At 49.2% G+C, this 60,948-nt stretch overlaps 1 protein-coding gene across 1 annotated transcript; it reads right to left on the reverse strand.

Annotated features, from left to right (window-relative positions):
* Positions 1-20,961: 20,961 nt before the first annotated feature.
* LOC119095282 (acanthoscurrin-1) lies at positions 20,962-52,718 on the reverse strand. The gene is made up of 5 exons (XM_037218140.1): positions 52,714-52,718; positions 51,197-51,320; positions 37,504-37,599; positions 37,173-37,419; positions 20,962-20,993 (listed from the first exon to the last, which is right to left on the reverse strand). The coding sequence occupies exons 1-5, from the start codon at positions 52,716-52,718 to the stop codon at positions 20,962-20,964; spliced, it is 504 nt and encodes a 167-aa protein (XP_037074035.1).
* Between the last annotated feature and the right edge of the window lie 8,230 nt (positions 52,719-60,948).

Below are 60,948 nucleotides of genomic sequence, written 5' to 3' on the forward strand. Positions count from 1 at the left end.
AGGCAGAACCCTGCAAACAGAAGACAGGTGCGTAACACTCTGAGCCGTGAATCAATATTGAGCGGGCGACCGTGAGGGATTGCATCACGTTATGTCTGGATTGAGCAATTTACTCCCTTTGATGAACCGCTATTTTTAAAATACGCTGAAGCATTTCTGCTGTCCAGCTATTGGAACAGCATTATATGCTTTCAATACAAAATAAGTAGGCATGTTTGGGCATTCACCATCAGAGTACCCCCGGCAAAGACTCACCTCCGCACGGGCGTCAGTGCTGGTGACTGATGTCGAGCCAGCCGGGCCTAGAGTTTGACCCGAGACGACGTTGCCGCCGGCAGATCCCGTGGCTGTACTGTGGCCTCCAAACCCTCCGAACTGGTGGCTGACGGCTCCCGTTCCACCCAGCGTAGAGCCGCCGCTGAGTGATCCTGCACCGCCGAGGAGACCTCCCCCGTTGCCGCCCGCGTCCCCGAAGGAGCTACCTCCGCCAAGATGACCTCCTCCGACGATCGTACCTCCTCCAAGGCCTCCTCCACCTGGGTGTCCACCTCCAATACCGCCTCCTACCGGATGTCCACCTCCTACGCTTCCTACTCCAACAGGTCTACCCTCCGAGGCTCCCTCCTCCAACATGACCACCTCCTGTGCTTCCTCCTCCAATAGGGCCGCCTGACAAGCTTCCTCCTCCGACAGATCCACCTCCGCCGAAGCTTCCCCCTCCCAGGTGTCCACCTCCGATGCTCCCCCCTCCAAGACTGCCACCACCGCCACCGCCGCCGCCACCGCTGTCACCGCCGCCGCTGCCACTGCCGAAGCCGAAGCCGAAGCCCGTCCCGCTGCCGGAGACCCTGCCGCCGCCGATGCTGCCTCTGTTGCCATAGTTCCTGCCGCAGCTGACGGCGCAGACGACGCTCAGCAGGATGACGAACCGCTTCATGGTAACCTGAGGGGCAGGACAGGCGAGGCGTCAGCTGGACGGGCAAGTCAGTCGTCTTTGCTACAGCAATCGGCAAACATTACCATCAGCGGGGGATGAGTTGAAAACGCTGAGATAGAAGGCTGAAACTTTGAACTCGGCTAATGGAATGTGTAATTGGGATTAATTCTCGTAATGACTGCTCAATATCGTCGTTCTTATTTATATGCACTGCACATGACATTTTGGCATGTGTCTTTGTAATTTGTGTCAACTACTAATATTCAAGTTTGGAGGTTTTTGACGATATCGCCTAATGAGATCACGTAATCCCTTTGATTACATAGCTTGGATGATATTAATGCATAAGCAATTATAAATCTCGTCGAATTGTTCCATGCAGTTCTTCCTTAGTTTCTCCTATGTCATCATAGCTCGCATTACGGTGCTCAGCAGTGTATACTTTCATATGACTTACTCTAATTCAACTTTAGCCGGTTGTTATTAAATAATTGTGAACGGGATGTTTGAACTAAACATGGGCTGGGTCGTAATGACATGCTTTCGAAAAGCGTTTCGGAGGCTACTTCTGTACGATGAGATGCTCAAATGTGTTACGCTTTACACCAGAGACGTACATCACCAGAAACTTATTTAAGCCAATTGGCATGAGCAGTCCAGGCCGGGTAGCAGAACAACTCTAAACACTCACCTTGTGTTGTGGAGCGAGGCGGACGACTGTATGCTGATGGCAAGCACGGCTGTATTTTATACATGACCTGCTGCAGATATGGCGGGCGTGCCGGTCTTTCCACCGATCCTCTGTTCGCGATCATCCTTGCAAGTCTAACTGTGAAGAACTATGTGACGTTTGCGAAGCCAAGTCCGGAAAATCGACAACCAACCCTGCAGCATGTGCTGGAGCGGGGCTTTCCATGGGGGCGCCTTACTCACAAAATGAATGGTGATTTGAGGTGGACGCCTGTCGAATCATGCGACACTGAGCTAATATGGAGGTGATGGTTCTTCTTTTCAGAAGCGCCTCAGGAAGTTCCAAGGCTGTCACCACGCCAGCACAGGTAGTATATTTAGACGTGCGGAAACTGTAGCAATCCATCGATTTCTGTCAAGTGTGGTCGGACAAGTAACGGTCTACACATGTTAGAATTAAGGTGATGCTGCCTCCATCCGTGACATCTGATTTGAAATGGTTGGTATACGTGAATTACCTCATGCTACCGGCAGCTGGAGTATATGTGTTACTTTGGTGTTACGTTGGTCATTCGCGAACCCAAAGGTCGAAGCTATTATAAGTATGGTATTCCCCCACTAAACTTAATACCAATGGACTCTGCGGAATTACCAACCCACTGTGTATCGTCTATCTTATCCACAGTGACAACTCATCAGGATTTGAATTGCAGGGCTAATCAGCCGGACATGTTCGCGTCGGCTTGAGGTTAACACATTGCTACCGAGGCATCGTCAAGTAGCAATTGACTGAACTATTATCTTGATAACTGACTGTAAGCCTCACGTATTTCTTTCGCAACGTAGTGCCAGAGCTAGCGATCCTTGCGGCAGTGTTGCCTGCCACTGGAAGTGGACCGCTTGGCCACCGTCATACGACGGAAGGCCCTCTCGCAGCATGACGCGACGACATCGGTTTCCCCGGACGATGGGCGGCCACCCATCGGTATGCCATCTGACATCGGCCCCCCCCCCCCGGGGCAGACCGACGTCAGGCTCGCCCCAGGCCGGGAGGTGCCCGCCATGGAGCAGGTGCTCGGACGTCGTGGCGCGCGGGCAGCCGGCCCGGCGTGCACCAGTGCTGCCACCTGTGTGCGGTTCATGAAGTAACGGTGTCGCTTGTAGAGCCTTCAGAGAATGCCACATGAGCGGCACGCCCTGCGATAGCCGGAAATGTGAAGGTGGGACAAACTCCGGTGCAGAACCTATGAAGTATTCGAAGAGCTCAGTTCAGACCAATTACTCAGGCAGAGTCTTGGTGAGGGTTGTCGGAAGAATGGGGCAAAATGCTGACTCATTGCCCCATTGGGGCGATGAACCACCGTAAAAGGCACAATTGAGTTAGCTCACTTACTTCGAGAGTGGGCCAAGTTTCTTCATTTTGTTGGACACCTGCGCTGAGGAGAGACTCGAAGGTCACTTACGTTTTTGTGATATCGTTCTGTCGTATCGTGTAATTGTAGTCCTGCATTCAGTAGCATACGGCCATTCATTGCACATGCCTTCACATAAAATGCGTCTCTTGCATTTCTGGTTTCGAATTCAGACGCCTTGTTTGGAACACATCACGACGATCTACAGCCGTCGCGTTCGGTGTTTGGCAAGCTATGATTTCGCCGTCAGCAGGAGCGGGAGCGATGGGCGGCTGGTCGGCGGGACGACGCCGCTACATCAAGGTGGCCCTAGCATCCGTTTTTGACACTTGTTTAAAGAACACAATGCTACATACTTCAAATGAAAGGATAGATATGCTTGTACGCTGTCTTGCGTTTCATTAATATGTGTCTACTGACTTGTAAACTTGAATTAGACAGATGTTTTGAAAAGAATGGTATTTTACCTGGCATGTTTCCGTTGATCATTGACCTCGCAACATCAAACTTATTACCATTCACGGTTTCCTGTTAAGGCCAGTCCTATTTCTCCAACAAGAGAGGGTCGATAAAACGTGCCGACTTGATGGATACGGTCGGCGACAAATATGTATACTTTCACGCAAAGCTTTGTGCCAACAATGTTTTTGACAGATTTTTTTCGATGGCCACGACAAAATAATGAAACGCACTCAGCGATTCCTAATGTGAGGTCTTTATACCTAGATATTATGCCTCCATGGTAACTAATTTCTTCACAAAATGCAAGCAAACTTTCCCGTAAAGTCTGCTACTTGTTTAATTAGCTGACAAAGACATGTAGTTTTATTTGTCTTGAGCCTACATTAGCAAAGTAGGGTTTCGTTAATGTAACAGTGTAAGTCCTCCACACGTGGTCTTCGAAATCGTCGCTTCCCACCGACCGCCCCTTCCCCCCCCCCCCCCCCTCCATCACCAGGCTTGGATCGTCTTGCGGTGCTCGTAAAACCGTCGCCTTTTCGATACCAGAAACGCTAGGAACAGTTTTTGGTGTCAACACACGTGCAATGGATGCCCCAGACGGCCACCAAAGATCCGAGTGCGACTGTGCAACATGCCGGACTGGCATCCTCAGAAAACGTCAGGAGCGGGGGGGGGGGGGGGGTCACGCCATTCTATCTCCTTTCTCTCCGAGCGAGTATGGTTGTTCAGAAAGAAGTAGCATCCTGATGCGGAATTGTTTACACGTGTCAATACAATTTACTTTTGGGGCACGGCGAAATGTGCCCACCAGACGACAAAGATGGCAGGCTCAGAACATGCCAAAGGTAGGATGCAGAGTTTGATGACGGTTGAGATGTGGCTCGAAGTGCACACATGATTTTCGTAACGGGCCGTGACCTCGAGAAGGTCCGCATTTTAGACGTTATCTCCCAATTCCCCCGCCTGCCACCGATTCCAATTTAACCACGAACGTTTCCATTTCCCATGGCTATGAAGTTCCTTGGTTTTTTTGTGGTGGAGGAAAACAAATTCAGCCGTAGATCGAGTTGAAACATTAAGCTCTTCCGGTCCCAGCCGGTGGAAGAAAACCGCTATCGTGATTGTATTACCTTATTGTCTAGGGCCGGTGCGCATGCTTTCCTAGCAGCGGCACTAGTGCATTCCTATGAGTAGCATTCCTATCGTGGGCTTCTGTATATTTGTTGAAGAACATTGTGTATTTGAGCGTTTTGTATGTGTGCATGAACATTTTTAAAATCGCGGTGATGAAAGCGACTTTCAGACCCTCCAGTCAGCCAATTGATCGTCCGGCAAAAGAGTGCCAAAGGGCCACTCGGAGCTTACCAGGGCGGGGTAGAGAAGCGCCCCCTCCCCCCTCCCCCTACCTGCCTATGTCACTGCCTTATTTCCGTGTTCCCAGCATACAGACATCAGCGTACTGGGAACGGCTCATTTTTTGACACTGTTAGCCATAGAAGGCGTTACGTTCGTCGATACAAGCTGCCACCAATACTGGACCCTGCCGTAGCGTACGTCGGAGTCATGATCGCGGAGATCCAAAGTCATGGCCATGGGGTTTTCCGTCCCGGAGACAGGGTTGTCACGTCGACCGATCGTCTCGAATAAAAAATTAAGTGCTGGATGGACCTGAATGATATGTGCGCACGTGCATATGAGCGGACGCGCAATACCATATCCACTTCTGGCAACCGTCGCCTGACTACAGGCAGTACAATACAGGAATGGTCATCGTCCTTGGGAACGGACACCACCGTCCACACAGCGCTTATGACTAAGCGCGTTGCATCACTGTCTTAAGCCAGATCTTCTTCATCTCGACTCTGGCGATATTCACGACCGGAGCTTGGTGGCGGCTGCAGAGTGCGAATCACGGTCGTGGGTGCGAATCACGTGCGGTTTTCAATCACGAATCACCCAGCGTGCGAATCACGCTGGGTGAGCCGGGTGGTTTTTACGAATGCAAATCTGAGACGATCCCCCACTGCTGTCAAAACATCCCATTTGTTCTACCGCCCGGGACGGCCATGCAGCTTACGTTCTTGGTCGGAGCTCGCAGTCTGTTACAAGGGGTTTACAGACCAGGAATTCCTGTCATCAACGGAATATTGACCACCGCTTCAGTGGAAACGGCTCATTACGTGAGCTGTAATCTCATCGTAATCTGGTCACCGGTTGCGTCATTTCAAGACGTGACGTCATAGGCACTGGCAGAGGCACGGCATAAAATATGGTGCCAAATGGCCCCGTACAACGGTGATACAACTTACCATGCTACAGTCAGCTTACCAATCCTGGGCCACCTCGTGAAACGTGGTAATTGTTAGGCAAGCGACTGGTCGAAGATGACCAACGGAAATAACCACGCTACCCGCTGGTGAAGTAGGACTTATCAGCTATAAACACAATGCTCGTTCGACACCAATGCATGCACAAGTCGTGAGTAGCGCGTTCTTCCAGGCAGCTTACGTACTGTTATATCTGCCGCACCATTACAATTGGTTTTCATCTGCTTGCCGGCTTAAAATAGCTCGGCCTGGTGATGGGCTGAAAACATTAACACGATCCAGTATAAACTCCACGATGTATGCATTAAAATTGCCTGAATGATATGTCATCTCGAATGCCATTCATAGCTAGGACCTTCAAGGCAATACTCGCTGATACCAGAGAGACCTTTGGACGTGGTCAAAAAAGGTTGAATATCATTTACAGTCCTGCCGCGAACGCGTTGCGGGAACGTAAACATCTCGCATTATCATGGTGCTCATTAAGTGTGTTCCTTATATCGGATCCCAGACCATTACCTAAGGTTGCTCGATAAATGTTGCATGCAATAGAGCATTGTTGAGGAAACAGATAGATGGGGATGGACAGGAGCCTAGCTACCGGGTGTGTGATGAATGTGGGGTACAGCACGACTGGTGCACGCTAAACATTGTAAAAACCTCCATGACGTCTGGGGTGCTGACGGGGAGTAACGGGTCTAGGATGTTTCACACCCTCTTGCGATACTGATTTGTTCTTCAATGGTCTGAACGAACTGGATGCATCAACCGCAAAGGGTAAAAGTTTTAAGTAACTGCATCGTATACTTTGCCACCTATTATACACGTTAAAAGGGAGGAGCTCTGATAGCTTCTTCATACGTGGGTCCTAGTTAGGTGGTTGTGCAAGGTATTGTGCCATTCGCTTGGCTAGCCGGCCGCACGTCGCATTTGGTGCTGTGACAATGCTCTAGGCCATCATGCCACCACAGACGTGGGGATAATTACGCCAGTGATTTCCATCAAAAATGCAATATAACGTTACCAAACGCATACTTAGAAGACCCAATAGTAGTAGCAGATGAAGACTCAAAACCCCGGTTGGGTAGCTTTACACTCCGTATACAACCTATCGGCGTGTACCAACTGACACGTGGCGGTGGTATAGAAAGCCGCCGTTCGATCTCAATTATGCTCTCATGAAATAGCTGGTAGGAATGGTATCTGTGCTGACAACCTGGCTACCTGCCCTGACCCAACAAATGCATACCCACTTGTCGTTCACGGTCCCAAACACCTTTCTCTTTCAATGCTAATCGTAACGATGTGTGCAATATGTGTTGATGCAAGCCCTATCCGCTATGGTGTTCATGATCGTTCAGCCGCTGGTGTGAGAGCAGCTGTCGCGTTCAATGCTGTGAGCAGCACCCAGAATCACTGAGACGGTGGCCGAGTTCACGGGAAAAATTACAATCCAAGAGAAGCAGAAATATGTGAAACGAAAACAGTAGGGGGAGCGAGAAACCGTACCGGCACAGGGTCACGTGTTCAGCCGTTTTGAGGGTGACGAAAGGCTAGGAGAGAGTGCTCTAGAGAGGAATGGGACTTAAGACATTAAGATCACGAACAACCGCACGGGGTCTGGGCTGCACACAGTGTACATTAAAAGCGATGCAACCCTACGGGCTTGTTATGCGTTTGGTGCAGAGGAAGCGCTGCATGAAAGTGCACTCTAGAGAAGCTGGAGAAGGACGAGACAACAGACCCGATGAAGATAACGACCGGACCGTACAGGTTGTGCCTGGAGATCGTCTGCAGGTTATGCGGCGGAACCCTACGTGCTTGGTGGATATTTATGGTATATGTTTATGTTTACTCTCCTTAGTCGGCAAGGGAGCAGCAATCCCTTAACGGACCATTTAAACGAACTACAGCAAATATACAGCACTGGATGGTATAAATGTAATTAAAGAATAATATCTTAAAGCAAAGAGAAGATGCTGCAAATTTAAAACATACTTGGCCACTGAAAGGCTGAACATACCAAAGCTGTCACGACAGATATTCGCTCTAGTGTTGCTCCCTGATAAACCATTCTCGTTGCTTGACAGCCTGCAAAACCGACCGCTCTTTATGGCTTGCACGCGAGTGCATGGTAAAGCAAACAGAGTCCGGGTACGGGCGATCGGGGTGGCACGAGCAACGGCAAACAGCCTAGCAAGATTTGAGAGTCCAGGCTGCATTGGACGGTGTTTCTTTGAAAGAGTAAACCGTGTTGCACTTCTTGTGCTGCTAAGGATGGGGTCTTAGAATGAAGCAGAAGGCTGACATAAAAAGAGAAACTGTTTGCCCGGAGAAGGTGTGAGTAACCAAAAAATGAGGCTTGTGGTGCATTCGATCGACATGCACTGCGTGAAAGTTGGCCGATGCTGTCCAGAACACGCTGTAATATTCTAAACCGACCGCACGTTTGCAAAATGCGCAGCTAGTACTGCTCCCCGGTTGAATTTTGACCAGCTGGCACCGACTTGAAGGGACCAAATAAAAAGAGCAAGTGCTCGATTGCCCCCATGGACTATGTCCGAGACATGTGCATGAAGCTTACTTTGGTATGCAGTGTTACCCAAGGTCCCTGAGTTTGCACACATGTTTAGGCTCAGTTTTATCGATATAATAATTGGTCTGGACAGGAGCACACCTGAGGGTCAATGTAAACGCGTTACATTTTACAGAGGTGAGGGTCAGCATCCACCTGACCGACCACACTACCAGGTTATTGAAATCGCTCTGCAACGACATTCTGTCAGTCGGGGACGTAATGTTGCGAAATATTTTTACGTCAGGAGCATACAAAGACGACCATTTTGTAAACGGGAGGCGTCGCGTGAAGGCGCGATCTAGCCAGCCCGGCCTGCTGCGTGCTTCTCATTTTTCTATTAGTTCCACAGCGTTTAAAATCATCATATAGGCGATAGCAGATCAAATCTAACGACCTGAATATGAAACGAAGGTGTCGTGAAAAGGTGAAATAATTGCATTGGAATACGGTTCCCACGTTTGGTTCAAAACACACGCCAATTCTGAGATAGGCAGCGAGCACTACGTGTCAAAGCAGCACAAGACATTTTCTATGGTGAAGTGATATGGATAATATAAACATTTACAGTTATAGGATTTCAGATCTAAAGTTTTGTCTTCAGCTTTATTCAGTTTCTGATATTCTAGTTAGAACAAGAACTTATGGTAACGCGCTGAACGTGGATAAAGCATTTTCTGCAACGAAATGCACACGCTCGGCACGACTGATGATTGTTACATTCGAGGCCTGAAAGCTGTTCTGAAAACCTGCCCTTGCTCCGAAAAGCCAGTGCAAAAGACACTCTTAAGACAATATGCTGCAGGCTTTTCGAAAAACACGCTGTCATCATACAGTTTATATTTGTCAGGAATAAGAAAAAAGCAATCCATTCAGTAAACGTTCGAGCATGCCGAGACATGATTCTTACTCCGGCAGAATTCATTTTCAATATTGACCTGTTCTTGTGTTATTTGTTGTGCCAGTCCGGCTTTTTAATGCCCCTAGAAGTTTAGTAGTATCCTCCCCCACCGCTCTGAACGGAGAGAGCTCCAGTGTCAGAGGTCGAGAACTGTCCCAGGAGGCCACTGCCCTTGGCACTGCTGGCCTTCCCCGCGTTGAAGCTGCTGCCGCCGCCGAAGACGGAGCCCTGCCAAAAGAGGACGCGACCGTTAGACACTGAGTGATGGGACGGGACAGAGTAGCTCACTCGGAGTCATCGCATTACGAAGTTCTACAAGACATAAGACTTTTCGACTGAGAAGTATGGACAACGAAGAATGGCTTGTGTACCTGCTATTTTCCTACAGCATTGGTACATTTCCGCTATTGGCGTATTGCCTGTTGTGGGTTTAGAACACAAAGCACAAGTGTTTACAATCACGCTCAGCGAAGACTCACCTCAGCATTGGCATTTGTACTGGTGACTGAAGTTACGCCACCCGGGCCTATCGTTTCACCCGAGACGACGTTTCCGCCGGCAGAACCCGTGGCCGTGCCGGGTATTCTGAAGCCTCCGAGCTGATGACTGATGGCTCCCGTTCCACCCAGCGAAGAGCCGCCGCCGAGCGCACCTCCGCCCAAACCGCCCAAGCCACCGTGGGGGCCGCCTCCGAAGAGACCTCCTCCGCCCACGAGACCAGTGCCTCCACCGACGATCCCACTTCCGTGGCTTCCGCCTCCGAAACTGCCTCCTCCAAGACCTCCACCTCCTCCAAGATGTGCACCTCCCACAAGTCCTCCTCCAACAGGTCTACCTACGAAGCCTCCTCCTCCAACAGGTCTCCCTACGAAGCCTCCTCCTCTTCCGAAGTTTCCTCCTCCAACGGGTTTGCCTACGAAGCTTCCTCCTCCAACAGGTACACCACTAAGGCTTCCTCCTCCCAGGGGTCCACCTCCGCAGCACGCCCCTCCGAGAGTGCCGCCTCCACCTCCACCTCCACCTCCACCTCCGCCCCCACTTCCGATACCGCCGCCGCCGCCGCCGCCGCCGCCACCACCACCACCACCACCAAGACCACCGCCGCCCCCTCCGCCGCCGCCACCTCCGCCACCGCTGCCGAAGCCGCTGCCGCTGCCGAAACCGCTGCCGCTGCCGTAGCCTGTGCTGCAGCTGACGGCGCAGACGACGCTCAGCAGGATGACGAACCGTTTCATGGTGACCTAAGTGGCAGGACAGGCGAGACGTCAGCTGGACGGGCAAGTCAGTCGTCTTTGTTGAAGTAATGGGCGAAAGCATCATTATCATTATGTGATGGATCCAGACGTTAAGACCAAAAGCATCTTACGTTCACATTGGTTTAGAGAACACACACTGGTGGCAAACGAAAAAAATGAAGAGAAGAACGAAAAGGTGGAAATAACGAGCGAATGCATTCATTTTTGGAAATCGATACAACGGGTAATTGGGCGTAGTTTTTAAATATTTTACTGCTCAGACTGTAGACGAGGAGAGATGCATATGCTGTAAGCTTGCTTTTCAGACCTTCAATTCAGGATTGTTTTCTATACAAGTTGTAAAAGCCCGTCATAATTCGGTGGCTCATAAATGACAGTGAGGAACTTGTACTGACAGTTTAGCGCTGCCTGTCCAGTCTCAGGTACATGGTTGAAGTTAGTTGTCAGATCAAAAACAAGAAGAAATTTATGTAAAATGCAATATACCTCATATGAATGCCTGTAATATCCCGAATACAAGAGCCATGGCTGTGTTGCTCAATGACTGATGAAGTAAGAAAAATATTGTGTGTCTCTACCCCCTTTGTCTGACTGCCTGAAAGGTCCCGTGTGGGTGTAACGCCGTTATTGGTCTGTGTGAAATGTGTCACCTTTTTGTAGCTTTGTTATCGGAGGCTTTCATCGACCTTTACCATTAAAATGGCGTATTCCCCTCACTTTGCGATTTAGGTTGGCTGATATATGGAAAAACATGTTCAACGTTGCCGTATTAATTTTGGACCTCAAGTTGATAAAGTCGTTGACTTTCGCACATGTCAGAGAAGTCATGCAAGTCTCATGTGAGGTTTTAGTTACATACAAAATGTCACAATCGACTTAGTTTTTGGGTAAGTTGAGGACGCGTGCTATTTGTGTCCTACACACAAAAAATACTAATGGCTGCCGGTAGCATTAACACGCGATATCATTTTGCTCATTTTTGAGTGCGATCTAGTGGTCTCCACCCATATCATCCTCCAGGCTTGGCAATGTGTGGTCCTGAGTTACAGCTGACTTGTGAACTGTACGCGCAGGAACCTCATATGTAGCGAAGGATAATGGATTTGTTTTCTCTACGACAGAGATATAGCAAAGCTTACCTTTGCTTTGCTTTTTATGACTGCTTTGCACTACTGAAACGCACGGTCAAAATGTTTACCTTGCCTTTCTGAAATCCGTCACAAATCAAGATTAATGAAGCAGTCCTGTCAAAAAGGTAGCAAAATTTAGATGCCAGATGATGCTCAAACCAAACTGTCCTTGACCTACACTTTATCACCTTACTGCTTACCTCAGCTACTCAGTATGGTACAAAAAGTCGAGGCCAGGCAGAGCCACACTGCTCCAGACGCTTACCTTGTGTTGTGGAGGTGGAGGGAGAACTGGTAGCTAGTGGAAAACACGACTGGGTTTTATACATACTCGTGATGAAGATACGGTAGGCGTCCGGGCCTTTCCACTAATCTTCTTTTCACGTGCATCCGCATCAGCTTGACTGCAGTTATGACGGCGAATGTAAGTTTGGCGAGCAGAGAAATAACACCGCAGCGTTTGCTGAAGCTGGAATTTCCACGTAGGCGTTCTGTACTCAGGGCATGTAAGAAGAGCTGTAGCGCTGCGTCCCCAATCATGCAGAACTGAACCGAGATTGCACAGGTGAGTTGCCTTTTTGACACGGGCTGTGGCAGAATCCAAATGCATCACCGTGCCAGCACGTGAGGTGTGTACAGTCCATAATGGAGCTGTAGCGATCGGCGCTTTTTTACCAAACGTGTGTCGGTAAATGAGATGGCAAGGTGCGTAGGTAAAAAAGTATGGAGTACTGTAAAAGATAAAGCCTGCTGGCCTAGAAACCTAGCGGCCTAAAAGTGGTAGAATTATGACATAGCGTGGTGTTGTCTCTCAGGCATGGCACTGTGGATTGCAATGGTTTGCTTCGCTGCAATGACGTCATCTGGCCGTTGAGAGTCGGGCGAGTTTGCGCGCGAAGGTCAGTTTGAATAGTCTTAGAAGTTAGGTTTTCAATGTTGACCGTAAGCCGATGGCCATATTGGCTCATCTTACCGATGTTCCTGAGATCATGACATGTTTTGGTACTTGAAGGACACGTTGCTTCTGGCAATCCGGCCTACCATCGTCTGTCGGTGACCGCGTGAGCACAGCGACCCTGTTGTGATGCGGGTAAACGAGGTAAGAGTTACCGCAAGACGTGAGCGCTGGCTCTGGGATGGCTCTAGCCCCTCTTTCTTTTTTCTCGCTCCATCTGATATCCTCATGACGCCGTCTTTATTCCAGGCAGGCTACATGCTCCTTCTGACGTCCAGTGACCTCTAGCGCGACCGCTGCCACCGGCCACATGAAATATCTGTCAAGGACAAATAGCGAGCGCCTAATGCGACTGAAACCCTCCCCGCCACGGGTGGGTGGATCGGATCGCAAGCCAACGTTCTAACCAGCTTAGCCACCGGGACGGAGTGTGAATGGGCCCCCTGTGCGTTATAACAGCCTGCTAAGAACCCCCGCGCGGGTACGTAGTTTTGTAGGACAATTATTCACTGACCTTCACACTATACTTCTGGAAATGGTTATTTCTGGTCGAAACGGCTCTAAACTAATTGCAGACAGGCTGCACACGACAAGTGTCTGTGTAACATTGTAAGTCAATCGCTTCACGCCGAGATGTCGTCGCCGGCCAAGTTGCAACATATTTGACAGTAAGGGTTGATTATGAGCACCTTCAACACCTCTTTTCTTCAACACTTTGGAGATGCATGTTCACGAAGAGACCACAGTAGACCGACACGCAGCGATGGAGCAAAGCGTAAACAATTTATGTTTTGAAATATAATTGAGCAACAACCATACACAACGCGGATCTCGAGATTACTAGATCATAGGTAATTGGCAATCCCCGTCGAGGACGAATATGCAAATGTCCTTTGGGATCTGGTTTAAGCCACGCTGTTTAGGCAGTGCTTGCTTAGAACTAGTTCCTTATATGTCGTAATGAACACTGGTGCCCGCTGGGCTAATCTGAAGCGTTTCCGCATTCACGTGTCTTAGTTTTTAAATGTCATTGTTTTGCTTAACGTTGTTCACCCGTGACTGTGTGCATATATTGAAACGTCGAGATTTGGTGATATAACAACGCCTTGTTTAGAACGTTGTTAAACAAGCACCTCCTGGTACACTGGTCTATTGGAAGCCCGATCGTGGCTTAAAAAGGGCGAACACACAATGCCGAAGCAACAGGAGTTCAAGACCTTTTTTAAGTACATCAAGTACGAGGACAAATATGTGAAAATCCCGACGCCTAACTAGCGTTTTTACAAAAGGCATGCCTGCATATGTTTGATGGTAGAAAAGTCATTCTATAAACACGCATAAATGTAAGTTCAGTCGTGGCCCTTCCATTCGGTTGTTGGATGCAGCTATTTGGCTCCTTTCCGGATTGCTTGCTTCTTTTGGAGATCTTTTTGCAGAACCAAATAATTTTTGGTGCTCGACTAAGATCATTTTTACCTGGGACCGAGGGGATTGCACGCGTTAGTTCTTCACCAGTCTTAAACATCAGCCGTAGTTCCAGATCTTCAAATGAATAAAATGCATCAACTTTATTCAGCGTTTGTTTATAACAGGCAGATGAAGGAAGAACTGTTTCGATATTTATAGATCCTTGTGGTGATATTGATGTGATAAAACCAAGTATGTGTACCTGGAATGAAAAATGGAGTGTCTTGATGACACCCATGACAAAACACTATTAAAGACATGACTGTGCCCGTAGGCTTATCACACTTTCTTGTTTTGGCACATAACATCATAACGTTAAGCATGTGTAACTTAGATGAAAACGCTGGAGGGTCCATGTGGCTTTTGGGTAGGCAAATTGCCTTGCGGGCTGGTGCCGGTTCTTAAATCTAGACCCGGATCGGGTGCGGGTATTCCAAATCTCAAAAAGTTTCAGTGCTAGTGGCTATCCAAAAAAGCGAGGATGTTAAACGTACACGCTTTGGTCATGGGCGCTCCGCTGCTCCCTAGGAGGGTCCCGCAGTATGCTAAGTGCACATCTGTTGCAACGTTCGTGCGGGAGATGTCATTTCATAACACGCCTATGTGACAGTGAGGGAGCATCCGAGGAGACGCAGGACTGCCAGCATGCATTCCCGTTGTTGTTGTTGTTGTTCCTGGGGCCTTACGACGCACTCAGCTGCTGAGGCGTCGCCTGCCTTTCACCCTGGCAGGAATGGCGGGCAGCGCGGGAAATCTAACCCCGTACCTCCGGTTTCCCAGACGCGCGGTGGTCAACGCAGGCGCGTAAACCACCATGCTACCGGCACCCTCACCACGTATTTCCGTGCCTGCCTATAACACAAACTGAAATATACACTTTTAGGATATTCCACTGCACATGACTTGCACCGCAAGTCAAAATTAGAAACATCAAACTTGTCATTATGCGGAGGTACCCCAAACTTGTCACGCTGTTACCAGATCTTCTTCGCTCTCATGATGTCACCAATACTTGTGCATATGCATCTCTAAATCTTTCCTTCACGCACAAGATTTGCAAATTGTTGGTAACTTAGATACCACTTTAAAGTAAAATATCCACGGCGTTCATAAGAGATCATTGAGTTTTTTTCACCTTAAGAGCGTAGAATTGACAAACAAAAATCGATATTGTTTTTGCATTTGAATTTACATTCGGTGCCAAATACTACTCCAGGTGGAATATTTTTCAAAGTAAAATGCTAATTGAGGTCATTTTGGGTCACTTATCTCCTCTGGTCGTCATGTCGTCAACGTAAGAAATCTTTTCATGTTGTTGTGTTCCAGGAATTATAACCATAACCGACAGCTCATTAGACACATTTCCAGAAATCAGATGTTTTGGCTTTCACCTTGATCTGACCTCCATACCACATACAAAGTAAAAGGGATAGATCGTATTTGCAATAGTCCAATTGTCTAGAAAACATTTCAAAATTGTATGACTTTATCTAACAATACGTTGTCCCATCGTGTTGCACCATACCCCAGAAATTGCATTCACTGACAGCCATGGCCTGAATTTGACGTGTAATAGATCAGCCGCCTGGCGAGGGTACATTTGGTTTATGCATACGAAAATCGGGTGCATTGTTTTCAGCAACTAAATTAAATTTGAAAAGGCTGCGTCGGGCCGTTTGTAAGTTATTCTGAAAGCAGATTATTTGGGGGGTCACCTTGGTCCCCACGCAAACCCTCGCTACACAAGATCGCCTGGACAAACATCGGGCTAAAAACATTGCACTAGTGGCTGATCAAAGGAGCATCCATCCTTGATGCTTTACTTCCATATAATCTCCTCCCAACCTAGTCCAAATTTTAGGTGAGAAACGTGCCGCCTGTTGAGGCGAATTGAGTGATAAGTGAAGAAGCTGATTCTTAGGAGCGAGAATCCCCGGTCAGAACGGGATTCTCGTGGAAGCAGAAGTGGAGAAAGAAACTGCCACATGCACGCCACCATAGCGCACGATACCGTGCAAGGCATATATAAACGGCATATAGGCATATATGACAAATTGTGCTAGCTTGTTCGTAGTCAACTAAAGGCAGCCCGAATGACCTTAAGCCCAGGCCAGTCTGGCTACCGACTTCGAATGCAATAAATCACGGACTATGTCATACCGATCCTGTCACGTGGCCGGGATGTGTCACGTGACCAGCAATGGCTTCACCAGCGGCAGTGGGCATGACCGCTACCCTTTCTTCCTTTCTTGTTGGTTTGATGTGACGTAATGAACAGCACGACGCTACACGATGGTGTCTTCTCTTTGAAAACCAATGAGGATACTGATAGACGCATTTAACACAAGCAAATGGCACGAACACCTCCGGCTTTTGCCGTTTGTGTAGGTTCTGTGTGACGTGGTCCTGTCCGGCTGGCCTGTCGGGACGCGCCGACAGCCGCCGGGCCGCCGCCCGGCGCCGTGAAGCCCGTCATCGGTCGAACAACCGCACCAGGGGTACCAGGGCCCGGTGAAACTCTCCTATTGGCTAGGGACCGGTGAGCGAGGTTATGTTGTGTACGCGCCTAGCTGCAAGAGGGGAGTTGCCCTCATCGACTCTGAAGACACATCTCTGCAGGGCTGCTGTCCCTCGAAAGCACAACATGGCGCAGCCGGCAGGATCCTGCCGGGCTGCTGCTGACCTGCTGACCTGTTGCTGCTGCACCAGTTTGAAGACGGCTGCAAGTCTGTGCGTTAGGCTCGCTCCAGGCCGGGAGTGACCCGCCATGGAGCAGGTGCTCTGACGTGGTGTACGGGCAGCCGGCCCGGCGTGCACCAGTGCTGCCACCTGTGCGCGGTTCACGAAATAACGGAGTTGTGGGTCGAGCCTTCAAAGTATGGCGCATGAGCGGCACGCCCTGTGATGGCTAGAAATGCGAGTGTGGGAGAACTAGTGAAAAATGCATGGAACATTCGATGAATGCACATCAGATCAAGAGAGCAGCCTGTCTTGGCACGGGCTGTGGTTTTGTGGAAGGGGGGAGGGGGAGCGAATTGTCTCCTCTTTGTTGACATTCGCACTTACGGGAGGTGCACACACCAAGGAAAGTAAGTTCCTTAATCTCATGTTGGTGATGTCGTTCTAGCGTATCGTGTAATCACACTCAGGTCTCTAGTAGCATCCGAGGATTATTGCATGTGCTTTCGTACCAAAAGCGTGACTTTGGGGCTTCTCGTCCCTAGTAGAGGCGAATTGTTGGAACCAAGGCCCCCCCCCCCCGCATTACTAATTCTTGAGTAGCAATGCTGCGACACCACTATGGGACTTAGTCATATGGCGCCAATGGCATGGCGGCGTTAAAACGTTTTTGCGAGCTGGCTTAAACATAAATATTTACATAAGCCGATTTTTTGGACTACCAAATCTAATGCAACATTTTCATCTGAGAAATGGCATTGGTTTGCACCAGAGCCACGACATTTTTGCTGAAATATGCCTCCAGCCTGCCCCCGATAGACAGATGGGTTTACCCCGAAGAACTATACCCAGAAGTGCTTAGAAACAGTCTGTGTAAAAGAGCACAACTTGTAACATCAACAACAACGTAGGATGGGAATGAGATACGGCGGGCTAGACGGGCTCGCAGCACCCTGAGACGCACACTGAGAAGTTGGAACGCACATCCTATAGCCGTAGGGGGAGTAAGTGGATGCATGGTTGGCCTGCCCTTATGGGAATAATGAGTGGTAAGCCCTGGCGGATTAAATATGGCGCGCGCTATTGCAGTTCAAAATAGCAGAATTTTCCTGTAAAATGGACCGATTTCGGGCAAGTTTTGCAATGTTTTCCAAAGAGTTAAGGCCCATATCTCAGCTCCAAAGTAGTATAATAGGGGCATTTTAGGGCGGTGGGGGTATTGTTCTCTGCACACCATCTGTATCTAACTCATCCAACATTATATATGTGCAAGTTAATCAACACATAGGAGTATCATAGCACAGCAACAGCGAAGTTTTGCTACCTACCGTCCTCACATGACTTTGTTTTTACGTTTTGTTCCATATAGGTACTGCAGTACAAATGTATATGGGCAATCATCGCCCATTATTTGATTTAATGTAAACGTTTCATATGATATTTGTTTGTCGACACATAAATCTTCCTTTTAAAAAAACGAATTACATTTAGATGTTTTCGCGTGCTGGCCCTTACGAGTCTGGCATGGGTGCTCGAACTAAAATATGTGGTTTATTCGGATACATTTTTTAATCAGATGCTGGTACTGCTTAGTCTCTAGAATGTTTGAAATTTAAAGCTACAATATCTATTCACGTAACGTTAAAGAAGGATGTAGAACACGGTTGCTATCCAGTTCAATCGCGAAATCTCCGTTTTTCATCACGTGACTAGCATTCACCAACCTTTTCCTAGTTTCAACCGAAAACCATACTGCGGGCTACCAAACCTTAGTTCCATTGTGACGTCACGTCTGCGCATCTTTCTCTAGTAGCCTTGGTTGGAACGCTGCACAATGACGCGCGACCTGCACGGGCGGCGGGCGGCAGCCGATGAATCCGCTATAAGCGGCCGGTGGGGACGACGCTGCTTCATTAACACGCGATTTGATGTGGGTGGGTGCAATTTGACACCGCGAAGGTTTTTCCAAACTGATTTTCGAAATCGCGGTGAAGCCACGCTAAAGTTTGCGTAGCCTTAGAAGATTGAATAGGTTATCTTTTAGGTAAAAAATGAGATGTACCTCGCAAGGCTGCTAACGAATGCCAGGTCCAAGTCCGGGCGTGGCTGTCAGCAAAGGGCACTTCTAGGGAATCGTTCAATTTGATGCGGCGACGAAGTATTGGACGAGGCTGTGCACCTCTGAGATCATTTTGCAGTCAATGAAGCAATCCAATTTAAGATGACATGCTCCACGTCATTTTACCGGCATGCTATTTGGACCTCTTGTAATAAAGTGGTTCACTAACCTTGAGTGACCCAGTTCAGCGTTTTGCTTTAGCAAAGTACCACCTAGCGTATAACACCTGACGTTTATTAAAATAACAACATAGAAGCAATCTTCTAGGTATTGGGTCACTTTGACACGCTTAAGGAAAAAATGTCACCCAACTTAAACCAAAACCAGAGACCTTTTGCTCAGGAAATATTAGTCCTTGACCCGAAGGTCGTGACCTAGTAACCTCAGATGTCAACACATCACCCTAACCAGCCTGTGAATTTGGTGTGTCTAGCTCTCTTAGTTTTGGTGGGCCCAGCCCTAAACCAGGCCCTTTCCATCCTCGACACTGGCAATATCTACGGCCGGAGCTTGGTGGCGGCTGCAGAGTGCGAATCATGGTCGTGGTCAACGCTGGGTGAGCCCGGCGGTTTTTACGGATGCAAATAGGAGACGACCCCTGCTGTCAAACTATCCCATTTGTTCTACCGCCCGGGACGGCTCTGCAGCTCATGTTCATGGTCGGAGCTGGGCGGTCTGTTGCAAGGGGTTTGCAGACCAGCAATTTCTGTCACCAACGGAATGTTGACCACCACTTCAATAGAAACGACTCCTTACGTGAGCTGTAATCGCATCGTAATCTGGTCACTGATTGCGTCATTTTAAAACGTGACGTCATAGACAGGGGTATCTACACAGCGGCAAATATAGAATCAAATTGCCCCGTACGTTGGTTGTACGTATGCCTCACGTTGAACATGGTTTATCAGCGACAAACACGTCCGCTTAGCAGCGAAATATGCAAAAGTCGCGGATAGCGCGCTCTTCCTGGTTAGTGACGTGAAATATGTGGAGGTAATTAGGTATGTGAAACATGTCAGAAAATACTAAATAAAATACAAAAAAATACAAATAAAAAAATAAAATAAAATACAGCCAGAAAATACTAAATGCTCTTTGCAGCACTGTTACGAGAGTGACACGGGGGCTTGAATAGCCCGCATTTTCTGAGGTTTCGCAGACGGTGCTCCCTTTATATGATGAGAAATTGAAACCAAAGGTTGTTCGATATTTGACGCATGCAATGGGGCATTGTTGAAGAAACCGGTATATTTTGAGATATATAGGTGCCTAGCTAACGGGCGCTGGATGAAGGTGGTGTACAGCAGGACGAATATCCGCTAAGCATGGTAAAAAACTAAATGACGTCACGAGCACTGCAGGGAAGGAAGGGTCTTGGGCTAATGGCGGAGACCCGTTTCTTTTAGGCTTAACATGGCCTCTCAGAATTAAAATCAGGCCTAAAAGGAACCCTGAAGTGGTCTGTTCTTTCCTGAGAGAGAACCAAGTTTTGGCTCTTATTGACATGCAAGTCCTAAAATCTTCCCAAAAGACAAACTTGCTTCAAACCTCTTGGCGCACGTACAGCGTTCTTTTGCAATAAAACGGGAACGTTTGACACAACTCATCATTATTCGTATCACGAGACATGATCCCGAACGCCGCAAACCCAGTGCTCCGGAGGCGTCACAAGCCCAGTCAAGTCAACATACTTCAGACATCACCATTCCCGTCGTCTGCTTTATACTACTCAGTTATCCGAAATCATGCCACATTGACAGGAGATTTAAGCATGTTCAAATATGATATGATATGATACATGATATGTCGTATCCACGGCAGGATGGCGTTCACAATTAATCCGCTAATCTTTAACGGTATCCTGCACCGCTATGACCCTGCTCCTGATTTGTCTCAGGTTAGAAGCACCGTCTCCACTCCGGTGTCGGTTGTGGTCGCCAGCTGTTCAGTAGTAGCCTCCCCCACCGCTCTGCTGAAAGACAGCTCCAGTGTTGGAGGTCGAACTTTGGCCAAGGATGCCTCTGAACTGGGCATTGCTGGCATGTCCCGCGTTAGTACTGCTGCTGCCGCCCGAGGCGGAACCCTGCAAACAGAAGACACGTGCGTTACACATTGAGGGGTGGAACAGGGCTGGACAGGGGACTCTGAGGTGTTGCGTCGCGTACTATTTGCAAATTATACAAATTGTTACCTGCGACGGAAAGGTCTCTTTACCATTTTGTTGCACGATTCCCACATTTCAGCTAATGGTTCCGTGGGATTGGATTTGGATTTCTATGAGATTGGTCTATAAAAGATAGCAAATTCTGGACACTTGACGCCTGTTCGGAGAACACTCCAGCGAAGACTCGCCCCCGCACGGGCGCCAGTGCTGGTGACTGCTGTGACCTGGGGGGCGGGACAGGCGAGGCGTCAGCTGGACGGGGGCAGGTCAGTCGTATCTGCTACACCAATCGGCAAACATTATCATCAGCGGAGATGAGTTGAAAACGCTGAGATAGAAGGGCGAAACTTTGAACTATATTCATGGACTATCTTATTGTGATCACCCTCGTAATGACTTATCAAAGATAATGTTATCGTTAACTAAGAATCAAACAAGAAAAAGAGGTGGAAGTATTAACACAGTGGATGCTGAAAAAACCAACGTATTACAATTACCTGCTTATTTCAGTTACACCAGTTGGCATGGGCAGTCCAGGCCGGCTGGCAGCACCGCTCCAGACACTCACCTTGCCTGCATGCTAATGGCAAGCACGGCCGTATTTTATGCATGACCTGTTGAAAACATGGCGGGCGTGCCGGTCTTTCCACTGATGCTCTGTTCGCGTTCATCTTTGCCAGCCTAACTGTGAATACTTGTGTCACGTTTGTATGGCCAAGTACATATAACACAAAACCTACACTGCACCATGTACTGGGCTTTCCACGGAGGCTTCTTACACTTAAAAGGTAAGTCGTGAGTTATTGGTGACGTGGTGAGTTATTGGTGGTGTGGTGTACGGGCAGCCGGGCCGGTGTGCACTAGTGCTGCCACCTGTGCGCGGTTCATGAACTAACGGTGTCGTGGGATAAGCCTTCAGAGAATGGCACATGAACGGCACGCCCTGTGATAGCTAGAAATGTCATCGCGAGAGGAATTCCAGCGCAGAGTCTGTGGAGCATCCGAAGGGCTTTGTTCAGGTCCATTGCGCTGGCAGGGTCTTGGTAAGGGTTTTGGGGAATAAGGGTAAAATGCTGGTAAAAACTCCCTGTGTAAAATGTGTGGCATCTCGCGATTGCTTGCTGATGCCAGCCTTTTTTTCCAACCAATGTCACGCCATTCGCAGCCTGGAAAAAGGCAGGGGTAATGTTTCGCCCTCCCCCCACCCCACACACACATAACAATTTGTCTGACAAAAACGAAGAATGAGGTTGAGGGATGGCCTTGTCATGCCGACGTGCTCATTAACTAGTGATTATCATGGATTAAGCATTCATATCTGACCAATTGCAGCCAGCGCCCCGTGGGCATAACACTGGGGTTTAATACCTGTCCTCATTATGGCTAAAAGAAATTTACCTACAGACAATCGTTATGGCGATATGTGAACAGGACCTCCTGGTTAATCTAGATGCTCCAAGAAGTTAGGTACCATGCATTGCCCCTCTCCCGACGAAGAAAGTCCTCTGTTTTAAGCAGTTGACGCCGGATCGACGCAGAAATTTTTGCTTACGCAAAAGGAGCTTTCGCCAGCAACAAGTTCAGTAAGTTGGAAGTGGAACACTTCAACTGGAATCCGTTGTGTTGTAAGCGTACAAATATCAGCATGATAAGAACTGCCACCTCTCTGACGCCGTCAGCCATAGCAGTCGTTTACATTCGGCTATACGAGATGCCATCAATACTGGAGTCTGCTGTGCCGTACGTCAAAGTTGTGATCGCAAAAGTTCGAAAGCCATAGCCGTGGGCTTTTCGGCCGCGAAAACATGCTTATGATTTCGACCGATCGTCTCGACTAAAAACTAGACTGACTCCTGGATGATATATGCGCACGCGCACGCAAGCAGACCACAATGCCATGTGCACTTCTGGTAACCGTCGTCTGACTACAGACAGTACAACACAGGAATAGTGATCGTCCTTGGGGACGGAGGCCACCGTCCACACAGAGCTTATGTCAAAGCACGTTGCTCTGCTGCCCCAAACCAGGCTCTTCTCATCCTCGACACTGGCAATATCCACGGCCGGAGCTTGGTGGCGGCTGCAGAGTACAAATCATGGTCGTGGTTAACGCTGGGTGAGCCCGGTGGTTTTTACGGATGCAAATCGGAGACGATCCCTGCTGTCAAACTTTCCCATTTGTTTTACCACATCGGGTGGCTCTGCGGCTTATGTTCATGGTCGGAGCTCGGCGGTCTGCTGCAAGGGGTTTGCTGACCAGCAATTCCTGTCACCAACGGAATGTTGACCACCACTTCAATGGAAACGGCTTCCTACGTGAGCTGTAATCGCATCGTAATCTGGTCACCGGTTGCGTCATTTCAAGACGTGACGTCATAGGCAGGGGTGCCTACAAAGCTGGAAATATGTTACCAAATCGTCCACTACAACGGCGGTAAAAGTCGCCATGCAACAACCTGGGCCCCATAGTAGGTGTGTGCTGTAGTAGGTGTGACGTAGACCACTGGTTGAAGGGGTAGAGTTAAACACCTAGGTATTGACAAGTAGAGTAAAATTTGAAGTGATCAACACATTGCTGGTTGAAAACAGTTGTATGCAAGAGTCGCGGTTAGCGCGCTCTTCATAGTCAGTGCACTACTTTGAAATATGTCGTGTCATTCCAAGCGTGCGTCAGTGCGTTGCCAAGTTGAAGTAGATTGGTGTGCCGATGGGCTTAGAAAATGGCACAATTCAGGCTCTTCGATATATGACTTTGAAACTGCCTGAACGATGATCCTACCTAAAGGGCCATTCCCAGGTCCGAATTTTAAATAAATAATCGTTTGCTACTAGTTACTTCACAGTACTACCTCACACGTGGGTCCTGATTAGGTGGCTGTGCAGAGGGCTGTGTTCTTCTCTTGGCTGCCGGTCCGCTCTTCCCATATGGTGTAACAGTGCTCCGAGTGACCATATGGCCACTGACAACGGGATAATGATGCCGGTGATATTCATAAGAAATGCATTTATAACGTCCCCAGGCGCATGCCTAGCAGACAATATAGCAGTAGCTGGTGAGGATCCAAAGCCCCGCTTTTGTAGGTTTACACTTCGAGCACAACCCATCGGTGGGTGCCAAGTGCCACCTGGCGGCAGTATAAAAAGCAATCGTTGGATCTCAGTCATGCAGTCAGGAAATAGCTGGCAGGGATTATATTTGTGGTGATCATCTGACTCCCTCACCTGACCCCACAAATGAGCACTTACATGTTGTTCATAGTCCCAAGCAGTTTTCTGTTTAAAATGTTTTGCGTGACGATGTGTGCAATGTGTTTTGATGAGAGCCCGTTCCGCTATGGCGTTCATTATCATTCATCTGCTGGTGTCAGAGCAGCTGCTGCGCTCAACGCTATAAGCAGTGCCCAACGTCCCTCAGACGGTGGGTGAGTTCCCGAAAAGAGACCCAACCCAAGACAAGCAGAAACATGTGAGACGAAAAAAGGGGGAAACCGTGCTGGTAAAGATCGCGTGTCTTTCGCGTGTCCTAAGCTTTTCTCTATCACACATCACTTTTGAAGGAGTTGATTATAAAGAATTGCGGCAGAGACCTGAAATATTTGGGTACGGATCTATCAGCTGCATCAATAATTGACTGCAGACGTCACGTATTTTGTTCATCAATGCAGCGTCAGAGCTAGCGATCCTTGCGGTAGTGTTGTCTGCCACTGGAGGAGTACCGTTTGGCAACCGTCATACGACGAAAGGCCCTCTCGCAGCATGACGCGACGACATTGGTTTCCCCAGACGATGGGCGGCCACCCATCGGTATGCCATCTGATATCGGTCCCCCGGGGCAGACCGACGTCAGGCTTGCCCCAGGCCGGGAGTGGCCCACCATGGAACAGGTGCTCTGGCTTCGTGGTGTACGCGCAACCCGCCCGGCGTGCACCAGTGCTGCCACCTGTGTGCGGTTCAGGAAATAACGGTGTCGCTGGTCGAGTTTTCAGAGAATGGTATGGACGTGACGCACCCAGCGATAGCTAGAAAACACGGGAGAAACTCCGGTGCAGAGTCTATGGAGCATCCTAAGAGCTCAGTTCAGATCAACTTCGCGGGCAGAGTCTTGTTGAGGGTTCTGGGGAATAAGGGCGCAATGTTGGGAAACGTCTCCTTGTTGAAAAAATGTGATGTGACCTGGGCTGTTGGGCGTGATTAGTGATCTCGCAGCGTAAAATGTATTACATGTCCTGATTCCCTGCTGAGACCAGTCTCCTTTCGCCAAAGTCTCATCATTCTTAATCTGGGAATGACAGGGTTGTTGCATCGCCCCTCTGACATGTCCAATAAAAAACGGAGAATCGTGGCGAAGGTTGGTCTTGCCATGTCAACGTTCTCGTAAGGTAAGGATTCTCATGAATTGAATACTTGCGCCATATCTACCCTCTTTCAACGAGAGCAGGAATCACACTGGGCCTCAGTACCTGTCCCCATTGTCGACTAAAAGACGTTTGCGTCACAGCCTAGGGTGCCTATCGGCCACAAATGGGACCTCCTGATTAATCTGGAAACCACAAAGAATAAATGCGTCATCTATTGAACCCCCCCCCCCCCCCCCCCCACCCCCGTCTGACGAAGGAGATCCTCTGTTCTAAACAAATGACACCGAATCGACGCCAAAACCTTTGCTTTGGCAAACAAAAAACTTTTACCGGCAATAAGTTCAGTAGTATGGAACTGGAGCAGCTCAACTGGATTCCCTTGTTTTGTAAGCATACGAAAATCAGCATGATAAGGCCTGCCACCTTTGTGACGCCATAGCCATAGCAAGCGTTTACATTCGTCGATACAACATGCCATCGATACTGGAATCTGTTTTAGCGTACGTCAAAGTCGTGATCGCAGACATTCCAAAGCCATGCCTATGGGCTTTTCGGTCGCGAAAACAGGCTTATCCTGTTAACCGATCGTCTCGAATAAAAACTAGATTGACCCCTGGATGACATGTGTGCACGCGCACGGGAGCAGACACGCAATACCATATGCACTTCTGGTAACCGTCGTCTGGCTGCAGAAACCACGTCAAAGGTGTTTTGACCATCCTAGGCAACGGACGTCACTGTCCACACAACGCTTATGTCAAAGGGCATCGCACCGCTGCCCCAAACCAGGCCCTTCCCATTCTCGTCTCTGGCAGCATTCACCGCCGCAGCTTGGTGGCGGCTGCAGAGTGCAAATCATGGTCGTGGTTAACGGTGGGTGAGCCCGGCAGTTTTTACGAATGCAAATGGGAGACGATACATTGCTGTCGTCGAGACATCCCATTTGATTTACCACCCCGGATGGGTCTGCAGGTTATGTTCATGGTCGGACCTGGTAGTCTGTTGCAAGGAGTTTGCAGACGAGGAATTCCTGTCATCAACGGAATGTTGACCACCGCTTCAGTGGAAACGGCTCCTTACGTGAGCTGTAATCACATCGTAATCTGGTCACCGGTTACGTCATTTTAAGACGTGACGTCATAGGCATTGACGGAGGCAGATCTGGAAATATAGTGCCAAATCGTTCCGTACAACGGTGATGAAGTTACCACGTGACGGTCAGCTGACCAGTCCCTGAAACGGTCAGCTGACCAGTCCCCGGTCACGCCATGAAATGGGGTAAATATTAAGCAAGTGACTGGTCAAAGATAGCCAGTGGAAATAACGAAAATATCCACCGGTAAAATAAAAATCATTACTTACAAACACGCTGCTCATTTAGCACCGATGTCTGCAAAAGTCGTGGATAGCGCGCTCTTGCAGGTAGTCTCAAGTACTCATATCTGCTGTGCCGTTGCAAGCGTTCATAATCTGCCTGCCAGGTTGAAATAGATTGGGTTGGTGATGGGCTGAAAACATTAACACAATTCGGCAGCAACTCTACGTTATGTGCATTAAAACTGACTGAATGACCATCTTATCCTAAATGCCGTTCGTAGCTTGGAACTTCAAAGTGATGATAGTTGATACCACAGCGACTTTTTGAGAAGGTTAAAAAATGTTTAATGTCATTTACCGTCCTGCCGCCTTTCTTGTATCTGATCCAAGATCAAAACCTAAGATTGATTGATAAATGTTGCATGCAATGGAGCATTGTTGAGGAAACGGATAGACGGGGATGGACAGGAGCCTAGCTGCCGTGTGCGTGGTGAAGGTGAGGTACAGCACGACTGGTACTGGTGAGGTACAGCACGACTGGTACTGGTGAGGTACGGCACGACTGGTACCCGCTAATCATTGTAATAACCTGCATGACGTCTAGTGTGCTGTAGGGAAGGAGCAGGCCTTAAACGTTCCAAACGCTGTTGCCATTCCGCCTCGTGCCTTCAGTGGACTGAACGAACTGCACGCAACGACTGAGAATGGTAAAAGCTTTAGTTTCCATTCACGACGCCTGGTTTCTTTCGCTCGGGAGTCTGATGTGACCTCACATTGAATGGGGGTTGAAGCATGCTCAATTATCTATCATAGCAAGGGAATGATGGTGTTCAGATTCAATTCGCTTATCTTTAACAGTATCCTGCACCGCTATGACTCTGCTCCTGATTGGCCGCTGGTAAGGAGCACCGTCACCACTGCGGTGTCGGTTGTGATCGTCAGCTGTTCAGTAGTAGTCTCCCCCACCACTCTGCTGGGAGACAGCTCCAGCGTTGGAGGTCGAGCCCTGGCCCAGGATGCCAATGAACTGGGCCTTGCTGGCATGTCCCGCGTAAGTACTGCTGCCGCCGCCCGAGGCAGAGCCCTGCAAACAGAAGACACGTGCGTAGCTCTCTGAGCGGTAGAACAGGGCTGGGCAGGCGACCCTGAGGCATTGCGTCGCATTATTTACGAATTATGCGAGTTATCACCTGCGATGAAAAGGCTACCCTACTATTTTGTTGCACGATTTCCACATTTCGGCTAATCGTTCCGTGGGATTGGGTTTGGATTTCTGTGGGATTGAGATATAATGGGCAAGTACTTCTGCTCATTTGACGCCTCTTTGAAGAACACTCCAGCGAAGACTCACCTCTGCACGGGCGTCAGTGCTGGTGACTGATGTTGAGCCAGCCGGGCCTAGAGTTTGACCCGAGACGACGTTGCCGCCGGCAGATCCCGTCGCTGTACTGTGGTCTCCAAACCCTCCGAGCTGATGGCTGATCGCTCCCGTTCCACCCAGCGTACAGCCGCCGCTGAGTGATCCTGCCCCGCCGAGGAGACCTCGCCGTTGCCGCCCGCGCACCCGAAGGAACCACCTCCGCCAAGATGACCTCCTCCGACGATTGTACCTCCTCCAAGGCCTCCTCCACCTAGGTATCCGCCTCCAATACAGCCCCCTACAAGCTGACCACCTTCTACGCCTTCTCCCCCAAACAGGTCTACCTCCAAAGCTGCCTCCTCCAATACGGCCACCTCCAGTGCTTCCTCCTCCAACAGGGCCACCTGCCAAGCTTCCTCCTATGACAGGTCCACCTGCGCCGAAGCTTCCTCCTCCCAGGTGTTCACCTCCGATGCTTCCCCCTCCGAGACTGCCACTACCGCCACCGCTGCCGCCGCCGCCACCGCTGCCACTGCCACTGCCGAAGCCGAAGCCTGCCCCGCTGCCGGAGGCATTGCCGCCACCGATGCTGCCGCTGCTGCCATAGTTTCTGCCCAAGCTGACGGCGCAGACGATATTTAGCAGGATGACACACCGCTTCATGGTAACCTGAGGGGCAGGACAGGCGAAGCGTCAGCTGGACGGGCAAGTCAGTCGTCTTTGCTACAGGAAACAAAAAATATCATAATAAGCGGGCGACGATTTGAAAATGTTGAAATTGAAGGTCGAAACTGTTGCATCGCCACATGGAATGTGTGATTGTCATCACATCACATGATGACTTCTCAAAAAGGCACCTTCTCATCCACCCAAGGCTGATTGCTTTACATCTCTTCTGCACATGGAGCTTTTGAAGTTCTGTCTCCTCGATGTGTGTTAGCAGCTTATATTTTCATCTGTCGGGATTTTTGACAACCTCTACTACTCCGACAGCTTATTCCATCTAGTCACGTAGCATGAATGATCTCAATGTCTAATTATTTACAGCCATCGCCTTACATTTCCATGCGGCTTCACCTCCTACACCATCGTATCTCGCATTTTTGATGATGATGAAACGTAATGATGCTTTTTGGTGGAATGTTTTGTGTAGGTTATTTAGAGACCCTACCTGTGTTAATTGATAAGTTGGTTTATGTATACGCACCAGATGCAGAGGCCCACATGTGATCTGTATAAAGGCTTCAAAAGCCCTAACACCATTAAATGTGTTTTGCGCCAACCAGTTATAGCAGCGCTAAATCTTGATCCCATATATTTAAAAAGCCTACCAAAAATAGGGACCTTACTCTTGTGTCCTGTGGTATCTATTAGAGGTAGAAATCAGCCAAACGCACGTCAGGAACACAAAAGCAGATTAAATATGTCAGCTTCTACCAAAACCAAACTTTACTTAACTTAACTCTCACAGTGACATACGGACTTAGTTTAACTCTCACAGTGACCTTCTTATTTCAATTGCACCACGTGGTATGGGCAGCTCAGGCCGGGTAGCAGCACCGCTCCAGACACTCACCTTGTGCTGTGGAGCGGGGCGGACGACTGTATGTTGATGGCCAGCACGGCCGTAGGCCAGAATAAAGGTAATGCTGGCACCCATCCATACCATGTGAGTACACCCGGTGGGCTTACTCTAAATACACTGAACTACCGAGGCTAGAGTATTTGCCCTAGAGGATTCTTTAGTTTTCACCTCGCTCATTCGCAAGCCCACGGGTCGAAGCTAAGGTTTATGTTATTCCCATAGTGAGCTTCATGTCATCGAAACCTTCAAGATTGTCAACCCACTTTGCATTGTCTTTTTACCCACAATCACAACCAATTTGGACTTCCATTGTTAGGCTAATTAGCCGGAAATGTTCTGATCGGCTAAATTCACACATTTTAACGTCAATGCGGATATGAACTCAGCGGATAGCTCCTACTTACGTCGGTGATAGCATCTATTTTCTCATGCTCAAATCACTAGCCATCGTAAACAAACAACAATCGAGCCGCTCAGTTGGGATGGGTATGGATTACTTGTTCCCGAGAGATATGACCACTTTAAGCCGTTTAGAATGCATACTCATTGCCAAGGCATCATCAAATGGCCGTTAACTGAACTATTACCCTGATAATTGATTGCAGACCTCACGTATTTCCTTACAAATGCAGCGTCAGAGCTAGCAATCCTTGCGGTAGTGCTGCCTGTCACAGGAAGGGGACCACTTGGCCACCGTCATTCGACGGAAGGCCCTCTCGCAGCATAACGCGACGACATTGGTTTCCCCGGACGACAGGCGGCCACCCATCGGTATGCCATCTGACATCGGTCCCCCGGGGCAGACCGACGTCAGGCTCGCCCCAGGCCGGGAGTGGCCCGCCATGGAACAGGTACCCTGGCGTCGTGGTGTACGGGCAGCCGGCCCGGCGTGCATCAGTGCTGCCACCTGTGCGCCGTTCAGGAAATGACAGTGTTGGTGGGTGAACGTCCAGAGAATGGCATATAGGCGGCACGCCCTGCGATAGCTAGAAATGTGAGTGTGGGAGAAACTCCAGTGCAGAGTCTATGGAGCACATGAAGAGCTCAGTTCAGATCAACTTCGCAGGCAGAGTCTTGTTGAGGGTTCCGGGGTGTCAGGGCGAAATGCTGGGAACACCCCCACGTTGAAAAAATGGCATGTGACCTGGCCGGATGGGCTTGATTAGTGACCTCGCAGCGTAAAATGTATTACATGTCCTGATTCCCTGCTGAGGCCAATGTTTTTCCACCAAAATCTCATCTTCTTAATCTGGGAATGGTAGTGGTGTTGCATCGCCCCTCTGACATGGCCCTTTGTCCGATAAAAACGGAGAATCGTGGCGGGGGTTGGTCTTGCAATGTCGACGTTCTCATAAAATAAGCATTCTCATGGATTAAACACTTAAGTCACACCTGCCCTCTTTTAACGAGGGCAGGTGTCACGCTGAGACTCAGTACCGGTCCCCATTATCGACTGAAATATGTTTGCGTCACGGCCTAGGATATCTACCGGCCACAACTGGGAGCTCCTGGTTAATCTGGAAACCACAAAGAAGAAATGCATCATCTGTTCGACCCCCATCCCCCTCCCGTCGGACGAAGGACATCCTCTGTTCTAAAAAAATGACACCGAATCGACGCCAAAACCCTTGCTTTCGCAAAAGAATCTTTCGCCGGCAATAAGTCCGGCAGTATGGACCTGGAGCAGCTCATCTGGATTCCCTTGTTTTATAAGCATACGAAAATCAGCATGAGAAGACCTGCCACTTTTGTGACGCCATAGCCATAGCAGGCGTTTACCTTCGTCAATACGAGATGTCATCGATACTGGAATCTGCTGTGCCGTACGTCAATGTCGTGATCGCAGAAATTCCATAGCCATGGCTGTTGTGTCTCAAACTGTTTATTAACGTTAATGTGAGTTCAGTTTACAAAATAGCAACCATCAAACGCGCGGCACGGCGGCTCCGGGCCGACTGACTCGCAACGCCCGATAGTGGCGCCACTCGCGGCGCGCCCATGAACTACGACTACGATGCGACACAAGGCTACGATACAACACCCTCCGCCCCCATACTGGAGCTTCCCTACAGCTTGAAATGCAGCTGAGGTCGGACGGTGCGCGTTGATCGACGCGGCTGCGTTTCGTGACGCGGCGCACTGATCGTGTGCGCCTGTCCCGTCCGCAGGGGCGGCGCGCGGCTGCCCCGTCTGCTGCTACTCGGCGTCCGGCCCGTCAGGAGCCCGGTTCTGTTGAGCTGATTCCGGCTCCGTGTTGGTCTGGTCGCGACCACCTGCCTCCTCCCTGGCCGGTGCCGGTCGCTCTTGCTCCTCTTTTTCTCTCTCCCCGAGAGAGCTGTGAGCCTCCGGGATCTGATGCTGCTGCCAGCCGGGAGCAGGGTCGGCCGGACGCTGCTGCGCCGGCTCCAGCGGAGCTGAATCGGTCGGTTGCTGCTCTTCCCGTCTTGCTGTTGGCAGGAGCTGGTCCGCATGGCGGGCCCAGACGGCCTCGCCGACGTCTACTTGATACGATACGGGGCCCGTGATGCCTACCACTTCGCCGCGCCGCCACCGTCGGGGGGCGCCATGTCCGCGCCCACACGGTCTGGCCTACCCTGAACTGGCGCGGACCTTCCTCCCGCTGCCTCCCTCTGGTTTTGCTGTTTCTCTTGTACATCTCGTGTGATGCTTAGGTGCACGAGATCGAACCTGGTGCGCATCGGGCGCCCGAACATCACTTCCCCCGGCGTCCGACCTGTCGTCGAGTGCGGTGCCGCGCGGTATGCCATCAGAAACGTGCACAGCCGGCGAGACAGGGAGCCCCCGTCCCTCAGCGCCGCCTTGAGGCCATTCTTAACGATCTGGACCGCTCGTTCGGCAGCCCCATTGCTGCTCGGGTGGTATGGTGCTGCCCTGACGTGTCGTACACCGTTCCCACTCAGGAATTCCGCGAAGTGCGGCGCTGTGAACTAAGGTCCGTTGTCGGAGACAAGCTGCCGTGGTACACCGAAACGAGCGAATATGGCTCGCAACTCCCGGACCGTGCTCTCTGTGCCCGTGTCTCTCATCGGACACACCTCAAGCCATTTGCTGAAACTGTCATGTACCACGAGGAAGCTGGAGCCCTAAAACGGCCCGGCAAAATCCACATGGATTCGCTCCCACGAGCCGCCAGCCGGCTCCCAGGTGGGCAGCGCGCTCCGTGGCGGGGCTCCTCACTTTTGTACACATGCGGTACAATCCCACGCCAGTGCCTCCAGTTCTGTGTCCATTCCTGGCTACCACACGTACCGGCGCGCCACTCCTTTCATCTTGGCGCTGCCGAGATGTCTGGTGTGCAGCTCCTACAGTACTCGCGACCGCAGCCTCTGGGGTATTACCGCTCTGCCTCCCCACAGTACCACGCCGTGGTCTGTGGACAGCTCCGCCTCCCGGTGTCGGAACGGCGCCAACTCCGGCTCCGTTTCTGTCGGCCATCCGCGCCTTATATACATAAGCACCTTCGCCAGCAGCGGGTCGCGCCGGGTGACGTTTTCGATCTCGCGGACTGTCAGCGGCGCTCCCGCGCCGTCCATGAACGACAAGTGGACTCCCGCCACCCTCTCTGTCCGCCTCCGCCCGCTCGTTTCCGCTGCACGGCACGGCAGCTCCGGGCCGACTGACTCGCAACGCCCGACAGTGACGCCACTCGCAGTGCGCCCATGAACAACGACTACGATGCGACGCAAGGCTACGATGCAACAATGGCCATGGGCTTTTCGGTCTCGAAAACAGGCTTATCCTTTTCACTGATCGTCTCGAATAAAAATGAACTGATTTCTAGAGGATATGTGGTCACGCACACGCGAAAAGGCACGCGATACCGTATGCAACTTCTGGTAACCGTCGTCTGGCTGCAGAAACCACGTCAAAGGTGTCTTGACCATCCTAGGCAACGGACTTCACTGCCCACACAACGCTTATGCCAAAGGGCATCGCCACCGCTGCCCAAACCAGGCCCTTCCCATACTCGACTCTGGCAACATCCACGGCAGGAGCTTGGTGGCGGCTGCAGAGTACAAATCATGGTCACGGTTAGCTCTCGGCAGCCCGGCGGTTCTCCGGGATGCAAATGGGAGACGATGCACCGCTGCTTTCAAACCATCCCATTTGGTTTATCACCCCGGACGGGTCTGCAGCTTTTGTTCATGGTCGGAGCTCCGCGGTCTGTTGCAAGGGGTTTGCAGACCAGGAATTCCTGTCATCAACGGAATGTTTACCACCGCCTCAGTGGAAACCTTACGTGAGCAGTAATCGCATCGCAATCTGGTCACCAGTTACGTCATTTCACGACGTGACGTCATAGGCATTGGTGGAGGCGCAGCCAGACCTATTGTGTCAAATCGCCCCATACATCAGCGGGAACGTTACAATGCAGCAGTCAGATGACCATTTTTGGGCTACATCATGAATGTGTTTAAGGTGACGGAAGCCACTCGTCAAAGTTGGGTTGGAGTTAATAACATAAATATCCGCTAGCAAAGCATAAATTATTATTGATAAGCACATGGACCGAACGACCAGTTTTGCATGGACTTAACGACCAGTTTGTGATCTGGTATCGTAAAAATTTCACCGGCGTTCATGAAAGATCAGGGACCTTATATGGCCTTTGGAGGGTAGAGTTGACAACAAACGTCGCGATTGTTTTTCTACTTGACTTTGCAATCGGTGTCAAGTACTGTTCCACGTGGAGTAGTACAAGTACTACCTCAGGTATCAAAGCAAAGGGCTGATCGAGGTCATTTAAGGTCACTTATGTTTTCTGATCTTCGTGCCAACATAACAAATATTTTGCGTCGTTGTGGTCCTGGAGTTATAACTGAATGTAAAAAAGCTCATTAAACAAAATTACTGAAATCAACCGGATTGGTTATTACCTTCATCTGATCTCCATACCACTTACAATGTAAATGGGATAGATCCTATTTTCAATAGTTCAATCTTCTAACAATCATTTCAGAATTGTATGATTTCATCTAACATCACTTTGTCCCATCATGTTGCAACCATGCCCTACAAAATACACTCAATGACAGCCATGGCCCGAATTTGACCTGTCGTAGATCAGTAGCCCGACAAGGTGCTTTTGACTTATTATACCAAAAAAATCGGTTGGATAGTCTCCAGCAACCAACAAAGTTTGAATAGGCTGCGTCGCACCGTTTGTAATTTATTCTGAAAGCAGGTTATTTGAGTGGCTCACTTTGCTCCCCCCCCCCCCCCCCCCCCCCCGACTCCGTGCTACACGAGATTGCTTGGACAAGCATCGAACCGTAAACATTGCACCAGTGGCTGATCGAAATAGCATCCGTCCTGGCTTTCATTCCATGCAATCTCCTTCCAAAGCAGTCGAAATTTACCTTCAGAAATGCACCCCTTGTTGAGGCGAATCAAGGTATGAGTGAAGAAACAGATTCTCAGGTGTATCTGACTGGGGATTCTCGTGGAAGCAGAAGTGGGGAAAGAAACTGCCACGTGCACGCCACCATACAGCACGCTACCGCACAAGGCATGGAGATAAGGGTTGCCACTGCTACCTGGCGACAATATGACAAACCACCGCTGGATCTCAGTCATGCTCTCAGGAAATAGGTGGAAGGAATTAATGTGTGCTGATCCTCTGGTTCCCTCTCTTTAACCCACAATGTTTACCCACTTGTTTCTGTCTCGGTGCTTAGCTTGACAATGCGTGCAACATGCATTGATGTGAACTTAATCCTGCGATGGCGTTCAGGATTGTTCAGCAGCTCTTGTCAGAGCAGTTATTTTTCTTACCGTTGTGAGGAGTACCCGGAATTACTGAGACGGAGGCTGAGTCCTCGGGAAAAGCGTCCGTGCAAAAATAAGCAAAAATATAGAAAGAGGATGGAAAAACGAGGAACCGTACCGGCACAGAGTCACGTGTCCAGCTGTGAGGGCGATGACAGGCTGAGAGAGTGTTCTGGAGAGAGATGCGACTACAAACCTAATGAAGATCACGACCCAACCGTACATAGTCTGGGCTGCACATCGTCTGCAGCATGTACGGTGCATCGCGATGGGCATGGCGGACATTTTGTACGAGAGGAGGTTACGAGACTGTATGCAAATGCGTTCTAGACTAGCTGGACATGTACGTGCCACTCATCAGTCAGCATCCCAAAAGCAGGCTACGGTTTTTACGGGCTGATGAATGCTGGACCATACGGTTAGCTTTCCTCGCATTAGTTTTACGTTTGTGGTGTAACGAAAAGGCTTCTAAAGTGCTGTACTGGTTTCGATTGGCTCTAAATACTGCATGCAGATACAGCAGTACTAATAGAGTCTGTGTGATTTTAGAACCAAGGTTTGAACCTCATTGATATACATCCCATAAAATATTGCTGAGAAACAAACTATGTTAAAACCACTCTGCTCACGTACTGTGCTTTTTTCTGCAACGAAACGGGAATGTTTGACACAACCCGTCATTATCGGTGTTACAAGACTTGATATCGGACGCCGCTGAGCCAGTGCGCGGGGCGTCACAAACCGGTAAAGTCAACGTCCTTCAGACATCACCACTCCCGTCACTCCCGTCGTCTGATTTGTATTCGTCAGTTGTCCGATGAGATACGACACTCAATGGAGGTAGAAAGGTGCTCACTGATACGTCATATCCACGGAATGGTGGTTTTTGGAATATTCCGTTGAAATTCAGTTGAATGTTCAGCTGAAGTTCAGAATAAATCTCATTATTTTTCACAGTGTCTTGCACCGGTATGACACTGTTCCTGCTTTGTCGCTGGTTAGGAGCACCGTCTCCACTCCAGTGTCGGTTATGGTCGCCAGCTGTTCAGTAGTAGCCTCCCCCACCGCTCTGCTGAGGAGCAGCTCCAGCGTTGGAGGTCGAGCCCTGGCCCAGAATGCCACTAAACTGGGCATTGCTGGCATGTCCCGCGTTAGTACTGCTGCCGCCGGCCCGAGGCAGAACCCTGCAAACAGAAGACACGTGCTTAGCACTCTGAGCCGTGAATCAATATTGAGCGGCGACCGTGAGTGATTGCATCACGTTATGTCTGGGTTGAGCGATTTACTCCCCTTGATGAACCGCTATTTCTAATATACGCTGAAGCATTTCTACTGTCCAGCTATCGGAACAGCCTTATATGCTTTCGCGGCAAAATAAGTAGGTATGTTTGGGCATTTACCATCAGAGTACCCCCGGCAAAGACTCACCTTCGCACGGGCGTCAGTGCTGGTGACTGATGTTGAGCCAGCTGGGCCTAGAGTTTGACCTGAGGCGACGTTGCCGCCGGCAGATCCCGTCGCTGCACTGTGGCCTCCAAACCCTCCGAACTGGTGGCTGACGGCTCCCGTTCCACCCAGCGTAGAGCCGCCGCTGAGTGATCCTGCACCGCCGAGGAGACCTCCCCCGTTGCCACCCGCGTCCCCGAAGGAGCTACCTCCGCCAAGATGACCTCCTCCGACGATCGTACCTCCTCCAAGACCTCCTCCATCTGGGTGTCCGCCTCCAATACTGCCTCCTACCGGATGTCCACCTCCTACGCTTCCTACTCCAACAGGTCTACCTCCGAGGCTCCCTCCTCCAACATGGCCACCTCCTGTGCTTCCTCCTCCAATAGGGCCGCCTGACAAGCTTCCTCCTCCGACAGATCCACTTCCGCCGATGCTTCCTCCTCCCAGGTGTCCACCTCTGATGCTTCCCCCTCCCAGACTGCCACCACCGCCACCGCCGCCGCCACCGCTGCCACCGCCGCCGCCGCCACTGCCGAAGCCGAAGCCGAAGCCCGTCCCGCTGCCGGAGACCCTGCCGCCGCCGATGCTGCCTCTGTTGCCATAGTTCCTGCCGCAGCTGACGGCGCAGACGACGCTCAGCAGGATGACGAAACGCTTCATGGTAACCTGAGGGGCGGGACAGGCGAGGCGTCAGCTGGACGGGCAAGTCAGTCGTCTTGGCTACAGCAATCGGCAAACATTATCATCAGCGGGGGATGAGTTGAAAACGCTTAGATGGAAGGGTGAAACTTTGAATTCGGCTAATGGAATGTGTCACTGGGATTACTTCTCGTAATGACTACTCAAATAATGTCGTTTTAATTTTATACCTACTGCGCATGAAATTTTGGCATTTGTCTTTGTAAGTTGTGTCAACTACTAATATTCAAGTTTGGAGGTTTTTGACGATATTGCTTAATGAGATCACCTATTCTCTTCGATTACAAAGCTTGGATGATATTAATGGATAAGTGGTTATAAGTCTCGTTGAATTGTTCCATGCAGTTCTTCCTCAATTTCTCCCATGTCATCATAGCTCGCATAACGGTGCTCAGCAGCGTAGCATTATACTTTGATATAACTTACTCTAATTCAACTTTAGCCGGTTGTTATTAAAGAATTGTGAACGGGACGTTTGAACTAAACATTCGCTGGGTCGTAATGACATGCTTTCGAAAACCCGTTTCCGAGGCCACTTTTGTACGATGAGATGCTCAAATGTGTTACGCTTTACACCAGAGACGTACATCACCCAAAACTTATTTAAGCCAATTGGTATGAGCAGTCCAGGCCGGGTAGCAGAACAACTCTAAACACTCACCTTGTGTTGTGGAGCGAGGCGGACGACTGTATGCTGATGGCAAGCACGGCTGTATTTTATACATGACCTGCTGCAGATATGGCGGGCGTGCCGGTCTTTCCACCGATCCTCTGTTCGCGATCATCCTTGCCAGCCTAACTGTGAAGAACTATGTGACGTTTGCGAAGCCAAGTCCGGAGAACCGATAACCAACCCTGCAGCATGTGCTGGAGCGGGGCTTTCCATGGGGGCGCCTTACTCACAAAATGAATGGTGATTTGAGGTGGACGCCTGTCGAATCATGCGACACTGAGCTAATATGGAGGTGATGGTTCTTTTTTTTAGAAGCGCCCAGGAAGTTCCATTGCCGTCACCATGCCAGCACGTATAGTACATTTGGAGCGTGTGGAAACTGCGACAGTCTATCGATTTATATCGAATATGGGCGGACAAATGGCGGTCTGCACATGCCAGAATTAAGGTGATGCCGTCAACCATACACGCGGTATGAGCTCCAAAGGCTCACTTACTCTAACAACCTGGCACTACAACAGCTAAAGTATGCATTTTAGTTTATCTTTTACGTCGGGTATTCACGAGCTCAAATATTAAAGCTGGGTGTGTGTTATTTGCTCAGTGAGATTGCCACCGGAATCTGCGGAAGTGCCATACAGCTGCATGTCGTCTGTCTTACCAAAATCACGACTCATTCGGTTTCGGTTGTTGGACTAATTAGCCCGAGATATATTGATTATTCGGCAGAAAATGAATGCTTTTCACCCACAATACCAAAATGACCTCAGCTGATTACTCTAATCCCAGGCAACGTCGGCGAAAGGATATATTCTCTCATGCTCAAATCCCTCGCTACCATAAACATCCAGCAAAACAGCTTTTCAGCGTGAACTGTTCTTCTAAGATATATCAAGCTGAAAATATGTGGTGGCAATGATTTATCAGAAAATATGTTGTGGTAAGCAATTTTATCAAAAATATATCTATCTATCATAGACAACCCACAAAGCATCTGCTTAGCACGCCAATCTACGCATTAACTCCTTTCTATCACACCTCACTTTTGAAGGAGCTTATTATAAAAAAATTGCAGCGGGGACCTGAAATACTTGGGTAAAGATCTATCAGCCAAATAATTGAATGCAAACCTCACCTGTTTTGTTCATCAATGCAGTGTCAGAATAAGCGTCTCTTGGGGTAGTGGTGGATGCCTCGGAAAGAGGACCGCTTGGCCACCGTCATTCGACCGTAGGCCCTCTCGCAGCACCACGCGACGACATCGGTTTCCCCGGACGACAGGCGGCCACCCATCGGTATGCCATCTGACATCGGTCCCCGGGGCAGACCGACGTCAGGCTCGCCCCAGGCCGGGAGTGACCCGCTATGGAACAGGTACGCTGGCGTCGTGGTGTACGGGCAGCCGGCCCGCACCAGTGCTGCCACCTGTGCGCGGTTCATGAAATAACGGTGTCGCGGGATGAGCCTTCAGAGAATGGCATCGAAGCGGCGCGCCCTGTGATAGTTAGAAAAAGTGAGTGTGGGAGAAACTCCGGTGCAGAGTCTATGAAGCTTCTGAAGAACTCAGTTCAGACCAACTTCGCAGGCAGAGTCTTGTTGAGGGTTCTGGGGTATCGGGGCGCAATGCTGAGAAATATCTCCTGGTTGAAAAAATGTGATGTGACCTGAGGTCTTGGGCGTGATTAGTGATCTCGCAGCTTAAAATGTATTACATGTCTCGATTTCCTGCTGAGGCCAGTCTCCTTTCGCCAAAGTTTCCTCATTCTTAATCTGGGAACGACAGGGCTGTTGCATCGCCCCTCTGACATGTCCAATAAAAACGGAGAATCGTGGCGAAGGTTGGTCTTGCCATGTCGACGATCTCGTGAGGTAAGGATTATCATAGATTGAACACTAACATCGTATCTGCCCTCTTTCAACGAGAGCAGGTATCACAGTGGGCCTCAATACCTGTCCCCATTATCGACTAAAAGATGTTTGCGTCACAGCCTAGGGTGCCTACCGGCCACAAATGGGACCTTCTGGTTAATCTGGAAACCACAAAGAAGAAACGCATCATCTATTGCCCCCCTACCCCCCCCCCCCCCCCCCCCCCCACCCCCGTCTGACGAAGGAGATCCTCTGTTCTTAAACAAATGACACCGAATCGACGCCAAAACCTTTGCTTTCGCAAACAAAAAACTTTTAACCGGCAATAAGTTCAGTAGTATGAAACTGGAGCGGCTCAACTGGATTCCCTTGTTTTATAAGCATACGAAAATCAGCATGATAAGACCTGCCACCTTTATTACGCCATAGCCATAGCAAGCGTTTACATTCGTCGATCGATACATGCCATCGATACTGGAATCTGTTTTAGCGTACGTCAAAGTCGTGATCGCAGAAATTCCAAAGCCATGGCCATGGCCTTTTCGGTTGCGAAAACAGGCTTATCCTGTTAACCGATCGTCCTCGAATAAAAACTAGATTGACCCCTGGATGACATGTGTGCACGCGCGCGGGAGCAGACATGCAATACCATATGCACTTCTGGTAACCGTCGTCTGGCTGCAGAAACCACGTCAAAGGTGTTTTGACCATCCTAGGCAACGGACGTCACTGTCCACACAACGCTTATGTCAAAGGGCATCGCACCGCTGCCCCAAACCAGGCCCTTCCCAAACTCGACTCTGGCAACATCCACGGCAGGAGCTTGGTGGCGGCTGCAGAGTGCAAATCATGGTCACGGTTAGGTCTGGGCAGCCCGGTGGTTCTCAGGGATGCCAATGGGAGACGATGCACCGCTGCTTTCAAACCATCCCATTTGATTTATCACCCCGGACGGGTCTGCAGCTTTTATTCATGGTCGGAGCTCCGCGGTCTGTTGCAAGGGGTTTGCAGACCAGGAATTCCTGTCATCAACGGAATGTTTACCACCGCCTCAGTGGAAACCTTACGTGAGCAGTAATCGCATCGCAATCTGGTCACCAGTTACGTCATTTCACGACGTGACGTCATAGGCATTGGCGGAGGCGCAGCCGGACCTATAGTGTCAAATCGTCCCATACATCAGCGGGAAGCGTTACAATGCAGCAGTCAGATGACTATTTTTGGGCTACATCATGAAATGTGTTTAAGGTGGGGGAAGCCACTCGTCAGAGGTGGTTGGAGTTAATAGCGTAAATATCCGCTAGCAAAGCAAAACTTATTCTTGATAAACACATGGACTCGACGACCAGGCTTGCATGGAATTATCGACCAGTTTGTCATCTGGTATCGTAAAAGTTTCACCGGCGTTCATGAAAGATCAAGAACCATATTTGACCTTTGGAGGGTAGAGTTGACAAAAAACATCGGGATTGTTTTTCTACTTAAATTTGCAATCGGTGCCATGTACTGCTCCAGTTGGAGTAGTACAAGAAATACTCCAGGTATCAAGCAAAGGGCTGATCGAGGTCATTTAGGGTCACTTATGTCCTCTGATTTTCATGTCTTCAAAGTAACCAATATATTTTGCGTCGTTGTGGTCCGGGAGTTATAAATGAAGGTAAAAAAGCTCATTAAACAAACTTAGTGAAATCAACCGGTTTGGTTATTACCGTCATCTGACCTCAATGCCACTTACAATGTAAATGGGATAGATCCTATTTTCAATAGTCCAATCTTCTAATAATCATTTCAGAATTGTACGATTTCATCTAACATTACGTTGTCCCATCTTGTTGCACCATGCCCTACAAAATACACTCAATGACAGCCATGGCCTGAATTTGACCTGTCGTAGATCAGTAGCCCGACAAGGTGCTTTTGACTTATTATACAAAAAATCGGTTGCAGAGTCTCCAGCAACTAAACAAAGTTTGAATAGGTTGCGTCGCGCCGTTTGTAAGTTATTCTGAAAGCAAACCATTTGAGGGGTTCATTTTACCCCCCCCCCCCTCCCCCCTCCCCTCACCGACTACGTGCTACACGAGATTGCTTGGACAAGCATCGAACCGTAAACATTGCACCAGTGGCTGATCAAAATAGCATCCGTCCTTGCTTTTATTCCATGCAATCTCCTTCCAAAGAAGTCGAAATTTTACCTTCAGAAATGTACCTCTTCTTGAGACGAATCAAGGTATGAGTGAAGAAACAGATTCTCAGGTGTATCTGACTGGGGATTCTCGTGGAAGCAGAAGTGGGGAAAGAAACTGCCACGTGCACGCCACCATACAGCACGCTACCGCACAAGGCATGGAGATAAAGGTTGCCACTGCTACCTGGCGACAATATGACAAACCACCGCTGGATCTCAGTCATGCTCTCAGGAAATAGGTGGGAGGAATTAATGTGTGCTGATTGTCTGGTTCCCTCTCTTTAACCCACAATGTTTACCCACTTGTTTCTGTCTCGGTGCTTAGCTTGACAGTGCGTGCAGCATGCATTGATGTGAACTCAATCCTGCGATGGCGTTCAGGATTGTTCAGCAGCTCTTGTCGGAGCAGTTATTTTTCTTACCGTTGTGAGGAGTACCCGGAATTACTGAGACCGAGGCTGAGTCCTCGGGAAAAGCGTCCGTACAAAAAGAAGCAGAAATATAGAAAGAGGAAGGAAAAACGCGGAACCGTACCGGCAGAGGGTCACGTGTCCAGCTATGAGGGCGAGGACAGGCTGAGAGCGTGTGCTCTAGAGGGAAACAGGACCGCAGACCTCGTGAAGATCACGCCCCAGCCGTACACAGTCTGGGTTGCACATTGTCTGCAGCATGTACGGTGCATCCCGACGGGCATGACGGACATGTACGAGAGGAAGTACTGCATGAAAATGCGTTCTAGACTAGCTGGACATGTACGTGCCACACATCAGACATCATCCCAAAAGCAGGCCACAGTTTTACGGGCTGATGCATGCTGGACCATAAGGTTAGTTTTCCTTGCAGTAGTTTTACTTTTGTGGTGTAACAGATAAATTTCTAAAGTGCTACACTGGTTCGATTGGCTCTAAATACTGCATGTAGATACAGCAGTACTAGTAGAGTCTGTGTGATTTTAGAACCAAGGCGGGATCTAATTGATATACATCCCATAAAAGGCTGCTGAGAAACAAGCTATGTTAAAATCACTTTGCTCGCGTACTGTGTTTTTCTGCAACGAAACGGGAATGTTTGACACAACCCGTCATTATCGGTGTTACAAGACTTGATCTCGGACGCCGCTGAGCCAGTGCGCGGGGCGTCACAAACCGGTAAAGTCAACGTCCTTCAGACATCACCACTCCCGTCACTCCCGTCGTCTGATTTGTATTCATCAGTTGTCCGATGAGATACAAAACTGAATGAATATGGATCATATATATGTTATGTTGTTGTTGTAATATGTTGTGCTCATAGTTGCATCATATCCACAGAATGATGGTGTTAAGAATATTTCCGTTTATCTTTCACAGTAGCTGCACCGGTATGACTCTGCTCCTGATTGGTCACTGGTTAGGAGCGCCGTCTCCACTCCGGTATCGGCTGTGATCGCCAGCTGTTCAGTAGTAGCCTCCCCCACCGCTCTGCTGGGAGACAGCTCCAGCGTTGGAGGTCGAGCCCTGGCCCAGGACACCAATGAACTGGGCATTGCTGGCATGTCCCGCGTTAGTACTGCTGCCGCCGCCCGAGGCAGAGCCCTGCAAACAGAAGACAGGTGCGTAACACTCTGAGCAGTGGAATAGGGCTGGACAGGCGACCCTGAGGTACTGCGTCGCATTATTTACGAATTATACAAGTTATCACCTGCGACGGAAAGATCTCTTTACTATTTTGTTGCACGATTCCCACATTGCGGCTAATGATTCCGTGGGATTGGATTTGGATTTCTATGAGATTGGTCTATAAAAGATAGCAAGTTCTGTACACTTGACGCCTGTTTGAAGAACACTCCAGCGAAGACTCGCTCCCGCACGGGCGCCAGTGCTGGTGACTGCTGTGACCTGAGGGGCGGGACAGGCGAGGCGTCAGCTGGACGGGGGCAGGTCAGTCGTATCTGCTACAGCCAATCGGCAAACATTATCATCAGCGGGAGATGAGTTGAAAACGCTGAGATAGAAGGGGCGAAACTTTGAACTTTACTCATGGACTATCTTATTGTGATCACCCTCGTAATGACTTAACAAAGATAATGTTATCGTTAACTCAGAATCAAACAAGAAAAAGAGGTGGAAGATTTAACACACCGGATGCTGAAAAAATCACTGTCTTACAATTTCCTGTTTATTCCAGTTACACGAATTGGTATGGGCAGCCCAGGCCGGGTAGCAGCACAGCTCCAGACACTCACCTCGTGTTGTGGAGCGAGGCGGACGACTGCATGCTGATGGCAAGTACGGCCGTATTTTATGCATGACCTGTTGAAAACATGGCGGGCGTGCCGGTCTTTCCACAGATCCTCGGTTCGCGTTCATCCTTGCCAGCTTAACTGTGAATACTTGTGTCACGTTTGTTTGTATGGCCAATAACAGATAACACATAACCTACACTGCACCATGTACTGGGCTTTCCACGGAGGCTTCTTACACTTAAAAGGTAAGTCGTGAGTTATTGGTGACAACTGGCGAAACATGCGTCGCTGAGCTAATATGGAACTGATAGCTCCTCTTTTGTATGGGCTGTCGTAGGGTCACCAGCTTGCACCCAGTCTGCATGTGTAGTGTGTTCGGCCCATGCAGGCTTCGCAGCAGTGTAATCGATTTGCATAAAATGTGTGCGTATTATTGTATTGCTGTCGGTCTAGGTATGACAGGATAGAAGGGGTGCTGTCAGAATATACGCGATGTGAATGCAAATGATTGAAGTAGTCATAATTATCTCATGCGACCAAAGGTGGCGTATATATTTTAGGTAGCTGATCTCGTTTTCACATCATCCATTTACGAACCCAAACGTCGAAGTTCGATGCACGTCATCCCCTAGTGACCAAAATCCCTCTGGATTGGGTGGCACAAGCCTTACCGTTGTGTAGTATTTATCGTGCCAGCGATGGAAACTCATTTGGACTTCAATTGTTAATTTTATGAGACTGAACTGCTTACATTAGCTGCAAGTTAACACATTTCGCCTTCACCAAGCGCACGATTATAGCTAATCACTCCAACCTGTTTATTTTCTTCGGAGACGGACATTATCGGTGATGGTGTTTAATGTCCCGAGATCAAATCACTCGCTATCATAAACAACTGACAAAACAGCAATTTAGCGTGGCTACTATGCTTCAACTAAATTTTACGATACATCGCTTCAAGTAGCTTATCATAAGAATTATTAATAGAAATGATAGCATGTCATATTACTTATTGATAATAATACAACAAAATTGTTATGTCGCCAAGATATTACATATTTTTGTACGGATCTATTAGTGCAATGTTCAGTGCAGACTTCATGCATTCATTCATCAATGCAGTGTCAGAGCTAGCGATCCTTGCGGTAGTGTTGCCTGCCACTGGAAGTGGACCGCTTGGCCACCGTCATACGACGAAAGGCCCTCTTGCGGCATGACGCGATGACATTGGTTTCCCCGGACGATGGGCGGCCACCCATCGGTATGCCATCTGACATCGGTCCCCCGGGGCAGACCGACGTCAGGCTCGCCCCAGGCCGGGAGTGACCCGCCATGGAACAGGTGCTCTGGCGGCGTGGTGTACAGGCAGCCGGCCCGGCGTGCACCAGTGCTGCCACCTGTGCGCGGTTCACGAAATAGCAGTGTCGCGGGATGAGCCTTCAGAGAATGGCACATGAACGGCACACCCTGTGATAGCTAGAAATGTGCAGATGTGACAAACTCCGGTGCAGAGCCTATGCAGTTTTCGAAGAGCTCAGTTCAGACCCATTGCTCATGTGAGAGCACTTTAAATGAAAGAAAACATCAGTATCAAACATGGCACACTGAAACAACAGTCTCACACTCTGTACTATGAAACACATGTGCATGCACATTGGTTTGCAATTTGCGAAAGACTCTGTGTATACACCATGCAAAACGGAGGGTAATTACGCATCGAGCTTATACATTCTCCAAAATAAAGGGTGGCTACACACCGGGCTTATACACCCTCCAAAATGGAGGGTGGGTACGATACGCACAGCCAGACAAAAATGACACACAAAAAAGGCAAACGAACATTCCACAGACGGCCACCTACTCATGCTCCGCCACGATCACGCTACTCACGCTCCACCAGCTTACTGGGTTTTAAGAACAGGTAAACATTCATGTCCCCCCCATCTTCCCACTGCTGGTCAACACATGAGGCCCTGCACGTCGCACCCGAACAATAGATAGGCAGCACTCTTAACCGATGTACCGAGCCAGCGCAAGTACAATGCCTGACAGACCCGTGCAGGCCGGTCAAAAGGGATCGGAGTCAGTCACTCCGCTTACTCCGGCGGATAACGCAAGGTATTAATGGATTTTGATGCGCTTTTACCGATATCATTGCGAAATATGATAGTTTATGTTACAATTAGTTGATGTTTTTGTCCTCATAAACGCTTCTCCCTAATTTGGCAGGCCAAAGTTATGGGTTCACGTTACTCTGGCGTCCTGGTGTTTTTGCCGGAGTGACATGGCTGTCTCCTAGCAGCTTTTTTTTGGCTATTTATAGCAACGCTTTTCAACTTAAAAGGGTATTTTTAAGCCTGAATTACCAGCTTTACTTTCACACCCTTAGGAGACAAACTTAACTTGATTTAAATCCACAGCTGCCGTAACACTTTTGTACTCGGGATACCAGGAAGTGGCCAAAAACCCAACCACATGGCGGTTTTGGATGAGTACAAATGAGTCCTTCATAATCGTGATGTCCGTCTCTATACAGCTTCCCTCCAAATGTTTACAAATCTGTTCAAGGCATGAGCGCGAACAGAATGTTTATGCTCTTCACAAATCAGTCATGAGGAGGCGAATCATCAAAATCAAATTGGAGAGTTTTGCTATATTCAACCTCTAAACTGAGCTGGGAGGCGAGCGCAAGCCGCTGAATAGTTGAGACGTTTCCGACGCTGAATTGCAAGTGATTCTCTTATTTGCATCGCCATGACACAGTGGTGGCACGTGGATAGGCGGCCGTCTGCGGCAGGTGATTTGGCGTGCGGTTTTCTATGAATGTTCGTTGCATCCTTGGGAATGAATGCGGTTCACCGTCAATGATAGGTTAAGTCATGTTCAAGTTTGAGTTGGTCTGCGTAGGGCATAGGAAGTGAGAGCTTTGCTAATCTAAAGACCGGTGCGATTCTGGTACACGTTTCTTATTTCCCGGTATTGTTCAAGGGCGATTCAATTCAACATTCCCACGCTTTACTTTTCACATTTCCAAACGTGGTTTATCATATACCTAGGTGGCAGCACTGGCTGCTTCCTATTGGGCGTCTTAGTCTGGTGGGTGCAAGACTTGTGCTCTTGCAGATATCAATACATGGCTCCTGATGGAAGCAGCAAGTCTCAAGCTGGTGCACCTTCCGGTTTTATTTTTTCCTGACACAAAGAAGTAAAATTAGTTTTTCCAAAAGCTGTTCTTGTTGCATCACGATGGAGTACAAAATATTTCATTTCACCTAGTCACAATCCTGGAGTACAACATCTCCTGGTGTACATTATACTAGGAAACATCAAGTTTTCCAACACTGGTTCTGGGGAAGATCACGGTAAAATACTGGTAAAAATCGCCTGGTTGAGAAATGACATTTGACCTGGCCTGCTAGGGTTAATCACTGACCTCGCAACGTGAATTGTGTTATATCTCGCGATTGTTTGCCGATGCCAGCCCTTTTGCACCAATGTCGCGTCATTCCTAACCTGCAAAAAGGCAGGGGTAATGTTTGCCCCCCCCCCCCCCCACCCTCCCACGTGACAATTTGTCTGACAAAAACGAAGAGTTAGGTTGAGGGCTGGCCTCGTCATGCCGGTGTGCTCATTAACCAAGGATTATCATGGATTAAACACTCATATCTGACCATTTGCAGCCAGCGCCCCATGGGCATAACACTGGGGTTTAATACGTGTTCCCATTTTGGGCTAAAAGAAATTTACCTACAGGCTATCATTCTGGCGATATGGGAACGGGACCTCCGGGTTTATCTGGATGCCCCAAGGAGTTAGGTACCATGCATTACCCCTCTCCCGACGAAGGAGGCCCTCTGTCTTCAGCAGTTGACACCGGATCGACGCAGAAATTCTTGCTGATGCAAAAGGAACTTTCGCCAGCGGCAATTTCGATAAGTTGAAAATGGAGCACTTCAACTGGAATCCGTTGTGTTGTAAGCACACAAATATCAGCATGATAAGAACTGCCACCTTTGTGACGCTGTCAGCCATAGCAGGCGTTTACATTCGTCGATACGAGATGCCATCGATACTGGAATTTACTGTGCCGTACGTCAAAGTTGTGATCGCAAAAATTCCAAAGCCATAGCCGTGGGCTTTTCGGTCGCGCAAAAAGAGTTATCATTTCGACCGATCGTCTCGACTAAAAACTAGACTGACTCCTGGGCGATATATGCGCACGCGCACGCAAGCAGACGCGCAATACCATGTGCACTTCTGGTAACCGTCATCTGACTACAGACAATACAACACAGGAATTGTGATCGTCCTTGGGAACGGACGCCACCGTCCACATAGAGCTTGTCAAAGCACGGTACACTGCTGCCCCAAACCAGGCCCTTTCCATCCTCGACTCTGGCTTCATTCACGGCCGGAGCTTGGTGGCGGCTGCAGAGTACAAATCATGGTCGTGGTTAACGCTGGGTGAGCCGGCGGTTTTTACGAATGCAAATAGGAGACGATCTCTCCCTGCTGTCAAAACATCCCATTTGATTTATCACCCCGGACGGGTCTGCAGCTCATGTCCATGGTCGGAGCTCGGCGGTCTGTTGCAAGGGGTTTGCAGACCATGAATTCCTGTCATGGAATTCAGACAGTGGGACGACAGACAGTGGGATAACTATGCCGGTGATATCCATCAGTAATGCATTATACAATTGCCAAGCGCAAAAGTCGAAGACATAAAAGCATCGATAGATTAGGACTCATAGCCCTGAACGGGTAGCTTTACACTTTGGGTACAACCGGTGTGGGGATAGCCACTACTACCTGGCGACAATATGGCAACCATCGCTGGATCTCAGTCATGCTCTCAGGAAATAGTTTGTAGGGATTAATGTGTGGTGATCATCTGGCACCCTCTCTTATGTACCCACTTGTCGTCAATGATCCAAAACAGGTCTCTGTTTCAGTGCATAACTTGGCAATGTGCGCAGCATGTATTAATGTGAGCTTAATGCCGCAATGGCGTGCAAGATTGTTCAGCTGCTGGTGTCACAGCAGCTATTTCGCTCAACGCTGTGGGCAGTGCCCAGCATCACTGAGACGATGGCGAGTTCCCGGGAAATGACGATGATGAAGACGATGGTGATGAAAAAATGATGATGAAAAAGACGATGGTGAGTACCCGTCATCATCCCAAAAGCAGGCGACAGTTTTACGGGCTGATGTATGCTGGACCATGAGGTTAGTTTTCATTGCATTAGTTTTACGTTTGTGGTGTAATGGATAGGCTTATAAAGTGCTGCACTGGTCCGAATGGCTCTAAATACTGCATGTAGATACAGCAGTACTAATAGAGTCTGTGTGATTTTAAAACCAAGGTTTGGATCTCATTGATATACATCCCATAAAATATTGCTGAGAAACAAGCTATGTTAAAACTACTCTGCTCACGTACTGTGCTTTTTCTGCAAGGAAGCGGGAACGTTTGACACAACCCGTCATTATCGGTGTTACAAGACTTGATATCGGACGCCGCTGAGCCAGTGCGCGGGGCGTCACAAACCGGTAAAGTCAACGTCCTTCAGACATCACCACTCCCGTCACTCCCGTCGTCTGATTTGTATTCGTCAGTTGTCCGATGAGATACGACACTGAATGGAGGTAGAAACGTGCTCACTGATACGTCATATCCACGGAATGGTGGTTTTTGGAATATTCCGTTGAAATTCAGTTGAATGTTCATTTGAAGTTCAGAATAAATCTGATTATATTTTACAGTATCTTGCACCAGTATGACACTGCTCCTGATTGGTCGCTGGTTAGGAGCACCGTCTCCACTCCGGTATCGGGTATGGTCGCCAGCTGTTCAGTAGTAGCCTCCCCCACCGCTCTGCTGAGAGAAAGCTCCAGCGTTGGAGGTCGAGCCCTGGCCCAGAATGCCACTAAACTGGGCATTGGTGGCATGTCCCGCGTTAGTACTGTCGCCGCCGCCCGAGGCAGAACCCTGCAAACAGAAGACAGGTGCGTAACACTCTGAGCCGTGAATCAATATTGAGCGGGCGACCGTGAGGGATTGCATCACGTTATGTCTGGATTGAGCAATTTACTCCCTTTGATGAACCGCTATTTTTAAAATACGCTGAAGCATTTCTACTGTCCAGCTATTGGAACAGCATTATATGCTTTCAATACAAAATAAGTAGGTATGTTTGGGCATTCACCATCAGAGCACCCCCGGCGAAGACTCACCTCCGCACGGGCGTCAGTGCTGGTGACTGATGTCGAGCCAGCCGGGCCTAGAGTTTGACCCGAGACGACGTTGCCGCCGGCAGATCCCGTCGCTGCACTGTGGCCTCCAAACCCTCCGAACTGATGGCTGACGGCTCCCGTTCCACCCAGCGTAGAGCCGCCGCTGAGTGATCCTGCACCGCCGAGGAGACCTCCCCCGTTGCGACCCGCGTCCCCGAAGGAGCTACCTCCGCCAAGATGACCTCCTCCGACGATCGCACCTCCTCCAAGGCCTCCCCCACCTGGGTGTCCACCTCCAATACCGCCTCCTACCGGATGTCCACCTCCTACGCTTCCTACTTCCAACAGGTCTACCTCCGAGGCTCCCTCCTCCAACATGACCACCTCCTGTGCTTCCTCCTCCAATAGGGCCGCCTGACAAGCTTCCTCCTCCGACAGATCCACCTCCGCCGAAGCTTCCCCCTCCCAGGTGTCCACCTCCGATGCTCCCCCCTCCAAGACTGCCACCACCGCCACCGCCGCCGCCACCGCTGCCACCGCCGCCGCTGCCACTGCCGAAGCCGAAGCCGAAGCCCGTCCCGCTGCCGGAGACCCTGCCGCCGCCGATGCTGCCTCTGTTGCCATAGTTCCTGCCGCAGCTGACGGCGCAGACGACGCTCAGCAGGATGACGAACCGCTTCATGGTAACCTGAGGGGCAGGACAGGCGAGGCGTCAGCTGGACGGGCAAGTCAGTCGTCTTTGCTACAGCAATCGGCAAACATTACCATCAGCGGGGGATGAGTTGAAAACGCTGAGATAGAAGGCTGAAACTTTGAACTCGGCTAATGGAATGTGTAATTGGGATTAATTCTCGTAATGACTACTCAAATATTGTCGTTCTTATTTTATATGCACTGCACATGACATTTTGGCATGTGTCTTTGTAATTTGTGTCAACTACTAATATTCAAGTTTGGAGGTTTTTGACGATATCGCCTAATGAGATCACCTATTCCCTTTGATTACATAGCTTGGATGATATTAATGCATAAGCAATTATAAATTCTCGTCGAATTGTTCCATGCAGTTCTTCCTTAGTTTCTCCTATGTCATCATAGCTCGCATTACGGTGCTCAGCAGTGTATACTTTGATATGACTTACTCTAATTCAACTTTAGCCGGTTGTTATTAAATAATTGTGAACGGGATGTTTGAACTAAACATGGGCTGGGTCGTAATGACATGCTTTCGAAAAGCGTTTCGGAGGCTACTTCTGCACGATGAGATGCTCAAATGTGTTACGCTTTACACCAGAGACGTACATCACCAGAAACTTATTTAAGCCAATTGGCATGAGCAGTCCAGGCCGGGTAGCAGAACAACTCTAAACACTCACCTTGTGTTGTGGAGCGAGGCGGACGACTGTATGCTGATGGCAAGCACGGCTGTATTTTATACATGACCTGCTGCAGATATGGCGGGCGTGCCGGTCTTTCCACCGATCCTCTGTTCGCGATCATCCTTGCAAGTCTAACTGTGAAGAACTATGTGACGTTTGCGAAGCCAAGTCCGGAAAATCGACAACCAACCCTGCAGCACGTGCTGGAGCGGGGCTTTCCATGGGGGCGCCTTACACACAAAATGAATGGTGATTTGAGGTGGACGCCTGTCGAATCATGCGACACTGAGCTAATATGGAGGTGATGGTTCTTCTTTTCAGAAGCGCCTCAGGAAGTTCCAAGGCTGTCACCACGCCAGCACAGGTAGTATATTTAGACGTGCGGAAACTGTAGCAATCCATCGATTTCTGTCAAGTGTGGTCGGACAAGTAACGGTCTACACATGTTAGAATGAAGGTGATGCTGCCTCCATCCGTGACATCTGATTTGAAATGGTTGGTATACGTGAATTACCTCATGCTACCGCAGCTGGAGTATATGTGTTACTTTGGTGTTTACGTTGGTCATTCGCGAACCCAAAGGTCGAAGCTATTATAAGTATGGTATTCCCCCACTAAACTTAATACCGATGGACTCTGCGGAATTACCAACCCACTGTGTATCGTCCATCTTATCCACAGTGACAACTCATCAGGATTTGAATTGCAGGGCTAATCAGCCGGACATGTTCGCGTCGGCTTGAGGTTAACACATTGCTACCGAGGCATCGTCAAGTAGCAAATGACTGAACTATTATCTTGATAACTGACTGTAAGCCTCACGTATTTCTTTCGCAACGCAGTGTCAGAGCTAGCGATCCTTGCGGCAGTGTTGCCTGCCACTGGAAGTGGACCGCTTGGCCACCGTCATACGACGGAAGGCCCTCTCGCAGCATGACGCGACGACATCGGTTTCCCCGGACGATGGGCGGCCACCCATCGGTATGCCATCTGACATCGCCCCCCCCCCCCCCCGGGGCAGACCGACGTCAGGCTCGCCCCAGGCCGGGAGGTGCCCGCCATGGAGCAGGTGCTCAGACGTCGTGGCGCGCGGGCAGCCGGCCCGGCGTGCACCAGTGCTGCCACCTGTGTGCGGTTCATGAAGTAACGGTGTCGCTGGTAGAGCCTTCAGAGAATGCCACATGAGCGGCACGCCCTGCGATAGCCGGTAATGTGAAGGTGGGACAAACTCCGGTGCAGAACCTATGAAGTATTCGAAGAGCTCAGTTCAGACCAATTACTCAGGCAGAGTCTTGGTGAGGGTTGTCGGAAGAATGGGGCAAAATGCTGACTCATTGCCCCATTGGGGCGATGAACCACCGTAAAAGGCACAATTGAGTTAGCTCACTTACTTCGAGAGTGGGCCAAGTTTCTTCATTTTGTTGGACACCTGCGCTGAGGAGAGACTCGAAGGTCACTTACGTTTTTGTGATATCGTTCTGTCGTATCGTGTAATTGTAGTCATGCATTCAGTAGCATGCGGCGATTCATTGCACATGCCTTCACATAAAATGCGTCTCTTGCATTTCTGGTTTCGAATTCAGACGCCTTGTTTGGAACACATCACGACGATCTACAGCCGTCGCGTTCGGTGTTTGGCAAGCTATGATTTCGCCGTCAGCAGGAGCGGGAGCGATGGGCGGTTGGTCGGCGGGACGACGCCGCTACATCAAGGTGGCCCTGGCATCCGTTTTTGACACTTGTTTAAAGAACACAATGCTACATACTTCAAATGAAAGGATAGATATGCTTGTACGCTGTCTTGCGTTTCATTAATATGTGTCTACTGACTTGTGAACTTGAATTAGACAGATGTTTTGAAAAGAATGGTATTTTACCTGGCATGTTTCCGTTGATCATTGACCTCGCAACATCAAACTTATTACCATTCACGGTTTCCTGCTAGGGCCAGTCCTATTTCTCCAACAAGAGAGGGTCGATAAAACGTGCCGACTTGATGGATACGGTCGGCGACAAATATGTATACTTTCACGCAAAGCTTTGTGCCAACAATGTTTTTGACAGATTTTTTTTCGATGGCCACGACAAAATAATGAAACGCACTCAGCGACTCCTAATGTGAGGTCTTTATACCTAGATATTATGCCTCCATGGTAACTAATTTCTTCACAAAATGCAAGCAAACTTTCCCGTAAAGTCTGCTACTTGTTTAATTAGCTGACAAAGACATGTAGTTTTATTTGTCTTGAGCCTACATTAGCAAAGTAGGGTTTCGTTAATGTAACAGTGTAAGTCCTCCACACGTGGTCTTCGAAATCGTCGCTTCCCACCGACCGCCCCTCCCCCCCCCCCCCCTCCCATCACAGGCTTGGATCGTCTTGCGGTGCTCGTAAAACCGTCGCCTTTTCGATACCAGAAACGCTAGGAACAAGTTTTTGGTGTCAACACACGTGCAATGGATGCCCCAGACGCCACCAAAGATCCGAGTGCGACTGTGCAACATGCCGGACTGGCATCCTCAGAAAACGTCAGGAGCGGGGGGGGGGGGGGTCACGCCATTCTATCTCCTTTCTCTCCGAGCGAGTATGGTTGTTCAGAAAGAAGTAGCATCCTGATGCGGAATTGTTTACACGTGTCAATACAATTTACTTTTGGGGGCACGGCGAAATGTGCCCACCAGACGACAAAGATGGCAGGCTCAGAACATGCCAAAGGTAGGATGAAGAGTTTGATGACGGTTGAGATGTGGCTCCAAGTGCACACATGATTTTCTTAACGGGCCGTGACCTCGAGAAGGTCCGCATTTTAGACGTTATCTCCCAGTTCCCCCGTCTGCCACCGATTCCAATTTAATCACGAACGTTTCCATTTCCCATGGCTATGAAGTTCCTTGGTTTTTTTGTGGTGGAGGAAAACAAATTCAGCCGTAGATCGAGTTGAAACATTAAGCTCTTCCGGTCCCAGCCGGTGGAAGAAAACCACTATCGTGATTGTATTACCTTATTGTCTAGGGCCGGTGCGCATGCTTTCCTAGCAGCGGCACTAGTGCATTCCTATTAGTAGCATTCCTATCGTGGGCTTCTGTATATTTGTTGAAGAACATTGTGTATTTGAGCGTTTTGTATGTGTGCATGAACATTTTTAAAATCGCGGTGATGAAAGAGACTTTCAGACCCTCCAGTCAGCCAATTGATCGTCCGGCAAAAGAGTGCCAAAGGGCCACTCGGAGCTTACCAGGGCGGGGTAGAGAAGCGCCCCCTCCCCCCTCCCCCTACCTGCCTATCACACTGCCTTATTTCCGAGTTCCCAGCATACAGACATCAGTGTAATGAGAACGGCTCATTTTTTGACGCTGTCAGCCATAGAAGGCGTTACGTTCGCCGATACAAGCTGCCACCAATACTGGACCCTGCTGTAGCGTACGTCGAAGTCATGATCGCAGAGATTTCAAAGTCATGGCCATGGGGTTTTCCGTCCCGGAGACAGGGTTGTCATGTCGACCGATCGTCTCGAATAAAAAATTAAGTGCTGGATGGACCTGAATGATATGTGCGCACGTGCATATGAGCGGACGCGCAATACCATATCCACTTCTGGCAACCGTCGCCTGACTACAGGCAGTACAATACAGGAATGGTCATCGTCCTTGGGAACGGACACCACCGTCCACACAACGCTTATGACTAAGCGCGTTGCATCACTGTCTTAAGCCAGATCTTCTTCATCTCGACTCTGGCGATATTCACGACCGGAGCTTGGTGGCGGCTGCAGAGTGCGAATCACGGTCGTGGGTGCGAATCACGTGCGCTTTTCAATCACGAATCACCCAGCGTGCGAATCACGCTGGGTGAGCCGGGTGGTTTTTACGAATGCAAATCTGAGACGATCCCCCACTGCTGTCAAAACATCCCATTTGTTCTACCGCCAGGGACGGCCATGCAGCTCACGTTCTTGGTCGGAGCTCGCAGTCTGTTACAAGGGGTTTACAGACCAGGAATTCCTGTCATCAACGGAATATTGACCACCGCTTCAGTGGAAACGGCTCATTACGTGAGCTGTAATCTCATCGTAATCTGGTCACCGGTTGCGTCATTTCAAGACGTGACGTCATAGGCACTGGCAGAGGCACGGCATAAAATATGGTGCCAAATGGCCCCGTACAACGGTGATACAACTTACCATGCTACAGTCAGCTGACCAATCCTGGGCCACCTCGTGAAACGTGGTAATTGTTAGGCAAGCGACTGGTCGAAGATGATCAACGGAAATAACCACGCTACCCGCTGGTGAAGTAGGACTTATCAGCTATAAACACAATGCTCGTTCGACACCAATGCATGCACAAGTCGTGAGTTGCGCGTTCTTCCAGGCAGCTTACGTACTGTTATATCTGCCGCACCATTACAATTGGTTTTCATCTGCTTGCCGGCTTAAAATAGCTCGGCCTGGTGATGGGCTGAAAACATTAACACGATCCAGTATAAACTCCACGATGTATGCATTAAAATTACCTGAATGATAATGTCATCTCGAATGCCATTTATAGCTAGGACCTTCAAGGTAATACTCGCTGATACCAGAGAGACTTTTGGACGTGGTCAAAAAAGGTTGAATATCATTTACAGTCCTGCCGCGAACGCGTTGCGGGAACGTAAGCATCTCGCATTATCATGGTGCTCATTAAGTGTGTTCCTTATATCGGATCCCAGACCAAAACCTAAGGTTGCTCGATAAATGTTGCATGCAATAGAGCATTGTTGAGGAAACAGATAGATGGGGATGGACAGGAGCCTAGCTACCGGGTGTGTGATGAATGTGGGGTACAGCACGACTGGTGCACGCTAAACATTGTAAAAACCTCCATGACGTCTGGGGTGCTGACGGGGAGTAACGGGTCTAGGATGTTTCACACCCTCTTGCGATACTGCTTTGTTCTTCAATGGTCTGAACGAACTGGATGCATCAACCGCAAAGGGTAAAAGTTTTAATTAACTGCATCGTATACTTTGCCACCTATTATACACGTTAAAAGGGAGGAGCTCTGATAGCTTCTTCATACGTGGGTCCTAGTTAGGTGGTTGTGCAAGGTATTGTGCCATTCGCTTGGCTAGCCGGCCGCACGTCGCATTTGGTGCTGTGACAATGCTCTAGGCTATCATGCCACCACAGACGTGGGGATAATTACGCCAGTGATTTCCATCAAAATGCAATATAACGTTACCAAACGCATACTTAGAAGACCCAATAGTAGTAGCAGATGAAGACTCAAAACCCCGGTTGGGTAGCTTTACACTCCGTATACAACCTATCGGCGTGTACCAACTGACACGTGGCGGTGGTATAGAAAGCCGCCGTTCGATCTCAATTATGCTCTCATGAAATAGCTGGTAGGAATGGTATCTGTGCTGACAACCTGGCTACCTGCCCTGACCCAACAAATGCATACCCACTTGTCGTTCACGGTCCCAAACACCTTTCTCTTTCAATGCTAATCGTAACGATGTGTGCAATATGTGTTGATGCAAGCCCTATCCGCTATGGTGTTCATGATCGTTCAGCCGCTGGTGTGAGAGCAGCTGTCGCGTTCAATGCTGTGAGCAGCACCCAGAATCACTGAGACGGTGGCCGAGTTCACGGGAAAAATTACAATCCAAGAGAAGCAGAAATATGTGAAACGAAAACAGTAGGGGGAGCGAGAAACCGTACCGGCACAGGGTCACGTGTTCAGCCGTTTTGAGGGTGACGAAAGGCTAGGAGAGAGAGCTCTAGAGAGGAATGGGACTTAAGACATGGAGATCACGAACAACCGCACGGGGTCTGGACTGCACACAGTGTACATTAAAAGCGATGCAACCCTACGGGCTTGTCATGCGTTTGGTGCAGAGGAAGCGCTGCATGAAAGTACACTCTAGAGAAGCTGGACTTGTCCTACCGCTCATCAGTCATCATCGAAGCAAAAAAGGACCAGAGTTTAAGGCCTGATGTATGAAATAAAGCTGTAATATAAGATAAGCTATACGTGCATGAGCTTGCCTTCTGTATAAATCTAATAAGGATAAGTTAAATAAACGCATTAATTTAATAAGGGCAACACCGGTCCGGTAGGCCGTGAGTACTACGCGCAAATGAGGTGTCACTGATGGCGTCTGTGTGATTTTGAAGCCAAGGGTTGGCTCTTACTGATGTTCATTTCCTGAAATTAGGCTCTGAAAAACATTTCAATTCCCTTAGCTCACGGGCATCGTTTTGGGCGCAATAAACCAGGAATGCTTCGCATAACCCGTCATTATTCGCAATCGAGACTTGGTTTTTGACGCCGCTGAGGCAGTGCACGAGACTCCACGGGTCAAAGCACTTCAGACATCATAGACCGACTTTAGCAGTTGGCACGGCGCTAACTTCAAGTACAAGTACATACTGCAGTGCAATGCAATTTGACTGAATCATCCGTCACTACGGTGACTACCTGCCACAGTGTTCATTAGCTGTCGCATTCGGTACTAATTGCTGTTATGTTACATAATTTTATGCTATGTTATGTTATGTTATGTTGTTATGTTATGTTATGTTATGTTATGTTACATATGTTATGTAACATACCGGGCTATTTGGAGGATCGGGGGTGAGCCTAAGCGGGTGCGCTCTGGAGAGGGACGAGACAACAGACCTGGTGAAGATAACGACCGGACCGTGCAGATTGTGCCTGGAGATCGTCTGCAGGGTATGCGGCGGAACCCTGCGTGCTCGGTGGATATTTATGGTATATGTTTATGTTTACTTTCCTTAGTCGGCAAGAGAGCAAGCAATCCCTTAACGGACCGTTTAAACGAACTACAGCAATATACTGCACTGAATAGCATAAATGTAATTAAAGAATAATATCTTAAGCTAAGAGAAGATGCCGCAAATTTAAAACATACCTGGCCACTGAAAGGCTGGACATACCAAAGCTGTCACGACAGATATACGCTCTAGTGTTGCTCCCTAATAAACCATTCTCGTTGCTTGACAGCCTGCAAAACCGACCGCTCTTTATCGCTTGCACGCGAGTGCATGGTAAAGCAAACAGAGTTCGGGTACGGGCGATTCGGGGTGGCACGAGCAACGGCAAACAGCCTAGCAAGATTTGAGAGTCCAGGCTGCATTGGACGGTGTTTCTTTGAAAGAGTAAAGCGTGTTGCACTTCTTGTGCTGCTAAGGATGGGGTCTTAGAATGAAGCAGAAGGCTGACATAAAAAGAAAAACTGTTTGCCCGGAGGTGTGAGTAACCAAAAAATGAAGCTTGTGGTACATTCGATCGACTTGCACTGCGTGAAGGTTGGCCGCTGCTGTCCAGACCACGCTGTAATATTCTAAACCGACCGCACGTTTGCAAAATGCGCAGCTAGTACTGCTCCTCGGTTGAATTTTGACCAGCTGGTACCGACTTGGAGGGACCAAATAAAAAGAGCAAGTGCTCGATTGCCCCCATGGACTATGTCCGAGACATGTGCATGAAGTTTACTTTGGTATGCAGTGTTACCCAAGGTCCCTTGAGTTTGCACACATGTTTAGGCTTAGTTTTATCGATATAATAATTGGTCTGGACAGGAGCACACCTGAGGGTCAATGTAAACGCGTTACATTTTACAGAGGTGAAGGTCAGCGCTCAACTGACCGACCACACTACCAGGTTATTGAAATCGCTCTGCAACGACATTCTGTCAGCCGGGGACGTAATGTTGCGAAAAATTTTTACGTCAGGAGCATACAAAGACGACCATTTTGTAAACGGGAGGCGTCGCGTGAAGGCCCGATCTAGCCAGCCCGGCCTGCTGCGTGCTTCTCGTTTTTCTATTAGTTCCACAGCGTTTAAAGTCATCATATAAGCGATAGCAGATCAAATCTAACGACCTGAAATATGAAACGAAGGTGTCGTGAAAAGGTGAAATAATTGCATTGGAATACGGTTCCCACGTTTGGTTCAAAACACACGCTAATCCTGAGATAGGCAGCGAGCACTACTTGTCAAAGCAGCACAAGCCATTTTCTATGGTGAAGTGATATGGATAATATAAACATTTACAGTTGTAGGATTTCAAACCCGATGTTTTGTTTTCAGCTATATTCACTTTCTGATATTCCAGTTAGAACAAGAACTCAAGCTAACGCACTGAACGCGGGTAAAACATTTTCTGCAGCGAAATGCACAGGCTCGACACGACTGATGATTGTTACATTCGAGGCCTGAAAGTTGTTCGGAAAACCTGCCCTTGCTCCGAAAAGCCAGTCCAAAAGACGTTCTTAAGACAATAGGCTGCAGACTTTTCAAAAAACACGGCTGTCGTCATACAGTTTGTATTTGTCAGGAATAAGAAAAAAAACAATGCATTCAGTAAACGTTGGAGCATGCCGAGACATGATTCTAACTCCGGCAGAATTTATTTTTAATATTGACCGGTTCTTGTGTTATTTGTTGTACCAGCCCGGCTTTTTAATGCCCCTAGAAGTTTAGTAGTATCCTCCGCCGCCGCTCTGAACGGAGACAGCTCCAGTGTCAGAGGTCGAGAACTGTCCCAGGAGGCCAGTGCCCCTGGCACTGCTGGCCTTCCCCGCGTTGAAGCTGCTGCCGCCGCCGAAGGCGGAGCCCTGCCAAAAGAGGACGCGACCGTTAGACACTGAGTGATGGGACGGGACAGAGTAGCTCACTCGGAGTCATCGCATCACAAAGTTCTACGAGACATCAGACTTTTCGACTGAGAAGTATGGA

This window comes from Pollicipes pollicipes, unplaced genomic scaffold (genome assembly GCF_011947565.3).
Source record: "Pollicipes pollicipes isolate AB1234 unplaced genomic scaffold, Ppol_2.1 Scaffold_4219;HRSCAF=4965_pilon_pilon_pilon, whole genome shotgun sequence".
NCBI lineage: Eukaryota > Metazoa > Arthropoda > Thecostraca > Pollicipedomorpha > Pollicipedidae > Pollicipes > Pollicipes pollicipes.

Bases quoted from the DNA above. Each gene is read 5' to 3' on its own strand.
- LOC119095282 (XM_037218140.1), bottom strand. The intron at 37,420-37,503 runs GTCTCCGGCAGC...GGCGGTGGCGGT, and splicing joins GCAGCATCGGCGGCGGCAGG to GGTGGCAGTCTGGGAGGGGG. The intron at 20,994-37,172 runs GTACGATCGTCG...TTCTGTTTGCAG, and splicing joins TGGAGGAGGTCTTGGAGGAG to GGTTCCGCCTCGGGCGGCAG.